The sequence below is a fragment of the Musca autumnalis genome, unplaced genomic scaffold (assembly GCF_047663935.1).
Source record: "Musca autumnalis isolate F117 unplaced genomic scaffold, ASM4766393v1 scaffold_5, whole genome shotgun sequence".
NCBI lineage: Eukaryota > Metazoa > Arthropoda > Insecta > Diptera > Muscidae > Musca > Musca autumnalis.
Window position 1 is genome coordinate 153,968,138 of NW_027412088.1, and position 61,185 is coordinate 154,029,322.

General features: G+C 37.8%; 1 protein-coding gene across 26 annotated transcripts; it reads right to left on the reverse strand.

Annotated features, from left to right (window-relative positions):
* Positions 1-1,930: 1,930 nt before the first annotated feature.
* On the reverse strand, positions 1,931-59,253 carry Ack (activated Cdc42 kinase). 26 transcript variants are annotated; one of them, XM_073989793.1, is made up of 9 exons: positions 59,137-59,238; positions 58,405-58,560; positions 57,596-57,658; positions 12,589-12,691; positions 11,659-12,163; positions 10,926-11,596; positions 9,832-10,866; positions 6,549-7,874; positions 1,931-3,213 (listed from the first exon to the last, which is right to left on the reverse strand). In XM_073989793.1, the coding sequence occupies exons 5-9, from the start codon at positions 12,115-12,117 to the stop codon at positions 3,114-3,116; spliced, it is 3,591 nt and encodes a 1,196-aa protein (XP_073845894.1). In that variant the 5' UTR covers positions 12,118-12,163; positions 12,589-12,691; positions 57,596-57,658; positions 58,405-58,560; positions 59,137-59,238; the 3' UTR covers positions 1,931-3,113. The 26 variants fall into 26 exon arrangements, with proteins under 26 accessions (XP_073845894.1, XP_073845877.1, XP_073845898.1 ...); XM_073989776.1 differs by lacking the exon at positions 12,589-12,691 and having other exon boundaries at positions 57,596-58,133; positions 59,129-59,239; XM_073989797.1 differs by lacking the exon at positions 58,405-58,560.
* Between the last annotated feature and the right edge of the window lie 1,932 nt (positions 59,254-61,185).

Consider the following 61,185-nt stretch of genomic DNA (forward strand, 5'->3'; position numbering starts at 1 on the left):
ACAATTATCGTTGAGTGGCGTTGCCTGTTGTCAAAATTGATCCACGTATGGCAACTCTCAACTGAAGTTGCGAATCTCAGTTGACGAAGCGGCTGTTTTTCAGCAACCACCAATTTTCAGTTGCAGTGAACATTTTCGAAGAAACAAGAAGTAAAATAGAACGAAAAATAAACATTTTGTTAACAATTATTGATTGTTTGCATCATTAATTAATTTTGTGTATCAATATAGTGAAAATAAATAGATAGAATAAATAGATAGATAAATAGATAAACTGAGTGAAAATCCAAACTTAGCCCGAGGAGTTCGGGAGTTTTGGTGAAACCAAAGCCACAGCGGATGAAGCGTGGAGGTCGGACAGTTTAAACAGCCATGAACCTCCAACACGAACACCTGTAGAGTGGCAGAGTCTGGATTCACTTTAAAGCAAAGTTGAAAAAGAAAATGCCTCAAAATAAAATAAACTTCAACGACACTGGTGGTGGTCCATCACAATAAGTGAATTTATCGCCTTTGGAGCGGACAGCAGCAAATCTTTTGCACATGAATTTGTTGACAAATACAGTAGGTTCAGTTTAAGTACAAATGACGAACATCCTCCATCTATATAGCCAACTACACCAGGGAATTTCGTTTTTGAATAAAAATGGTTTTTATTTTGCCTTTTTTCCTCCTCTGTCAACTTCGAAACGGTCCAATTTTGGCACAATTTGTCCTCTATCAAGTGGACAACTTCATTCAATACTCTCGACAATGTAGATTGAGCCATGCAATTGTTGAAATCATTGCCATGGGACTTTTGGAAACTTCCGTCCTCCAAGAATCGCAACGCTGCGCACACTTTTAAAAGTGGGGGTATTGCTGTTGATCTGTAACTTACTTTGAAGTCATCCTTTAACGTTTCCATAACGTAAACTACGGCATCCTTCGGCAATCGAAAATACGCCTTAAACCTGAAATAATTTACTGATTATACAGATCTTTCCACATGATCATCAGCTTACAGTGCAGATGGCAATTCCAATGGATTGGATTCCAATGGATTCGACTTGTCCCTCAAATTTCTTCTAATAAATGCAATGTCCTGTACATTTTCTTCATCATCAAAAAATAATTCCATCGAACTTATCATTTTTTGGGACAGCAAATAAAACTTGACGATCCGAAGATTCAATAGGCAGGTTACATTCCAATCTTGGGTTGTTTTCCAAATTTGCTCGAAAACTCAGCCAAAATATTAAAATATTGTCCAGAATACACAAAAGAGTTATCCAAAGCGCAATTAATTTTAAAATGTTTTTTTTTTTGGCGAATAGAGTTCACAAGTTTGAAAAAACACTGATCGATAACATGTTTATCGACCACCCAGTTGAGTTGACATTAATGGTACAACATTTCGTCTCAGTCGCGCAGACAACTGACAACGCAACTCAAGTTTAGTGGCAATACAAGATAGACCCATAAATAATTTACTGAAATCAAATCAAGAAACCTGAAGTATCTTTTCAGCAAAATTATTTGTTATTCTGAACGTTTTAGTAAGTTCATTTGGAAACGTAGACCTATGTGATAGTTTTTTATCCCCTGAAAAAAGAAACCCCTAAGTTTAAATACCTCTTAAAAATGTGGGCCTATGTTGATGTGTAGGTATGCTATACGGCCGATTTTTTTGTTTGGAAACTCGAACTACGAACGGTACTCAAATGAAATTAAATATCAATTAAAATAGTTATTAGTACAACAAAATTGTCAGTGCTATTTCAATATTAAATATTTGGGTTTATTCTGAACATAAATTCCCCGTGAGTTTTTACGGCGAAAAGACAAAACTCACGGGGAATTTTCGCTTAGAATAACCCCCATTGCTTTTGTATTTCCTCTCCGCATACGAAGTAGCGAGCACATTGCTAGTAAATAAATAAAATAACTATTTTCAGTTTTTTAAACATAATGTTTTGTTTTATTTTCCAGGATTTGTTATTGTTCACATGTATATAATTTGATCGTTAGCATTTGATTAACATTCAAGTAATTGTGGCATAACAATTTTTTCAGTAGTAATTAACAACAAAAACATACAGTAGTTAACTATAGGGTTTGTTGTTATATACATATGTTAGTTAAATAATATCAATTTGTTGTCATATAAACATTTATATATACGAATATCTATATCGAAGTTGACTAATATCTAGAAAAAATCTGCGTATAATAACTAAATCTCATTTACAGTTTACATTGATTGATTCTATTCGATAGCCTTGCATTCATTATACATGGACAAAGGATACAAATGCAAAGGGTGGGGATGAATTCATAGCGTTTTTTAAATAGTTTATGGAAAAAAATTAAGCATAAAATCGTATATAGTTTAAAAAAATTAAAATTATAGCGTACAAAAAAAATTTGTAATTCAAATAGATAAAACTTAGAACTAAAATACCAAATAAAGTAGTAAACACGTTTATACCAAAGGAATACTACTACTTTAAAGGGTAATAACTGGTTTGTTTGTTTGTCTTGTTTTTGGGATATAGTCCAAATAAAAACTATTATTTAAATTATAAAAAAAGTACTTATATTTATTTACAGATAAGAACCTAATTCAAGCATACATGCAAAAAATAAAATAAAGTGGAGAACAGTAATCAAGGGTAAATGGGATGACATATATTATAGTTGTGAGTTTGTTTTCTTTATTACATTTGGTACAAAAATTAAAAAATGTTGGTTGTTTGTTCTGTTTATCTATCTAAACTTGGGACGGTTGAAGCCGTTTTTTACAACACAAAAACTGAAAATTCTTCTAGTAACTCTACATTTTCTTTATGATATTCAGAGTTTAAGTTTAAAATTAGATGCATTGTTATTAGTGAACCCATTTGTTTATTGATATAACGTATTGTACTGTTCGATCACAAAAGTGGATTTAGGGGGGGGGGGAGGGTGGTGGTAGCCTTCAAATTCTTATAACCATTACTTTAACTAATTTTATTTAGGAAGTAATACTGGTTTCTCTCATAGAAGGATTATGGAATGGTACGATGTGGATGCTGTTGGTGATGTCGTTTTAAAAAGGTGTTTCATAGGCATGGAAAACGTTTATCTTCTGTTTATGATGTAGATTCCAATAAAACAGCAGCCGCCAATTCCAAACTCCATCCGGTTTTCTGCAAAGCCTGCTCACACAGTGGACGATTAGCAACACCCAATCTGAAAGAGACGAAATAAAGAATGTAAATAATTTACATGATACAAGAAATATAGGTTGGTCACCCAAGGCTTCGAAAATTTTCAGGATTGGACGCAATAGATCAAATACAATAAATCCCAACCTGTGTGGTGGTTGTGACATGCAAACTGCAATCCATAATGAATCCCGCACTGAAGAAGATAACTGACTTCCCAAGGCTTTAACTACTTTCGGATGGTGTAATACCAGTAATGCTTCAGAATACAAAGGAAAGGTTACTGGATCTTGAAATCAGGGCACACTTATATTCTACAAATATCAGTAAATATCAGCACGGTTACATCAAGGACAAGTCGGTAGAAACCGCTTTGGACTTTCACGATATGTAAAGCTACAATATGAAAAGCTCCATCCATAGCGCTCTCAGCAACACAGGAATTTCTTTCGTTCTAGTGGAATCTATAAGATTCTGAAAAGCAGGATGATCAATTTGCAGGTAGGAGGGAGCTCCGTGAGGAAAGCTGTTAGCAGGGGGAGTTATCTCACCCCTACTCTGACTTCTGGTAATAAATGAAATTCTTTTGTGCTACGACCAACTGAAGACTAAGAAAACTAATGCCCCTACTCTGACTTCTGGTAATAAATGAAATTCTTTTGCGCTACGACCAACTGAAAACTAAGAAAACTAATGCCTGGGTGGGGGAGTCTTATCCACCATACGTCAAGGTGGTAGTCAGCCTGAGCTTGGCGATAGTAATCATGCCCACCTCTTCCAGTTTTGACTCACTTTCACTAATTATTCCAAGGGGAAACGTGTCATGAACCACAAACAGATGGCTTAAGGTGGGATATACAAAGCAATCGGACATTCGATCTTACAACGTAGAACCATTCCCCTTCTCTCAATTGATAAATAAAGAATGAAGATCATTGCGGCATTTATTACGGATTACTGTATGGCGTCGACTACTGTAGATTATGTGGATATGCAGAAGAGATGGAGACTGTAGAGCAGACAAGAAGGCATTCCGGTAGGTTTGATTTTTTCTAACACGTTGCACTTATATTCGCGGATCACACCGGCCGCATAGCATACCACAGATCGACCTATCACGTTATATGTGGTCAACAAGGTTTTTTTGACTGCACCAAGTGCTGGCGGCTAGGGCTGTGACATGTAGGAACGACATGAACATACTGTCGAATGTGACGCCAAGAATCTTAGGGTAGTTAGTGGTCGAAATTCTACTGCCATGGACCAGCTCATCTCCGCAGTCTATGTGGTGAACAGACCTAGTGGCAAATATTTCCATAATCCTAGCGTAGATATAGGTGGAAAGATAGATCAACTATTAGTTCCGCCTTTTACAAGGGAATGTACCCGACGGCAAGATCGAACAATCAATCGATTACGTACCAATCTAAATGTCGTCTGAGGGGTGCAATAAAAGAAAGGTAGAGCATTAAAAAGTTCCGGAGATATGTTTCACTCTACAGGGATTCTTATTCCTGAAATCCACGTACGTCTGACGTCCACACATAGAACTGACTATCCAACGTTTTAAACTTGACCGGAGGGTGTAAGATGCTGCTCGATGTCCTCAAACAGGGTGGAGTGCTGAATAGTATTATCAAAGGCCATTGATACGAGTAAGTCGAGCGCCACCAACACTGACCCATCGCACCTCTTGGTCTGGTTAAGTCCTCGGCGTGCAGCGCTGTTTCGTGCTGTGCTGCTTACGAAACCCATGCTCATGATCGGCAACTTGATCGCTATTTCTGATGCTGGAGTGGAGTAAAGCCTGAACAGTCATTGATACGGGCGACAAAAGCGAAGTTTGCCTGTGCGATTTATCTTTGATAGCATCCTTGCTTCAGTAGCGGAAATACTCGGCCCGTTTTCCAGAGATACTCAACTTCCGGCTCATTTAGCTGTTCGATCAAAATAATCTGTGCTCCTCTTCGGATCAGCCAGAGTACCCTTGAGTACCACTTGTGCTCACCGACTAAACTATTAACTACCAGTGTCAGCTCCTTAACTTTGGGGTCACAAGGATTGGCTCGCCGAAGCTCATTACGCCCATTTGCTACAAACATATGTACCAAACATTGGGGATATTGCAGTCGTCTAAGATCTTATAAGGCAACGGTCTATCGCACAGTACCGCACACTGCACCTTTTCAACTGCCCTGTATAACCTACTCATCTAACTCCAGTGGATCTGTGGTTATCTCCCATCGAAGGAGCCACATTCCTGGAACTGGAGATAGACCCAGAGCAAGACTAAGCAACATCTTTTCTGCTACCCGTACAGGAGAACATCAAAGGTGGTGTCTTATGCAGATGACGTTATAGTACTGAGAAGTGAAAAATATTTAACCACCCTGGTTGGACCTCATGCAAGGAGATCTGGTAAAACTGACAGACTGGCCCAGTTTCAGATGGAGTTGGATTAGAACCTTTTGTTGACGCTAACTACCAAGGTACAACCCTTGAAAATCACTTGACAAGTGTACAAACGGTATCAATTCTGATCACCGGAAAAATGAAAAGCACCCCTCTGGATATCCTGGTCCAGTTACAAGCTGCGAGGACAGCTTTTATACTTCAAGAGTAAGAATCGTGAAGAGTTTCACAGTTTGGACATTGGAAACTTAATTGGTAGTCACCCTGCTTAGCGATAGTAATCACACAAGCGATGCCCCCCTCCTTCAGTTTTGACTCACCTTCACTAATTGTTCAAAGGGCAAACATGTCAAGTCATGAATCATAAACAGATGACAGATGGCTTAAGGTGGGCTATACAAAGCAATCGGACCTTCGATCTTCCAACGTAACCATTTCCCTTCTCTCAATCGATAAGTAAAGAATGAAGATCATTGCGGCATTTATTACGGGTTGCTGTATGGCGACTACTACTGTAGATTATGTGGAGATGCTGAAGAGATAGAGGCAGTAGAGCAGACAAGAAGATACCGACTACTGAGTAGATACGAGATAGATACTTTCACCTTCCCATCAGACATCGATCTCATTACTGTTAAATTTGTTGTTTAAATATGATAAAAACCTATCATGGCTTGGCTAAAACCCCTAACTACTCTTTTTCTTTCTCTCTCTTTCTGTTTCAGTATAAACCATCGAGTCACAACACAGCAATATGCCGGAAATCTCTTCATCTTCACCCTCAAGCAATAACCATGGAATATTTTCTATATAATATTCAAACCTATCCAGAATGAACAAAATGGACCAAATTTCTGCAAGGGAAGCGGTCACTTGTTATTAAGTGACTGCGCAAACTATATAGGACTTATGCAGAAATATGTATACTAAAGATATTCTGTTCCTTACCTCGATAACTGATCGATTTTATAGTGCCGTATGGCTAATGTTGTATCACCACTGGCGGCACGCAATGCATTGCGTACATCAATTTCCTGAGCATTTGGTCCAATCTCTTGCATCATTTGTTGTAACTTTTGTTGTTCCCTTTCGAACTCGGATGGTACGGGGGCATACAAATTGTTACTGCCCTCCATTTGGGCTTCTTGATGTCGCTTCAACTTTTCCAAACGCCGTTGAATTTGTTGGGCTGAAAGTTGTGGCGGTGCCAATGGTGCGGGCCGATGTGGCCTTAGATAATCATCAGCTGCTACTTCATCATAAATCGCCACCGGTTGACCACCGCCATTAGCATATATTTGTCCATTTCCAATATTCGTGGACATATGACTTAAAGGCACTTGTCCATAATATGTTGAAGGTGTGGGCGCCACTGTATCATAAATACCTGGACCAGTAACACTACCATAAATTGAAGCGGATGAGGCATAGACTTGATTTGCAGTTTTAGGCGGGAAAACACGATTTGAAATTGCTACAAAACTATGATTGGCTTCTTGGTTGTTAGTTGTGGCGGCGGCAGGAGTGGCTTGATAAATTCCTTGATTGGAATAAATATTATCGGCTGCTGGTTGGGCATAATATTCCGATTGATTGGCAACACGTTCATACCATATACGATTGACCACACTTTGAGTGCTGGACGTACTGGCGGCGGCATTTTCTAAATTATTTTGTTTCTGTACCTCCTGATTGCTGGCATACATTGAAGTTGCAGCAGCATATTGACTTTGTCTTTCGGTATTGTGCATTTTTGGTGAGGCACCATTGTTCGATGAGGGGCTTGAATTATTTGACAGGGAATTGGAGGAATTTTTAAGAGGTGTCAGATTTTGTTTATTGGCATAGACGGCTTCTTTGTTGGCATACATTTGAGTTGTGTTACGTTCAAAATCGTTGTGACCCTTATTCGAATACATATCCTTTTCCAGTTCAGCAATGAAATTTTTATCCAACACCACTTGAGCATCATTTACTGTTGGTTGTTGACTGGCGGTTTGTTTTTCTAATGAAAGGGTACTAAGGTTTTTCTGTAAAGCCGAATCTTCGGCAGCTGAGATAGCTGAAGACTGTTGCTGTGTCGCTAGACTTTCGTATTGTCTTAATGTTGGAAGATTTTGATTGGATTCCGTTGCAAGTTGTGGTATATTTTCTTTATTACCCGTAATGGAAATATTGGAAGATGATGTTGAGTTAGGAACACCACCACCGAAGAGGCTTTTTCTGGCAGCTGGACTATTGTAGTTGGAATTGGAATTTTGCAGGGAAGTATTTCTGAAAAAGGTGAAAAAGAAAAATATAAGTTCGCAGACTATAGCAATATAAGTTGGGAGACCATAGATCCTATACAGAAGACCAAAGGTCTTATATGAAAGACCTAAGGTCTTGTATGGAAGATCAAAGGTCTTATATGATTGGTATTTCATATATGAAATACCAAAGGTTTTATGTGGAAGACCAAAGGTCTTATATGGAAGACCAAATGTCTTATAAAAAATACCATGGTCTTATATGAAAGAGCAAAGGTTTTATATGGATAGCCTATGGTCTAATAGGGAAAATTCATTCTTATATGGAATAATAAAGGTCCTATATAGATGTCCTAAGGTATCATACTATGTATGACCAAAACTATTATATGAAATAGCGAGGTCTTATATGGAAGAACTTATATGGTTTTATATGAAAGACCTTAGGTCTTATATGGAAGAATAAAGGTCTTATATTGAAGACTAAAGTTGTTATATGGAAGACCAAAGGCCTGATATGGAAGACCAAATGTCTTATATAGAAGACCATGCTTATATTGAAAACCAAAGGTCGTATATGGAAGACCAAATGTCTTACCTGAAAGACCAAGTTCTAATACAGAAGACCAAAGGTCTTATACACAAAACCTAAGGTCTTATATTAAAGCCCAAAGGTCTTATATAGCAGACTAAAGGTTTTATATGAAAGACCAAAGGTCTTATATAGAAGACTGAAGGTCATATATGAAAGATCAAAGGTCTTATATAAAAAACAAAGACTTATACTGAAAATCAAGAGTTATATAGAAGACCAAAGGTATTATGTGGAAATGTGCGTGAAGATAAAAACGTTTTTGAAAAGCTACCACCACTAACACCACTACACTTAGCAAAGACACATTTATCATGTATAACAGTTATATGACAGTTTTATTCGAGGCTAAAAACGTTTTTGACAAAATGATTTTGAAGGATAATTGTTTTAGACTATTGCTCAGGATCTAGAAAAGATACGAGCACACGGAAAGTAGTGTTGGACAGCTAAAGGTGCCGAAATTAAACAAATTAAATGGCCTGAGCATTTCATTGTAGAAAATTTGAGAAAAATTTATTTTTTTGAGAAAAAATGTATTTTCAAGGATGTTTTGGGCTATAGCCCAGGATCTAAAAATGATACGCGTATACAGAAGGTACCGTTAGACTCCTGACAGTCTCTGCTCTTCACAAATGCAAAGAATTGAGCATTTCATTGTAGCAAATTTGAGAAAAATTTATTTTTTTGAGAAAAAATGTATTTTCAAGGATGTTTTGGGCTATAGCCCAGGATCTAAAAATGATACGCGTATACAGAAGGTACCGTTAGAGTTTTGACAGTCCCTGCTCTTCACAAATGTACAGAATTGAGCATTTCATTGTAGAAAATTTGAGAAAAATTTATTTTTTTGAGAAAAAATGTATTTTCAAGGATGTTTTGGGCTATAGCCCAGGATCTATAAATGATACGCGTATACGGAAGGTACCGTTAGAGTCCTAACAGTCCCTGCTCAAGTTGTTTTTGTGGTGGTGGTGGCTTTTCAAAAACGTTTTTATCTTCACGCACATTATGTGGAAGGCCTTAGGTCTTATATGGAAGACCTTAGGTCTTGTATGGAAGACTAAGGTCTTATATGGAAGACCTAAGGTCTCATATGGAAGACCTAAGGCCTTATAATTCAAGTCTTATTCTAAGGACCCAAGGCCTTATATGAAAGACCAAGGTCTTATATGGAAGACCAAAGACCTTATACACAACACTAAGATCAAGGGTATTATACACAAGACCAAAGCTTCTATATGAAAGCCCAAAAGACTTAGAAGACTGACGAACAGTCTTATATAGATGACCAAAAGTCACACAAAGGCAACGAAATGCTTTACATGCGATAATAATCTTAAAGAAGGTCAACGATCATCAACCCTATGTATGTATGTGTCAACCTTACCTCAAAGGCGTATCCTGCTGTTGTTGTTCCGACATTTTCATTACATTGGAGTATAAAGCGTTTATATCGTCATTGGCTCCTCCAGTTGGCTGATTATTTGTCGTCGTACCATTTACATTTATTTTGCTTGTATCAAAAGGATCACTACTACGTTGTTGTGTGAATTCCAGTGTATTTGAGTATGTGGGTGGCATTTGGTAGGGAGGAGGATGCAGACGTGATGGTGAAGCACCGGCAAAATCAAATTGGGTTTGCGATTGCATTTGTGTCGACGGCATTGTGGGTGTGTGTGGCATTACAGATGTGTTGTCATTATCCAAGTATTCACCTTCGCCTTCTGTGGGAACATCAATGGGTGCATCCAATATACAAAATGAACTATCTACATGCATTGATGCACTTTCACCCAAATGCAGGAGGGGACCCTGTTGAGGTGGCCCCACACCACCAAATTCTGGTGAAATATCAATAAGTAAACCTTCTTGTTGCTGTTGATGCTGCTGTGGCGGTGGAGGCCGTTGGGGACCTTTTTTCTTATTACTTGAATGCTGCTGCTGTTGTTGTTGTTGATAGCGTTGCATTTCCACAGCCCTTTCGTTGACCAGCTTGTTATAGGAGAATTGTTTGCTTACAACTGATTTACGTTCTTTGGCGTGATGCATTTGTTGCATGGAATTTGGCTGTAAGGAGTTTGTCTTGCGAGCTCTTTCGGCATGCATTTCGCTGGCACTTGTGGCCATTGTGCCGGCACCACCCCAACAGAAGCCAAACGGTGAACCAGAATGCCCCGTGGCACGTAGGCTTTCATGGTTATGACGTATGAGATCACTGTTAGTTATCTTGCTTTTCTCAAGAATGTGACGGGGGAAAATGCCAATATCAAATGTTCTTTGGTTTTGTCCTTTGATCAGTTTTAGTTCTGGTCGCCCATCAATAATGGCAATGCTGTCGCCGGGTTCAATGGTCAAACGATTGAGTTCATTAAAGCCTTTGGCGGCTTTGACCATTTGGGGTGAGGCACCAACTAAAAATTCTCTGTAATAAGAAAGATAAATTAACAAATTTATTTAATAATATTATGCACATCTATTTACTTGATGGCCGCAAAGGTAGGTCTTTCGGCAGGCGTCTTATCCCAACATTGCAACATTAATTCATATACATCAGGTGGACAGGCATCGGGATGATGCAATCGCTCTCCTTCTCTATCGATTTTACGTAAAATTTGTGAACCATTCAAACCCACCCATGGATCTTCACCAAAGGTAAACATCTCCCAAAGGGTTACACCAAACATCCATGTATCTGAGGCATGAGAAAATTGTCGAAACCTCAAAGATTCGGGAGCACACCATGGAAAGGGTACCTTTTTATGTTCTGACATAACATAACAATCATCCTCCTGGGGCAGAGCACGCATTAGGCCAAAATCACCAATTTTAATTTTATTACCAGATGCCAGTAGAACATTACGACATGCCAGATCACGGTGAAGGAAACGTTTTTGCTCCAAATAAGCCATCCCCGTTGCTATTTGCACCGACCAATTCCATATTGTGGTTAGAGGCGTGTGTTTCAATTGTTTACGCAATGTATCTAAGAGGGAGCCTCTTTCAGCCAATTCTGTTATCATCATCATGGGTTGGGATAGCACCACACCATATAAACGCACCAAATTTGAATGATCTAAGGCATGCATTGCTTGGACTTCACGAAAGAAATCCTCAATGATGCCAGGTTGGGTTAAATTGTCGGCCTTTAGAACCTGCAAGGGAAAAAATAATTGAAATAGAATTTAAATTGGTGTATCTGAAACTGAATATTTACCTTAACTGCCACCGGCAAGGTTTTACCATTGGGAGCTGTAAGCCATTCACCCTTACGCACCACTCCAAAAGAACCATCACCCAATTTTTGATGTAGAGTTATGTCCTTTTCATGTATTAGACAGGTTAGTTGAGTATTTTGTTGATCTTTGTTGTTGGTATTCGAAGATTTTTTCGATGATGGCTGTTTACCACCACCAATTAGCTTGGATAGGATATTTTTACGCCACTGTTGTGCTTTTTTCTTACGCACTGCTTCCATAAGACGTCTAATGGCCGGTTTACCCAAACCACAGCGTTCCAAATCCTCTGCTTGTACATAATCGAAATGTGCCAGCCGTGATACCTGCAAATCATCCCGTATACGTTCTAGGAACTGTTCTAGTTGAACTTCTTTGAGAAGATCTTCTAACCATTCGGTGTCTGTGACGCTACTGTCTAAATGACTAGCAGAAGACATGATGGTGGCAGTTGGTAATGGAAACTATTGTGAAATTTTATTATATCTGGAAGAATAGAAAAAAAAAATTGTAATGTTTAGTCAAATGTAGCTAATTTTTATTTTTTGTTAATAATATCTTAAAATGCAACAATAACCCAATAGGAAATGATGATTGGCTGCCCAATAAACTGTTTTTATAAAATCTGTTTTGTAAAAGAGAAATGTTAATAGTGAATTGTTGAAGAGCAAATCGATTCGATTTAATCATGATACAATAAGAAGGTAGCGTTATCAGCCCAGCTGATGGTAACATAATGTGTCAATTGCATTGAATTTATGTCAAATTTTGACATCTTATGTTACCAAAAACGGCAGTTGCTGCTACCTTCTTATTGTATGGATTTAATCGACCCGCAAGTTTTCTCCCCATTTTTTATTTACATTTCAAAGAGAATAGAGAATACAAAACTCTTAAATTATTAAACTCACACGCTCTTTTACGAGGTGAGAAATAAGTGCCAAAGCCATTATTTGTATTAGGTAACCTCTCCCTCCCATCGTCCCTAAAAATGTGGCCGGATTTTTTATTGACCTACAAATAATCGATACAACAACAGCAAAGACAATAAAATTGTAAACAAATAAAAAACCCCATCATGAAAACGAATGACAGGCACACCAAATAAAAGAAAATAAACAACATACATAAATAAAATCGTGCACAAAAAAGAATGTAGAAAAATAATAATAAAAACCCGCTTTTAATTTGTTTATCAACAAAAAAAACGACAAATTCACGGGAAACCAAATAAATACGCTTGTATCTAATTAGAAAATAAAAAATAACGAGTAGGTTGTATGTTAAATTTGTTTTGATTTATAAACTTCGTTCAATGTCGTTAAATTTACTGAATGATTTTCTCATAACTTAGAAAGATGAGTAGGAATATAGTGGCAGATCAACAGAGTAGGTCGAATGGATATGAGTGCCGCTGTAACTAATAAACGTGGTGAGCTTTGTCGTTGTACCCATGGTACAATCATTACAAGGTAGGACACAGCAAACATATGATTACAATTTTTTCCTGAGGTCCTCCTATTGTGTCAAAACTGTTTTGACAAATGACACAATAAATTGATTGCTAAAATAATAAAATCATAATATAAATAATAACAGAAGACAATACAGAACAGAAGCCAATACATTATTCGAGAACAAACGTGACTTCAACATTACCGAGGAATGCTTTTAAGCAATTGTGCCATTTTAGCTGTGGCTATCTGTTGCGATTGCAATTTAACGATGTCCAACCACAACCTTATCAATTTCATTTCTTATTTTTTGGTCTGGAGGCAGCCAGGTTCCCTTATAAAAATGAAGATGCTTGAATCTGGTGCTATTATGATGTGGTTTGTCGATGCGAAGTCTATCAGTCTCATCCGTAGTCAGATCATCATCATTTCGAATTTCAAATAAAATTGATTTTGAAAAACTTAGCCTTATCCAATTGCAGCAAGTCTTTATTCAGGATGAAACTGGATACCAGATGTTGTAACCTCCGATCAGCTACAAATCCGCAACCGAAGTCATGCCTTATGTCATTGCACATAATACAGTGCGTCTCCTTTGGCAGATGTTGTGACGCCTTTCCTTATCCATTGTATTTCCTGTATGCAGTAATATCGGCATTGTTTTTTACAAACGTATTTGCCAGTACATAAAGTACACATTCTCTATTAAGAGTCTAGAAACTCCCCTACAGATTATAGATCTTATGGATGAACGTACGGCACATGGGGGAGATCAGCGTTCACTTGAGATGGAAGAGGCACCATGGTAAGCTATGGGAATTATCATGTTAAAGCCGGTCAGGACCGTTGCTTTTTATCTTTCTCCCCTACGTCACCCTCACCATAAATAAGTAAAATAGCGCTAAATTCGTCCGGTCGAACGTTTAATGAGCTCCACCATGAAGTTTTCTGAACTAAATACCATAATATAAACAATTTTTTGGTACAAATGCTTTTTAAACCATAAAAACGCTATACCACCTTCAATATTCCAATACACAAAGTTATAAGGGCCTACAATAGATTTGACCAACATGTTATCCACCACTTCAATCCGTTCGGACACTAGAGCGTTCTCCATAGACAGACGGACGGGCATAGCTATATATACATACATATGTTTATCAAAAATGATTATTTCATGTGAGCGTGTTAATAAAATAAAAAAATAAATTATATTTAAAATGAAATCTGAACAAAACAAACTTTGACAGTATTCCAAATAAACAAAACTTGTTGGTTTTAGCTCTGTTCCAGAACTAAAAAGTTTTTAAAACTTTTACCACTTTTACACATTTTGCGTTCCCGTACACAAAATTTATATGAAAATCGTTTACGACTTTTACAACTTTTACGACTTTTACCACTTTATAATGTACGGGAAGAGGCCATTTGTTATTAGTAATTTTGAAGTTATATGCAAACTGGCTTCAGAGTTGTTTTTTAAAAATTTCATCAACCTGCCCAACCTTCTAATAATTGAACCATGGTTGTACCCTAAATAGATGTATCAAGGATTGCATTGACTCAGATTAGTCCTACCTGCTAAAATCTATCGGCCAACTGTTGGACATAGCATTTTATGCCTGAAATTAGTTCACTTTCATAACAGGTTTATAATCGGAGGGTTACACTTACGACAGAACGTGTAGAAAAATGACACAGTTCTCCCGAAGTAAATATCGTGTCCCAAGGTCTGAAAAATGACATCATTATGGTCTTACGAACTATCTCTGCTGGCAAACTATAATGATGTCGTTTCTCTTTGTGTAAAAAAGAGATTTTCTATCGGCGAGGTGTTACGCGAACCAGTGACTATCGATGTTTTCATTGTTTGCAGTATGGTACCAAAACGAACTTTTTATACCCTCCACCATATTAAATTTGTCATTCCGTTTGTAACACATCGAAATATTCGTCGGAGACCCTTTAAAGTATATATATTATTGATGAGCATAAAATTCTATGTCGATTTAACCATGTCCGTCTGTCCGTCTGTCTGTTGAAATCAAGATACAGCTCGCAAATTTAAAGATAGAGAGTCAATATTTGGTACAGCAGTTTTTATTACTTGCAGGATGGCTGATATTGAAAATGGGATATATCGGTCCACGTTTTGATATAGCCCCCATAGAACGATACCTCCCGCTTTTCGGTATTTTTAAGGTTTTAGCTTCATTATCCTACCAAAATGGCTGAAATTTGGTATTTAGTTATCGTTGGGTGTATAAAACTTTCCACCTGCAATTTGTTGGTATAAGTCCACGCATTCATATAGCCCCCATAGAACGGTACCTCCCGATTTCCAGTATTTTAAAGGTTGTGGCCTAAATATTTCACCGAAATTCAGCATTTAGTCTTCCTTTGGGGTATGAAACTTTCCCCCATACATTAGTTGCTATAGGTTCACGCCTTTCTATAGCCCCAATAGAACGGTACCTCCCGATATCCAGTATTTTGAACGTTTTAGCTTCATTATCTCACCGAAATGGCTGAAATGTGATATCTAGTCTTCGTTTGGGATATAAAACTTTCCCCCTAGACATTTGTTGGTACAAGTACTCGCCTTTATATAGCCCCCATAGAATGGTACCTCCCGATTTCCAGTATTTTAAAGGTTGTGGCCTCCATTTTTTTCTGAAATGGCTGAAATTTGGTATTTAGTCTTCGTTGGTGGTATAAAACTTTCCCCCAAAAATTTGTCGGTACAGGTCCACGCTAATATAGCCCCCATAGAACGGAACCTCCCGATTTTCGGTATTTTGAAGGTTGTGGTCTCCATTTTTCTCCGAAATGACTGAAATTTGGTATTTAGTCTTCGTTGGTGGTATAAAACTTTCCCCCAGAAATTTGTCGGTGCAGGTCCACGCTTTAATATAGCCCCCATTGAAGAATACCTCCCGATTTTCGGTATTTTGAAGTTTGTGGCTTCAATATTCCTTCGAAATGGCTGAAGTTTGGTAATTAGTCTTCGTTTGGGATATTTGAGTGTCGCTTCCAATTTTGTCGGTATATGTCCACGCCTTCAGATAGCCCCCATACAACGATACCTCCCAATTTTCGTAATTCTGAAGGTTGTGACGTCAATATCCCACCGAAATGACTGAAATTTGTTATTTAGTCTTCTATGGGGATATAAACTATTCCAGAAAAGAATTATTAGTAGTTATTAGTCTTAGAAGCTATTGAGTTTTGGTATTATCTTACATAAATATTGGTATTTGTCTTCTTCATAAGCGAAAGGAAACTAATTGTTCCATTTTACTTCAATACAACACGTGGTGGAGGATATAACAAGTTCGGCCCGGCTGAACTTAACGCCGTTCTTACTTGTTTTTATTGAAGCTCAAGCTCCCGTGTTATGAGCGATAACAACATCCTAGAGCCCGATTACATAAATGACAGCTTAAACTTATTAATATATGTACTCGAAGAGTGCATTACGAAGCCAACTTGAGACAAACTCGTTTGAAGCCAACTTGAGACGAACTCATTTGAATACCAACATTTTTTCAAGTTTTCGATGTTTACAACTTTTTATAAGGTTAATAATATCTCTGTATTTACAATTTTTTACGGTCGAAAACCTGAAACATTTTCATATCGACCATTCCTGTCCTGGACGACAATGGGGAAAATTTCTTATTGACGGAAGAGGAGGATGGCTGCCACCGTGAGTGATAAAAACATCCCTACATCATAATGACGACATTTCCTGAGTATTTCAGCTCCCTTACCTTTGGTTGCTCTTCCATCCAAAATGTGGATGCAAAAAATGCCAAAGCCAAGGATGCAATGGGTAAAAAGTCGTACCAAAAGGTAGTACTTTACTGCACTCGGTAAGTAAGGACCCAAAACCAGTGAACGGAAATATCATCTGATAAGAACGCACCTCAACTTTGTGAGGAAGTTTGAAAGAAACTATCCTCATATTGCTAAGATGAAACTTCCTAACAAACAGATGTACGCAGTCGAGCCTCCTATAGATGTTACGATTGTGCGAATCTCCCGTTTTGGTGGGAGTATGACTTTGGAACTTTTCGCAACCTGGGAAGGCCTCAAAAGGGAATATAAGGAGTCAAACATCAAACTGATCACTTTGGTACAGACAGATCCTCCTGTAGAGAACAGCGACATAATCTGCTAAAAGATCGCGATAGCGTTTTCGGGTTATGGAAAGAGCATTATTCCAAACTGTTGGTATCTAAAGCTAATGAAGACGACGAAAATACTAATACCATCCCAGAAGATGACAGCAATAAACCGGCTGAAGAATAATAAGGCTCCTAAGTCTTTCGTTCAGCCGAACTGTTCAAGGCTCGAGGCGAGACGCTGATAAGGTGTATGCATCAGCTATTTAGCACCAACGGACAGGACGAACGCATACCCTTTTATTGCAACGTGAGCATTTCTATGGCCCGTCCACAAGAAACGAGACACCATTGTGTGCTCAAATTATAGGGAAATATTATAGTGCCCGAACTAAAGTCTACAATCAATGAAATATGTAATTGTATTACAAGCCACGTCTGAAATGTTTGAGAGAAAGATCTTGTAAAGATCTACGGGCCAAGGTGTTGACTGGGAATATTGATGTAGTCTGAACTACGAGCTGTGTCTGTTAAACAACTACATTGACATAGTTAAACGTGTCGAGTTACAACGATTGCGTTGGCTGGGCTATATCATGAGAATGAGCAAAGATGATACCACGAAAAAGCGTAATGGAAAAGCCGAGGTTTCGATGGAGCAGACATGTGGAAGACGAGATCGAAAAATATATTAAATAATGGGGAAAAGCAACAAATTAAGAGGAGTGGAAATGTATGTTTAGTTCGGCTAGTAGGACAAATGTTCTGTAGGAGGCCACTTAAATAAGTAAGAGACATTAGGTGTGTATTTTTACGTGATAATTTGTAATAATTATTACGAAATGTTACTAAATGCTGTCTTTTTACACAAAAGTTCAGTAAAAGAGAGCGAAATGAGAGAACAATTTTGACAGTTGTTTGCTAAGAACTTGCTAGAGGTTGCTAGAAGAATTTTTCCCAGCAACATTTAGCAAGGCCGATCAGCTGATTTTCAATCACCTGTTAATGGTCAAATGTTCAATGTTTATGTGATATTTGTGGAAAAATTCTGCAAATAATGCGGTTCAGCTATATTTATTGATTATTTTATTAATCTTTTAACTATTTCTTATCTATTTTACTTGAAATTGAAGAAGTTTTTTACTGCTTTAGATTTAGTTTTTCTTTCACCAATGTTTTTGTTTTCGTAATCGACTGTTATCTTGCTTTTACTTTTCTCTCCGGGGCTTTTAAAAACTTTTGATCAATATTTGCGCCATTCGGAAAAAAATCAAATTTTTTGAAGGAAAATTGGAATAATTTATTTAAAACAATTTAAAAAAAAATATTTTGGCAACGTTTGCCAACACTAATTTTTGGTCTGCCTTATAAACGGGGCTCTTATTTATCCGAATGTATCATAACTTTTGAGTTTGCGCCATTCCGAAAAATCGGATTGCGATTGCGCTTTTAGTGCATTATTTACCTCATATCGGACGCTAATATAAATGGGAGCTATATCCACATCTGGAGCGATTTTCATTATATTCTACAGAAATAGTCCTTGGACCGAAGATCTGATGTGTGTAAAGTATTATATCAATCGGATTATAAATGAGCATTCCAGGAGTTTTAATTTAACTTTTAACATACATTTCCCCTCTGTGCGACGGTACGTGATCTGGATCTACTGCCACTTGTCCCTTGCATGGATTTGATAGTAAACTGGAACTAGAAGAAGATGATGATGATTTTTGAAACTATCACCAATACCTAAACTAACATTTACGTAGGTTTTTTTATTGAACATTACTGATATGTCATTGTATGTTTTTTGCAAGTGTTTACTTATGGCACAGATCTATGGAATTCCAAAGGTTCAACCTTTTTGTAACGTGACTTTGAAATTCTTTAGAGCTATTAATCTGTCATTTGTCTAAGTTATTTTATTAAGCATTTTATGGGATTCCCTTTCGCTCTCTAGCTCGCCGGGCTATTTTATTTACATTTCTCGTAATTACTTTTCTTTCATCTCGAGACGTTTGTGAACTTGATCTTGAAAACAAAATATGCAGCATTCGTCTGAATACTTTTCATAAACATTTATACGGCAACTGGGTGTTTGTTGTAAACATTTCAATGTCAGCAATTCTACAAAGACTGGCTGACTATGAACACAGTCTGTCGGTCAGTTGACGACAGTTTCATTTGTTCGTAAACAAAATAAACGAAGATCCCCATTTTGGCGTTGTGTACACACTAAAGGGGTCTTGTGTCCAGCTATTACAATTTTTGTTATTATATTTTATGGTCATTATTGTTATAGTTATTGTTATTATCATTATTGTTGTAAAACGAACAATAACAATACACCACCTGACATTATTGGGGGGTGGTGTGTAGCTTTACAAATAATGCCTGCAGTATTTCCTCTGTTTTTATTTCATATTATGGTGGAATGCCAGTCTCTGTATGACATTAGGTTCCTCTCTTGCCTAATGGTTGCTGGAATGAATAAGATAAATAAATGAATAGTAATGCACAAGGAATTTTAAAAAAGCAGACAATATTTAATGTAAAATGCAAAACGGTCATGTCAGGTTTTACAAATTGAGAATATTTTTACAATATAGGTTACCAAGGTTACATGAATCAGACCAACATGGGACCCTCAATAATTTCTTTTTGGTAAATTTTCCATCGATATACCACTGTGCAACTCTGATGCGCAAAATATTTACTTAGTCTACTGAAGCAAAACTGACTCAGAACTAAGGCGACAATAATCAAGTGCAACAGCATTTGTATTTCAATTAGTAAGACATGTGCCAACGCCAACAACATTGCGTCAATTTCATTTTTTGTTTGATAAGGAACTTCGTTGTTAATGGTGTTTTAATATGGATATGGACAAACAAAAGTTGACGTAACAGTTACTTGGGGGGTCTATGTCATTGATAAGCCCCCCAATATTTGTATGAAATTGATAACCTCAGATGCAGTGCAACGTGAGTAAGTGCAATGAAGCGGACTTTTGGTTTGATAACGTCATTTGTTTTTATCTTTCGACTTCTTAGAATACTTCTCTCACATCTAGATGTCATTTCATAGGAAGTCAATGTTTGAAAAATCCCTGTTCAATTACTAATTACAATATTAATCTTGATTTACCTCAATATAGAAATCCCTATCACTATTGACGAACTCTATTGGCAACATTCAGACTATAAACTTTTATTACCATTGACAGGATTATTTGACTTAAACATGGCATGTCCTCGCCATGACAAATACACTTTTAAGAAAGCTAAGCGGAAGTCTTCGGTCAGCTTTTGTCAGTCTAAAGAGGAAGTAAACGAAGAGGTCAGGCTTCACAAAGATACTATCTGACCATCCACATATCCATACATAGTATTAAGAGAAGCGACGGTAGGCGGATTAACTCTCGATTTACTATCAGGAGTTCATTGCATGGATCTTGGTGGTAACCTACAATCAGTGGGCCATAATTGAAGAGAATGACCTGCTGATAGATTAACTGGACTCTCAAGACATCAATGGGCGATTTACAGTTTTCAGTCTTACAAATCGCCAGGAAAATCCCAACATTTCTTGGCGACCTATATAGACGGGGCTAAGTGAACATAATTTCCTTCATTCAATATTCTGAAAGCATTGAATGGGGGAAATTCTGGCCGACTAAAGGTTATCGATTTCCTACTAAGGTCAGTAGTTAGGGTACCAAATGTATTATGACGGAGCTCGTTGATACCTGGGCAACTCAACGCAGTATAGACTTAGTTGTCACAACTAAGTTGCCATGATACTGGAGGTCTATGCCATCTATGCCAATAATCTATGACGCAAAAAAACAATAATTCTGACGTCTGTAGGGATTTTTTGAGTTCTTAGGTAAATTTCTCAGGAAGTATGGACTTGACCCCGAAAAAATTGTACCGTCGTAACTAGGGCCGCATACACAACATGTTGGCAAAAATTTGAAAAAGATTCCAGACGATCCCTTAAACTGCACTCTTTCCGAGTGGTCCGATGTATTCCGACATAATCAGAGTCAAAAAGAAATAATACAATGTAAAACCTTTGGACCAAATTGCTTTCTCCCTTCGAGGGTTATCTTGCGTGCATACTACCCAGTTGAGTTGGTGACCGCAGGCTTTTTTGGAGCTTTTGGGCAATTACCTCACGAAGTATGAGAAAAAATTGCGCCGTAGTAACAGGGCCGCAAGAAAAACTTGTTGCAAAACATGTCAAAACAATCCCAGATGAACTGTAATCCGTAATATTACCATATGCAAAGTAATGGCCAATTCGGTCACTCCCTTCGAGAGTTATCATTTGGAAAAAATTGTACCGTCGTAACTAGGGCCGCATACACAACATGTTGACAAAAATTTGAAAAAGATTAAAATTTGATTAAGATAAACTGCACTCTTTCCGAGTGGTCCGATGTATTCGGACATAATCCGAGTCAGAAAGAAATAATACGTTGTAAACCCTTTGGACCAAATCGCTTTGTCCCTTCGAGGGTTATCTTGCGTACATACTACCCAGTTGAGTTGGTGACCGCAGGCCTTTTTGGAGCTTTTGGGCAATTATCTCAGGTTATAGTTTTTTTGTGCGGGTTTTCAGACAGAAACCACTATAACTTAGCCATTTGTGAACCGATTAAAAAAATAATAACTTGTTCGAAAGATATTATTCACCCCATTAAAAGGAAGAAGGATCAATAGAAATCCGTTGCGAAAAAAGAAGATATGTCCGTTTAAATTTGAAAATGTAAGAAACCCGGATTTTCACTACTTTTACCGTTTTAAAAAAATAAAACGAAGTGTCCCTAACTTAATAAAGGCATATTCGTTGTCCTTGGATCCCAACACGATAGAATTTTGCATCATAAAGCTTGAATATTTTTCTGGTCAACTTTTGTAGCACAGTGCCATTTATCGACATTTTCCGAAAAGTTTGCACCTTCTCAAGGCCAAAACTGCCTGAAGGAGCGTTCCAATGATTTTGTGATATATTAGAGAGTTCTTAATCACTGTCTTGGCTACACTTTTTGTCTTTGTATTGGATCAAAATGGTTTGGCCGTTATATGCTAAAATGTCCAAAAAACGTGGATACAAAACTTAAAGTAAAAATCGGGAGGCTCGATTTTCGCGGCAGACTTATGGTCTAGTAGACTTTTTTGCTCAGTTCAATCTCAGGAATCAGAAACGCGAAGGGCTCGTTAAGGTTTTTAAATCGCCCCGGCCTATTCCCCATGCCTTACTAGATCTGCAAGTCGATTGGCCAAAGAAAAGGACTAAATAAGCTCACTTTCACATCGATGACCGAAGAGTTAAAAGGTCACCACCGACGATGTTCACTTGACCTAACGGCCCATAAACAATTTACCTCTTTCGACCACAGCACCTTCTTCAAAGGGAGGTTCTGCCATTCAAACAGGACAACCCTCTGCCAAAACCAACCCTTCTTTATAAAAGACCAGCGTGAAAAGAGTAAGGTCAACGTGTTGTGTTCCGGTCGAAGAGAAGCCTTACAAAGCCACGCAATTTGTCCCCTACAGAGGATTTAAGGTGATCTGTAGTGAAAAAATGGAATCCTTGGAATTTCTTACTTCCACAATAATTGGCCTTGGCGAACTTGATAGGGGTGCCAACTAGAATTTGTTAATGTGAACATGGTTGCCACCTCCCCCGGTGGACGCTGCACTAATACTGACGATACTTGGTAGGCAAAATCCCAATCTCCAGACCAGCACATGAAAACTGATTAGCTAGAGTCCGGAGAATGGGGATCTTATCGTCAGGGTGTCAATCGATTCTCAGTGAAAAGATTACCTAAGGTCTCGCGAGTGCAAACTATATTTTAGATTAAGATTGATTAGGTTCCGGCTAGCACAAAAGTAGCGGAAGAACGGAAGCAGTAAAAACTTCGTATAATGCAGATTCATCTGCATCACAGTAAAGCGGCTGCTGCTGAACTTCTTCTAGCCCTCAAGAGGTTTGGTCTCACAGGACCCGCGACTAGATACATATGTCGATAGTAATGCGCCCTTAAGGCTCTCAAGTCTTAAACCATAAACTAATTTCTTGATTGTAAAATGGCTCTCGATTTACAAATTGATGAATCTGTTAGGCCGCCACATCGGCAAACATCATAAAATCTTGAGAAGGCGTACCGCAGATGGCTTATGAAGTCTGGATGTTTTTTTTTTCCTTTTACTCCTCTTGGGAGCCCCTTCTTATAAATATTCGAAAAACACTTTGAAAGAATTTTCCTCCTCCACCGGTATTCGAATCTGGGACCCTTCGGTTGGTAATGTGGCACACTATCCACTGCACTACGCCACTCCTCTGGATGTAGAATATCCAAAACAATCTGGCCTATGATCTCCCAACGTAAAACTATTACCCTTCTCACACTCGATAAGTTAGTGCTGTAAATCATTGTGTGGGGACTTATCACGGGTCACTGTAGGATTGGGTCCCTTACTTGAAGATGTGATGACAGTGGCGTCGACTACAGTAGTTTATGAGGAAATACGAGAATCTATATCTACTTCGCAGGTGTCGCTTGTTGCTCACAAGCAGACATCGATTACTGGGTAGATATGAGATAGATACATTTTTGGGAGCCACCGTGGTGCAGTTGTAAGCACTCCACTTTGCACTCATAAGGTCGGCGGTTTAATCCCTGGCCAGAAAATCAACATTTTCGTCGGTGGTAAACCCCCTCAGTGTAATGCTGACTTACATTTCTTGAGTATTTATGCCATGGTGTCGTAAGACACGCCGTTCGAACTCGGTGATAAAAAATAGTTCCCATATCATTGAGCCAATATGAATCGTCGTTTACTCATTAATATGAGTCTCGCTTGTCCCTTCGGGGATGTTGTGGGAACATACGTTTACCTTTTTATCAAAAACAATCATTTTAAAGAAAAAGAATATTGACCAGTAGAGCTAGCAGAGCTCTTAAAGAAACTATATTTTAACCCTCTCATCCCCGGTGTTGCATATATGCAACATTGTGTTTATGAGCTTCTAAGTACCGTTATTTTGCACATTTTTCTTTGAACCTTTCGCAAAAATATAGCCTCATGTGTTGTTTAAGCTTACAACTAATTAGTTTGTAGTCAGCTGTACACGTGTTCAATTACCGTGAGAGTGAAATTTACAATTTGATTTTGCAAAAAATCGTTGTTTTGTAAAAGTCTTAAAAAACATTAATGTAATTAATTAACCCTATAACCAAGTTGAACAACTAAATATAGAAAGGTAAGTGAGTAATTAGAAAAAAACACGACATGAAAATATTATTTGGATTGTCTGTAATAATTTTGTAAATGTGGTGTTGCGTATATGCAACATTGGTCCATTATGGTAATTTTGAAAAATAAGAACTTGTTTTTGTATACACATTCTAAGATGCGCCCAAAAGGTCTGACGCAAGCTGATATTGAAAAAATAGCCAACTTTGATTGGGATGATTCGGCAGACGAGGAAAATGAAGAAGAAGAAGATGCAAATGAGGAAAGAATGATAGAACAATCGTTGCAAAATTGTGAAAACACAGCTGAAAACGTGGAAGAAGGCTTGATTGAACAATTGACCGAAAATGAAAACGACGCAAGGATGTGATAGAAAAAATTGATTTACGGAGTTTGATGTGGAAGAGTGCAGATTTTATGGAATGCGATACCAGCTGGAAAGGTGAATTATGCAGCGGTGCCGTGAAAACCCCCATCGAATATTTCAGTATTTTCTTTGCGAGTTGAAGCATATGCCACTGATAAATTTCCAATTGGATGTTGCTACAGAGCTTTTGAACGCAAGTCAAGCTACAGTTGTTACAAAAAAGAGAGGCCGTCCATCATCATCACCAGGTCCATCATCATCACCAGGTCCATTATCACCAGCTGCTTCTACGGGTTCTGAGTTAACCCCCTATAAAAGAGCATACGTTGAAAACCCTGCACAATCCATACGATTTGATGGTAATAATCATTGGCCGGAATGGGGCACACGGGGCAGATGTAGGGTATGCAGCACTGGGTTTCCAAGCTGTAAATGCAGCAAATGCAAGGTGCACTTGTGCTCCAATCCTCAAAAAAATTGTTTTGTATCCTACCATACATAAATTTTAAATAATAATATAAATAAACGCCATTTAAAAAAATCAACTTGTATTTAAATTTATTCCACCATTGCCCAATGTTGCATATACGCAACATCCTGTAGCTCTTGAACCAGGACACCTAGGACGTTGAAATTTTTTTCAGTCGATATTGAGGTTAACCCTATCTAATATGTATACTCAAAAAATTTTTAGCCACCCCCATTTTAATTCGGGGATGAGAGGGTTAATATTCCACGAAAGTGCCGATGTCATTCTAACATCACGTATTGGAATTTCCTAACTTCCTTCCACTGACAAAGAATATTCCAAGTAATGATTATTCAATTACAACTCATTTGATAAGTTCTGTCACAACATTTCCCCCTTTCATTATTAGTAAAGACATAGAAGGTTCTTCCCCATTCCATTTAAAATGTGGCACGTGTTGCATTTTTTTCTTCTCCCCATTTTAATCAAAGCCATAAGATTTTCTATAGCTTTACTTATGTATGGACTTAAGAATTAAGAACAAAAATTAACTTAATTCGCATTTGATTGAATTTCATGTTTCTTTTTGTTAATTTCTTGTGGCGGCTTCAATTTACAACACGAACACACATACAACTATCGTGCAACATGAGAGTGAACATGCAACAATCGGCGGCTAGTCAGTCTGATAAATGAATGGTCTCCATTGTAATGTTGAGGATGGATGGATATCACGACTAACAGATAGCCCCGACTGGTGTGGCAAATACTTGGAAATGAAAATGTTTTGAATGCTTGAATGAATAAAAAGTTCTGTGGTGGTAAACCTCTCCTTTCCTCGTCGTGCAACAACATACATAGAACATTGGTTTGACCACTATGAACTGTAATGTCCGAGTAGAACGAACATATGTTGAATATGCACACACACACTCATTATTGAAGAGGGTTTGTTGTTCTGCATTTGTGATTTTTTTATTTTCCTTCTTTTCCATTTTTGTTGCTGTTTTAAATTAAATTTTTAATGCAGGCCACATACTCGTCGTCATCGAAAGAAGATAATAACATCAAAAACAACTACAAAAAATTAAGCTAAAACAACGGAGTCAACAGACCAAGTAAAGGCCAGTAAATATATAATTAAAGTGGTGGGTGACTAAGTAGCAGTATGGATAAAAGTTTCTTTGCTAATAAAATTTAGATCGTAAAAAATAAAGTTTCTTATGGACCTGTCTAAAGTTTATGACTATACAAATAAAACAAAGAAGATATTCAATAAAATAAGGTCGGTTATCTTCGCTAATGGACCCGTTTTGTGAGCGCCCGTAGTGTAGCTAAACTTCCCCAAACATATTAGCTGGACAAGATCTGCAACGACTGAGGGTTACTTCGAGTTCAGTGAACATTTATTTTGTGGTCTATTGTCTTTCGGTAATGTGTGACTCAGTTTCCCCGCATAGGATATATAGGTCACCTTAACCTCTCTCCATAGATTAGGTATGTAATAAAAATCCCAGTCAGGATTGCTAACACCGGTACTCCTCCGTTTTGTACAGCTCAAAACTGTTAATCCCCCATTGAAATTTTTGCTAGTTAATCTGTCCATCAGCTGTTCATTCTCTTTAGTGCGGTATAAATCATAGCTTGCTGATTGCAGGCCGCTGATAGTAGATCCAGAGTCTCTAGTGCAGAGTTAGTCCGCGTACCGTCGCTCCGCTTATTGCTCGCTTTGTGTACTGTCTGCTCCCTTTGTTGACTGTCTGCTTCAGAAGTTTTCGTTGTTATTTTATTCCATAGGTCTGCTATTCTACAAAACATGACTGTGTTGACAAAACACACATGAATGACGACGTTGCGCCGCAGCGATGACATTTCTTCGTTGATGCGTTCAATGTTTTTCCGTTGCACGATTTAAAGAATACATTGTAAAAGATGTAATAAAAAAAAAGTAAAAATATGTAATGCATCGAGGGGTTTATGAAAAGGCAAGGCAAGCAATGATATGTAGAGTTTACGAAGTAAGCCTAACATATTCATCAATTGATAAATCGATACGATATTGAATATATCCTGAGCTCTTCTGCAATCAAGGTTAGCTCGTGACTTTATGGTCCATGACTTAAGATCTATCAGGGACGTCCGTCCGACTATCGGCATATATAGTCACGGGTCCTGTGAGACTGGGTTCAGGTCAACTTACCAACTGTGCTACTTTCTGATAGCAAGAATATTTGCTTGAAAGGCGATACCGTTATCGTTAAGCTTATAAGAATGTCATTGTCGTGGGTCCACTATGACAGTTTCCACCACTTTAGTTTCCACACACACCACGGTGCTCCCAGAAGCGGCCTGACTTCGTAGCCGAAGGCTACTACTAGTTGGAATCCAAACAGTCCGAGACTAGTGACCTCAAACAATTTACCAGCGAAAAACTCTTGTGAAGCTACCACCAACAATCCTCACGAACTGCACAAAGGGCCCACAGGGACCGCGGCGACAGAAACACACAATAATTAGAGAGGCCCTTATTTGTTAAATCTCAAATGTCATCATAGTAAGAACATTTCGTCAGTACATAACTCCAGTCCTGAGTCACCCCACACCCACATAAATCTGTCCTGAACAGGCCTCTTACATGCAAATATGCATTAAGAGAGCCATGTCCCGTCAGTAAGAATTCTAGACTCATGGCGGTCCAGTGCGAACGTAGCGTTACGAATAAATTAGTACGTCACCTTCCCTTTGTCACTGTTCGCCTGCCTAGTCCGCCAACTATCAGCAGCACTTTCCCGAAGGATTGTACGCCTAATTTCCCCATCTACCAGATGAGAAGGCCTAAGCTAATCATCTTCAGGCAGTTGCAAACCACGTCTCAACTTATACAAAATAGCCCTATATCTCGCTTCCTGCCTGCAATGCTTCCGTGAACACAGTCTGGCACATAGGCAGACATGCTAATATGACTACACGTAGGCACGACAGCAATTTTCGCATACCATACAGGTGCACCATATGTTATATAGGCAACAAATAGTGTCTGCTTAAGCACAACAACAACAGCTGTCAGAATGTGGCAGAAAATTCATTCTCTCGGCCATAGTTATAGCCGGGTACTTGACTTGACTAACGTACCATATTCCGTGTTTACAAATTCGAATGTGGACAGGACGACTATGTGTTAACCTGCCTTTAAGAAGCATTAGTACTGTCGTCACTTGCCACTTCAACAACCACTCGGTCACTCCAAACCTTCACGGCCTGCTTAACACGTTGTTCAAGCTTGGCACGAGTCACATCTTGAAATATGATAAGCAGGTTATCAGCATACATACGCACAGCAGAGAATCCGTCATGAGGTTTCAAATAAATGGACCGCAGATGGATCCCTGAGGGGAGCCTAGCACCACATATGCCCAGACCGTCTCAATGGACCAGTGACAAAAAAAAAAAACAATTTTGACACTTGATCTCGGACAACTTAGATAGCACGCTATTATCGTCCCCAAATATGCCATAAATGGCACTTCACCCGCTTCCACCGTAACTCTACCTACGAAAAACCCGAACTGATGCAGAAACAAACCCTCGTTGTAGCACTTATTGAGCCATAATCCTCTCCAGCATTTTTCCAAGCACTGGAAGACGGCTTATTATTCCTCACTCGATTAGCCGACATAAGCAGCAATACAAATCGAGAAGTACCCATCACGAATGCTACCACTGAGAACAGGCTTAATTTCCTCAGGCATGACTTTTCACATGGCTTTATAAATCTCTCCAGTCATACCGTCGATGTTCTATTTCTAATTCGGCAGATACTGTCAGCAAATTAAAAACGTTCTAATGTTGAGGCTCAGTCATTGATGATTGACTCTCTGACCTTGGAAAGAATGTACACAACAAAATTCTTAAGTATAGTACACATTGACAAGCAAAACTGACAGTCATCGAGGTCTATTTCGTGAATATCAAAGCCTAACTGAAAAATTTCTTTTGTAATCTCTAAATAATAGCGTAAATATTGTATTTCAAACGTTTTTAGCTACATAAAAGATGTTATTTGCCGGAAAATTGTCCTAAAAGTACGTTGACTGTCAGTTTTGACTGTTAGTGTGTACTCCCCTTTACACATTCTCCCTCCCGAGGAAGTCGTCGCTTGTATGTCAACCTGATGCTTAGACCCAACATGTGGGCACACATGCTATACTTTTCGTCATGGATCATTTCTGTTGTCCTGTATAAATCTCTTTCAATTGTGTTCTTTACTCCCAGACAGCTCGTCCTTGTACTTACTAAGATCAACAAGAAACTTAGTTTAACGATGAGCCATACAGGTGCACCATATGTAGATCCTCCTCATTGTTTCGTCAAGCTCTTTGGAATCGCTTCCTCCGACTCAAAACTGCCCTCCGCCCTCAGACCTAGGACCACCGTTTGACCTTGTTTGGCTTCACAATAAGGCGTCTGCCAAGGAGTATGTCATTAACTCCTTCAACCTGTTCATCTAATGTCTGTGTCCTAAAGACCTCTAATGACTTAACTTCTTTCCCGACCCAGTTCATTTAACGGTCCCAGGTCGCAGCTCGTTCCACCCAACCACGGAAATGTTCAGTACCCTGCGTCCGTACCGCGAACTCCGTCTGTTCCCGCAACTAATTTCACAGTCTTCGTAAATTCTGCAACTAAGCTGTGGTAAGCTGTCATTGCTGGCACATTTGCAGTCGATGACCCTAATTTCCAGTATCTTACCAATATATTCCACTAGCATGTAGAAAATTGCTATTGAGAGCGTTATGGATGGATTCAAGCTTTATATTATTAAAAGCACCAGACCATCCTCTTGAGTGCGTGATTGATTGCTGCTTCCTGATTGCAGATAACCATCAATCCGTTATTTCTAACTAAGCATTTGGGATCTTGCGAAACCGTCCGCTTCATTTATCTGCTCTGCGTACAGTAGCTGTTTGGTTCACCAAACCGGTTGGTTAGGATGGTCGTACAGAAAATCTGATTAGACAGAAACTCGTTTTATCACAAAATAAAACGAACGAGGCCAAGAATTTTTTGCATATCGTGCATATTTTGACATATTTTTACATATTTGCGTAAAATGAGCATATGCAAAACTATATACAAGGATTTGTGGTCTAAATATCCCACCGAAATGGCTGAAATTTGGTATTAAGTCTTCGTTAGGGGTATGAAACATTACACCTGAAATTTGTCCGCATAGGTCCACGTCTTCATATAGCTCCCATAGAACGGTACCATCCGATTTTCGGTATTTTGAAGGTTGTGGTCTAAATACCCCACAGAAATGACTGAAATTTGGTATTTTGTCTTCGTTGGGGGTACAAAACTTTCCACCTGAAATTTGTCGGTATAGGTTTACGTGTTCATATAACCCCCATAGAACGGTACCTCCCGATTTTCGGTATTTTGAAGGTTGTGGCCTCAATATCCCCCCGAAATGACTGAAATTTGGTATTCACTCTTCGTTGGAGCTATAAAACTTTCAACCTGAAATGTGTCGGTATTGGTTCACCTCTTCATATAGCCCCCATAAAACGGTACCTCCCGCTTTTCAGTATTTTTAATGTTGTGCCTCACTATCCCACCGAAATGACTGAAATTTGGTATATAGTCTTGGTTGGGGCTATAAAACTTTCCACCTGAAACTTGTCGGTATTGGTCCAGCCCTTGATATAGCCCTTATAGAACGATACCTCCCGACTTCCGGTATCTTGAAGGTTATGCCTGTGGATATACGTTTGTCTATTTTATTGACTTGTCTAAAGAGAATTTTAAACAGAAAAATTGTACACACAGACATTTTTGTGCGTATATTGAAATCCATAAGAAAATATGTAAAATGCATAAATTTTGCATATGCAATTTTTTATGTATTTTGCATATGTCGTATATTTCGACTGCAATTTAATCAAAAACCAAAAATATGCCCAGCCCCAAAGTTTGACATGAATCTGACAAAAAATAGGGGTTGCATAAAATTCCGTTGTCTAGTGATTAAACAAGAGTCTACTTGGCATGTCAGCTCTCTCGACAATTGTGTTCGCACAGTTTAGAAGCTGGTCTGAATTTGTCGCTATCTGTTCTCCAGGCATTGCTATGGGAATTCTCGTTGACTCATAGTGTGGAAATTTGGAAAAGTATCATCTTGTGACCCGATAAGGAACACTTCTCAGATACTCTCCAATTCTTTATATCGGAGTCGTTCATATTAGAACGGCCACCAAAATCCGAATTTCTTTTAGAAATGCTCATGATCTTGGCGTGGAATGGCCACGTCGGCATGAATTTCTTCTCAAGCGGTTCAAAAAGCCCACGAAAATATTGAAATGTAGTTTCGCGTTCGTTTCGCGATCCGACCGCCAAGTTGTATAATTCGTAACCATATTTAAAAATCTCGGAATTTGCAGGATTTCTCGAATTTCCAAAAGCCACTCCATAAAAATATAAATTTAAAATTAAATTTAGACGCCCCGAGTTGAAGAAGAACGCAGACAAAAATTCATCACGTTAAAATAACAACAACATTAAAGTTCCATTTGTTTGGCTGACTGGTTGCTTGGCTGGATAAATAAAATAATACCATATGAAATGTAGTTGTTGTTGTACAAGAAGTAGCAAGAATTGCAATGCTCTTTTATTGCTGCTATTGTAAAGTTGTACGTATTTTTATTATTTGTTGTATGTTTCTGCCAAAGCAGCAGTAAACGACAACGACAAAACAAAAACTGAAACAATTCAAGAGAAAAATATTCACATGTGAATGAATTAAATACGCGTCGCTATTTCTGCCAAAGCCTTAATGTTTGGCCAGCTGTATTGGAGTTCCCCATCATCACTCGAGTGCCCCTATCAAAAAGCGTCGAGTATGGAGTTTTAATGCAGTTTCAATGAAAAAACCTATATATAGTCTCCTATGTTTGGTTTATATGGTGGTTGTAGGTACACCTTAAATAATGCTGATGGTTTACCCATACAATTTATAAAAAAGGGGTATGACTTTTTCCCCCTCCCTCCCCATCATCTATTTTTCTATTAAACTCTACTCTGGGTAATTGTTATTTTGCAGAATTATTTCATAATGATGTGAGTGTTTGTAGCTGATTGTAGACAATAGCAGAATACAATAGATTAGCCGGCAAAGACTTCGACTACTTGGAAAAATATCAAATTACACCATTTCCGCTAATGGAAGCATTTAGAAAATGTTATTAATCTGACACAACAACATACTTAGTATTGATCGGAAAACTAAGTGGTTTATAAAATAATTGATTAAAGTTGATAAACTAAAGCAGATTCTTCGTTCAATGATTGAAATAGCGAATCTTAAATGATGGTATTTTTCAGGATTTAATTGTTTTGCTATATCCAGGTCAGAGGAGGTGATTGGAATATTATTATATTATTAGCTTTGTTCCGTTACGTGCAAGAATCTTCAAATTTGACCATTTTTTATTCGAAAAGTATTCCTTTACTTGATGTAGGCATACAATTGATATGAGAGCAATTTACAACTTTTGCCACTTTTACCATTTTTTAAAGTAATGGAACATGCCAATTGTCATACCCCACACCAGGGGTAAAGAAGGACGATTTTTTGACACATCCAAAAATGACAAAGAAAGGTAAGCAATAGACAAGAAATTTGATAAAAGGGTCGTAAAATACTACAGCCGATTAATCAAAGGGGATCCAAAAAACATCACTGAACAGGAATTTCAGCTGATAAAAACGCATGCAACCCATAAAGTAAGTCTTCGACCAATGCGGCTAGGTCACAGTCTTCCAAAAAGGCTGCGAAGAAGCCAAGATAGGTGAAGACTGCTTCAAATACCTCTGAAACGGTTTCTCTGGGCTTCTCAGCTACCTCGCTTCTTAAACCCCGTCCCATAATGATGGAAACCAATTCCAAGAGCATTCAACAAAGGTACACACCCGAACAGGTGGAACAAATCAAAGGCCACAGTTCCGCAGTCGTAAAGTGAATGCGACCTTACGCTCCACTATGAAGGGTAGTGTGAAGAGCGCCACCGAAGATACTAAAATACCTTCAGTTAGTGGATCTTCGCAGCATCCTGGCACGTCTGCAAAGGCGAGCAAGATGGGACGCACAGTTCTTCGCAGAAACCTTGCTCGTCGAACCCAAAGCATGATGTAACAGTGAAAGTCGTTGGTTGCCGATGGAATGTCACCAGGGACATCCTTATCTCCGATATCAGCCTAATTTTTTCTTTATTAGTTAATGGTAAAAATTGCAGTGAGTGAAATTGCTTTACTATTCACACTTTACTATTTACATTTTCTAGTTATGCCTTACGTTTTTTTGGTCCACCTTGAAGTATGTCCCTGAGATTACCATTGATCAGCAACCAATTAAGTTTGCATCCATAGGGTTGAGCTCAATATTCTTGATCGTCATAGAAACATACGATACAGATAGATGGACCGGCTATGACTGCGACGAATTTTCGCAGCTGTTCTGCAAAAGACCTTATCCTCATCACGTCTATTGGTCGTTATTTTTGGTTTGGTATACTGAGGACTTACGGCCTTGGAAGAGGTCGACGTTATCAGAGGCTCCTCAATATTCTGCCTGTTCGTGTTTGCATTTGTAAGGGTTTCAAAATAAAATAAGGGGGGGATTAATTTATATTAAGAATTTGAGGGTATCTGCAATGTATTCCTGTTCGGATCTCAAGAGAAGAGATTGGGACATATTTAGAGCGCTTGTGGTTTCGAAGCCGTGTGAAAACAATTGTCCACTCACAGTTTAAGAAACAAATGCAATAAACCGTCGCGCACGGAAAAGTATGAATAGCTGATATACAGATTAACTAACCTTCCAGACTTCAATAGGCGATTAACAGCATACAGCCTTACAAATTGCCTGGACTGGATGGTGTATAATACCGTATGCTTCAGAACACAGCGGAACTGATGTTAACAATCCTGACGGTGATGTTTGAGGTCTGTCTGTGTTTCTCGTACATACTTGGTCCATGGAAAGAGAAAAATGTAAACTACATCCCCAAAGCAGGGAAACCAAATCAGACATTACTCAAAGTTATACATAATTTAGTCTTTCTTCTTTTCTATTAATGACAATAATGGACCTTGGAATTATTGCACAATTATATTTCACGAAGTTCAGCAAATCTCAGCACGAATACGTCAAGCACAATTCGGTTGAAACCGCCTTACATGAGAAGAATATGGAAATTTCAAACTTATTGAATAGCAGGATCAATAATTCGCACATAGGAGATAATTCCGTGGAAAAACTTTTACTAGAGGTATACACTCAACTCTGCTCTGGGAATAAACGAAATTCTTATGTGTTTCAACCAGATGAAAACTATGTTGGCGGCATATGGCGAGGCCGATAAAGGGGCAAATTTTTACCAATTATATCTAACCTTATCCAAGGCACAACTATCAAACCGTACTATTTACCAGAAAACGCAAGCTTCTTAACATTCAGTCTTATTGCAATCTACTTCTGCAAAAACTAAATTGGAAAAGTTGGGGACTCAGATCACAAGTCATACACGGGGTTGTATGTAAACATGATTCTGCACACCCGAACCAAGTTTGCAAAGAGCTGCGTCAATTCGGATTGCCGGAGCAATCAAAAGCTCCCCTCTCCGTGATCATGGATATCCAACCTCTGCATATCCTGACCGAGTTACGAGGAAGGCTTTTAGAGTCGGAAAGAAAGTGAAGTGGCGAGTTTCATAGTTTGGACATTCGAAGGTCAATGGTACCGATTATACGCCCGCTTCTTTCAGGTTTGACTCACCTTCAGTAATTATTCCAAGCAGAGATATTTTGGCTGAAGATAGTTCTCCTCCGGATGGTCTGGCAATGCATGCACATGGATCAAAGATGGAGCAAGCTACTGGCGCCGGTTTCTACTGCGAAACCCCACTCACCAAACACTCATATAAGTATGACGATACCTGTTAACGTTTTACAAGCATAGATGCTTGCTATCACTAAATCAGCAGAGTTGTTTATGGGGTATCCAAAACCGAAACCGGTTATCCGGTTTTGAGTTACAAAACCGAAACCGGTTTTCGCCAAAAATGTCATTTTTGGTTAACTGAAATTTGTGTCGGTTAACCGGTTTTAAAAAACTAGTCATATTTCAAATATTTCATTACAATTGTATTCTTGAAAGTAAACTAAACTCAACTAACACAAGGTACGGTAAAATTATAAATATCAGATACCTTTAAATTTGAAAATATTTTGTGTAAAATGTATGAAAAAACTGTGTACACGTAATATCGAACGTTAGTTTGTATGACGTTACTCATACGTTTTGGAACTAGTACAGAACTAGGAAACTTGTCCTAAGGTATACTTATTTTACTCCTTGCCCCACATTTTTAATCAAATATTGATCAATTATGAACCATATCGTTCCTATTTAAAATTTTGAAACCCGATAACCGGTTTTTGAAAAAATTGAAAATTTCGGTTAGCCGGAAACCGTTTTGTTTAAAAAAAATCGGTTTTTTGGACACCATAGTTAGATGAATTGAACCCGGTCTCACAGGAATGGTGACTATTAGGGCGACCCATCTACACCATTACATGAGGAGGCAAAGATTCTTCCAGTAAAGCAACACAATGAGATGCTTTCGTTGCAGTACTTGCTTGGGTGTTACCATGAGAGCCATCCCAATCACCATCTGCTGGCTAGGCAGATTGAACAGAAGAACGAACATGCAAACATAATAATAAACACTGTTACAACAACATTAGGGCGACCAAAAAAAAAACAACTTGTTTTTTGGAACCCTAAACTTATATATGACATTTTATGGCGATCTGTTAAGATTAACCCGTTCCAACCTAGCGGTCTTTGTTTCCATAATAATTTGTATTGGGCCAAAGGTGAATTTTCACGAAAATGCTTTAAAGGCCTCATTTATGGTTCAATCGATGAGAAAAATACCAGTTCATTGTTGCGGCTTAAAAATTTCTACAAAAATTTATGTTAATCGGTTAACGACAACCCGTGCCCCCATCGATCTTTATTTCCATAGTACTTGGTATGGGGACCAAAAGAGAATTTTCAGAAAATTGCTCCACAGGCGACAATTATTTTCCAGTTTTTTTTTTGTCAGTCTAGTGACCATATATTTTGATATACATTTTTCAGATGTAATTCGAAACATTTTAGTTGTAATTCGTAACATTTCATTTGAAATTCGGGAATTCCATTTGTAATTCGAATTATTCCATTTGTAATTAGAATTATTTTATTTGAAATTCGAATTTTTCCATTTATAATTCGAATTATTCCATTTGTAATTCGAATTATTCTATTTGTAATACGAATTATTCCATTTGTAATTCGATTTTTTTTTTTTATTTGAAATTCGAATTATTCCATTTGTAATTCGAATCATTTTATTTGTAATTGGAAATAAAAAAAATTACAAAATATTTTTGTATTAATTTTATATGCGGCTTTTTCGAATTACAAATAAAATGGTTCGAATTACAAATGAAATTATTTTAAATTTTTTAATTCGAATTACAAATGGAATTAATCGAATTATAAATGGAACAATTCGAAATTCAAATGGAAAATTCGAATTTCAAATAAAATAACTCCAATTACAAGTGGAATAATTCGAGTTACAAATGAAATGTTACGAATACAAATAGAATTTTCGGATTACAATCAAAATAATTCGAATTACATCTGAAAAAGGTGTAGCCTAAAGGCTCTCAAGTTATGAACCATAAGCTCTTGAGCTATCCATGATTGCAGAAAGGTATGTGTGATATACATACATACGTGCTACTACTACATATGCAAACTTCGTGATACACGGTGCTCTTGAAGAAACTTTAAATGGAATCTACTTACGCATGGAAAGTTGTTGCGGATTCTGAAACTACAATGTTTATTGATGAAAAAAATCAAAAAACAAAAAAAAAAAAAAATCGCCGGAGAGCTTTTTAAATTAATCGCGATTCAAGTTGACATTTCTTGGGGTTTCTTAGGTTGCTTGGAAACCGAAAGTCCTATCGGAATAAGCCTAAAGAAGCTGTTGTAGTGTGAAAATTCTCCACAAGATTGACCATTATGCTATTTTCGTAGGTTTTACCGTTTTTGAGATATACAAGTTCATATTGCGACAATGCACCGACTGCATAAAACAGTGTCATGACTACAATTTCCCAACTTATACTTATACATATATCTCAACAAGTAAGAAAAGTCTATAGTCGGACGGAGCCGACCATGGGATACCCTATACCACTATCCCTGGACAATCGCTCTCCACGGAACTTCATTTCAATGATTGTGAAAATTTAATTATCAAATATCAGAGATGTAATGTATAATACTTATGACCAAAACCAAAAAGTTATCTAGCATGACAAAGACAGTTTTGTAGAAGGAAAGGAAAATTTAGTTCACACAAACTAACAGCCTGTTTCTGTATGTCGAAAGAAGAATGTGTGCGAAAGAAACACGTCCAAACTCTTGTGTGTTTTTCAAATTTGTTTTTTGTTTTGAAGCAAAAGCAAAGCTAAAATTATTTCAAAGACTAAAGTTCGGGCGTGTTTCATTTGCACACATTCTTCTTTCGACATACAGAAACTTGCTGTAAAATGTAATGAGACCCACTTATGTAGTACTACTACTTCCGTTGTTTAACCGCTACGTTATTGAAATTTTTACCAATTTCAGACAAAAGTTTCAGTCCAATTAACCCGCTAAGTATTATCTGATCTTCACGTTGGTTTGTACGCTTCTTCTTCATCATAAACTCAAACTTTGTTTAAAATTTTGAGGGTTATTATATTGACCTACAGAGCCGCTACAAAATTGGTTAAAATTTTGTTTTTGGTCCATTTCAACCCCCGAACATTTCACGATCATCACCAAAAACTAATCATTTCTATTCTGGCCCGAACCCAACCTCCTTAAAAAATCGGTCCATAATTGCGGCCTTTAGCTTGTTTACAATTTTTAATGGACGGACACACATCGCTAAATCGCTTTATCTCGTCGAGATATGAATTTTGGCATACCAAATAAGGGGTCTAGGACGAATATTTCGTGGTGTTACATAAACTTTTGGAGAGACAATATGTAGCATGGGATAAAAATGTGGTTCTCTACACAGAACCCATTATATATTAGGCAGTAGGCCCGTTATCTAGCAAACACTTTATTGCAATTTACATCAGAGGATAGGTCAGTAGTTTTTTCCCATATGTAGGCTACTTTGCGAAATATATATGTCCTCAAAGAATTAAAATATCGACCAAAAATAAAATTTTTATATTTTTCATACAAAAGTAATGGTCCATTTCACCCGCTAAAGAATATCAGATCATCATTCAAAATTGTAGGTATCTTTTTCGACATATAATTGCGACTTCTAACGAGTTTATTATTACACTACAAACAAATAACGGAATATATTAGGCTGTAACTCTGTTATCTGATCATGCACACCAACATAATTGGCATCAATTGAAAGGTCAAGCGTTCCATTTCCAAGGGTAGCTTACTTGTCCGGAATGCATCTTCCAGGAATAAAGATATAATCTGTATATTAAAAATTTTCACAATTTTCGCACAAAAGTTTTGGCCCATTAAACCCTCTAAATATTATCCGATCGCCATCTCAAATTGCAAGCTTCTCCTTTGTGATATACTCTTACCTTATTTAAAATTACGCGGTGATCGGACTATTATTGAGACCTACAGAACCGCTAGAAAATTGGATAAATTATTATGTTTTTGGTCCATTTCACCCGCTAAATATTTCACGATCATCACCAATAAGAATATGGATCTATTCTGATCTGAACCCGACCACCATTTCGTGACGATCGGTCCATAATTGCGGCCTGGAGCGTGTTTACAATTTATAATGGACAGACGGACGGACACACATCTCAAAATCGCTTTATCTCGCCGAGATATGAAGATTGGTATACCACATTGGGGGTCTCCGACGAATATTTCGCGGTGTTACATGAATTTTTACCAAAACAAACTTATAATACCCTTTTCCACATTGTGGTGTAGGGTATAAAAATGGTACAGCCTAGGAAAAAGATATGAAAGCCAATCTTGTACAGAATTTTCACTGCTAAAACATTTTCTTTAGTCCCATTTCGATAGGATTTGCGGTTTCCAAGCAAAATCGTGAAAACCTAAAAATGAGAACTTTGACCGCGATTTATTTAAAAATCCCTCCAGTGACATTTTTCTTGTTTTTGGATTTTTCTCACCTATGAACATTGCTGTTTCAAAATCCAAAAAACTTCCCAGGTGTAAGCTGTTTTCACTTAAAAGTTAGTTAAGGCTCACCATGTATGACATTCTTTTATAAGGTAGCGATACAGTCAATGCATTGTCCCAATTTGAACTTCTATATCTCAATAACGGTAAAACCTACGAAATTATCATAAAGGTTAATCTTGTAGAGAATTTTCATAGCTACAACATTTCTTTAGTCCCATTCCGATAGGACTTGCGGTTTCCAAGCAAAATCGTGAAAACCTAAAAATGTCAACTTGAATCGCAATTTATTTAAATAGCGTTCCGGCGATTTTTTTTTTTTTTTTTTGTTTTTGATTTTTCTCTTCTATGAACATTGTAGTTTCAGAATCCACAAAAACTTCCCAGGTGTAAGCACCTTCCATTTAAAGTTGCTTCAAGAGCACCGTGGATATCTACTTGGAGAAGACGCACTGCAGACGGCTTATGGAACCTGTATGCAGAATATCCTCACGCGATAAGTTAGAGGTGGAGATCACTGTGCGACACATTACGGTTCCCTGTAGAGTTAGATATCTAAATTCAGAGATGGGATGATAGTGGCGTCGACTACTGTAGATAATAGAGATGGACGGGCATCTTTCTACTTTGATGCGCATAAAAATACACCGTCTACTGGGTAGATATGAAATTCGCACACCTTCTTATCACACATAGGTCCCATTACCCTTTTCAAATTTGCCAAAAAAACTATCATGTCTTCTTTCTTTCTATTCCAGTATTAACCATCAATCGTGCAATTATACATCAATATCCCGGAAACTTCTCTATCTTTAATTCAACAAGCTATAACTACAAAATATTGTCATCATCACCATCTTCAAACATCTAATTAATAACGCATTATTTTTACACTCCCATGATAAGCACATTCATCCTCGTACAAGGAAATAAGTGTCCCTCTATGTGTAAAGAAATATCCCTCCAGATTTCCTAGAAAAATATTTTATTACCCTTCAATTAATGAACAAATTGTAAATATTCTCCTGTGTTACTTACATAATTGAAAGCTCTTAATAAACAACCTGTTTGCGCTCGTCGGCTACAACGCAATTGCAGTACCAGTTAAGAAGATTCATTTGCATATGCCTACTACATACTCATAGAATCAATGAATGTACTACAACGTCATAAAGTGTTGATGAATTCTTGGTTATTCATCTTCATTATATTGATTGCTTGATTACGTCAATCTTTAAATATGCACCGAGCTTCTGTATAGGTTTGTGTTTTTGTGATGTGTAATATTCAGATGTTTTTTAAGCTTAAAATTTGTTTTGTTAAGCAAAGAGTTATCCGTAATTACTTTATTGGCAACATGTTTCAAGGAACAGTGATTTCCGACATTACTCATATACGGAAGATGATATCAAATATTCATCTCAAGTCGTCCCCTAAATGTTTCTCATTACAAAATATTTGTAATATTTTTGTTTCGGTTTTGAACGGGTTAAAATAGATTTATTTTTCTCTTAACTTATCACAAAATTGTGTATTAATGTACATACGTATGTATGCTACCTTCGGCTGCCCCGGTTGTATAGGTTTATAAGCTAAATATTTGCAGTGAAAGTCTAATGAGTTTAATTACAGTTATGAGAATAGACCTTTTTTGCTGGTGTTGTTTGGTGTTTGTTTCTAAAGCGAAAGATTAGCATGAAAAGTGAAATTGGTCAAACAAAAAACACTCTTTGTTTTCACATACGCTAATAAAACATTTTTCACCAAGCAGACTATGACAAAAGTTCTATAGTTTCCGGAGTTTTTGTGTTATTGCCTTTTTTAATTGTTTAAATACCAGATAAAAGGTTTTCGACATGGCTCAACTAAAGAAAATTTCAGAACTGCTGAATGTGGAAGTGAATCGACTAACACAAAAATGTTAATTGATATTTTTGGTTTATTTGAGAAAATTTCTTTGATAACCAACACGGTGCGCAAAAAAAATCCCCGGCAGAATTTTTTTTAAATTTAAAGAAATCGCGGTCAAAGATCACATTTTAGGTTTTTTGCGGTTTGAAGATTTTTCAGGGTAAAATTATAAATAACATACGGTACGCTGATGATACCACAATTATTGCCGGCAGTATATCTGGGCTACAACAGCTCCTAGACAAGCTCACGTACGTAAGTGAAACATATGGCCTCAAAATAAATACAAAAAAGACAAAATACATGATTGTTAGTCGGAAAGATGCAAGTTATGAAACGTCACTGAGTATTAAAGATGAACTTGTCGAACGTGTAAAAACTTTTAAATACCTTGGCGTTTCAATTAACGACCAATGGAATATTTCAAACGAAATAAAGCGCCGAGTGGAGATGGCCAGAAACGCCTTTTTTAAATACAAAAAAACACTTACAAATCACGAATTAAGTCTCGCAACCAAGATACGATTCGTCAAATGTTATATTTGGTCTATACTATTATATGCCGTAGAAACTTGGACCATCAAAAGTGCAGATCAAAAAAGAATTGAAGCATTTGAAATGTGGGTCTATAGAAGAATACTTAAGATACCCTATACATCGCACATTTCAAACCAAGAAGTTCTCAGACGAATGCATGTCGACAGGCAACTCTTACACACGGTCAAATCGAGAAAAATCGCATACCTTGGACACCTGATGAGAAATGACAAATACAGATTTATACAATGCATTATTAAATGCAACATAGAAGGACAACGACCAAGAGGCAGAAGAGAGATATACTGGCTAAGTAACATCCAAGAGTGGACAGGATACAGAGATGAAACAAATCTGCTACATGCTGCTAAAAATCGAGAGCTGTTTATAATTTCATAAAATAAAATAACATAACATGTACATATGATATATATAAATGTAATGTATACTATTGTATGACCGCTTTATATCCGAATAACGGATCCGCAAATAAAGAAGAAGAAGAAGATTTTGCATGGAAACCGCAGGTCCTATCGAATTAGAGAAAATGTTGTAGCTGTGAAAACTCTCATAAAAATATTGATCTTCATCACTTATTCCTAGGTTTTACCATTTTTGAGATATAGAAGTTCAAATGGGGACAATGCAAAAAAGTTCTTATACCTTAAAAGTTTTTGCGGATTCTGAAACAGCAATGTTTATAGATGAGAAAAATCCAAAAACAAGAAAAAAATCGCTAGAGGGATGTTTAAATAAATACAAGTCAAAGTTCACATTTTTATTTTTATTTTAGGCTTTCGAGATTTTGCTTGGAAACTTATCGAAATTGGGCTAACGAAAATGTTGTAGCTGTGAAAACTCTCCAGAGGATTGACCGTTGTGATTTGTTACTAGGTTTTGCCATTTTTGAGATATAGAAGTTCAGGTCACATTTTTAGGGTATTTGTTAGGTTAGGAAATGGTACTAGAGCAAATCTTATAGCTGTGAAAATTCTTTACAAGATTGGCTTTCGTAATTTTTCCTAGGTTGTACCATTTTTGGCATAAGAGTAAAACGTTGATATTTTCTGCAAATAAGTTTTTTTTGCCCATTCGGACCCCTGAATATGATCCGACCATCAACAAAACCAATAGGCTTCCTTCCTCCCCTCCAGGACCCCATCAACCACAAAAATTTCGTGACGATCTGATCAAAATTGCGACAAAGGTTTAGATGGACTGACGGACTGACGGACGGACAAACAATGCCAGATCGACTCAGCTCATCGAGGCATTTATTTTGGTATATACCCAGCAAAATTAATTGGAAGTAGTGCAATGTCAACTAGTTCTTTCACGGCATGTTTTGATGTAGTTCTAACGGAGTCGTTAATGCGCATTCGGATGCGATCCAACGAATGACATCTATTTCTCACATTTTAACTCCATTATTAGCGGTTGTTAGAGATCCCTACAAGTACATAAGTCAGTTTGTACATCCCTATAAGCGCGTCGACATCAATTTTTCCAAAAACCGAAAAACGTGTTAAAAATTCGAAAAATTTGTTATAAAATAATTTGCGAACATTTTTGTAATTTATGAGAAGACAATCTTTTAATGGGGTGCTGTTGGAGAACATGTCGAAATCTTAACTGGCTATGGGAAGACAATATAAAACCACCTTTAAAATATGAAACAAGAACAATACAGTTTGGATTAAATGGAGAGCGGAGGAAATAAGTTGCGATATGTACAATCATATGTACACTTCCGATGCCGCTCTGATATAGTAACTGGGTGCCTCCTCATGACTCCAATGGACCATCTGCATGAGAAAGCAAATATTCTTCCAGTGCAGCGACACAATCACATGCTTTCGTTGAAGTATCTGCTCGGGTGTTATCTTGTTATCACCATATCGTGCCCGCCCATTCAGGCAAATCAAGGAGAAACTTCATGATCTAGAAGAAGAGGTCAAGCGTTACAAGAGAGAACCTCTAGATCAACAGGCATGTCAAGCACGTTTGAATAGCATTAATACGGCCGCAGTTGAAGATTCCATAAGCAGCTACAGTTTGAATGTGGTGCTCGGAGAACCTCCCCCATCCTTCGCAGCTGAGGAGTTTGGGTTACTACGCTCGGGATGGTGCAGCCGTCTGAATTACTATTGGGCAAGGATCGACAGGAGTGTGCTAAACATCTGCCCGACATGCGGCACAGGCCCGCACAGCACACGGCACCTTTTAACTGCCCTGACAAACCTACTCAACTTACTTTAGTGGATCTGTGGTTACATCCCATCGAAGCAGCCACTTTCCTGGAACTAGAGATTTACCCAGAGCCAGACTAAGCAAAAGAAAGAATATACATACCAGAGGTCCGCAAAATGCCACTCGCTTTTAATGCATATTCGCGATTTCGTGCTTTTTTCATGGCTTGCTATTGCCATCTCTGTTTAATGCTATTGCTTGCTTTGCCTTTACTTTCATGAGTGTGTGCCAATTGCACACACACAACACACTACAAGAGCTCGTTGCCTTATTTTTGCACGCTGCCTTCGAAAAAGCACGTTGCATTACAAAAAGCAGTAGATATTTCTGGTCAAATTTACATGTTAATAAACATAAAAAAAATTAATGTTGAGACAATAAAATCAATTACTAGTTTAGTTTATCCTATTATTAAAGAAACTCAAAGAAAAAGCGAAATTTGGCAAATGTATTCATTTATTCAAACAGAAGATGGTACGATACTGTGTGGTGGTATGCAGTATTGTGCATACTGCATTTGCGAATCGTGTGAATACAAATGTAAAAGCAAGCAAGCATGCACTAAAGCAGTGAATCATTTTTTGGGGTGAATCTGCTTTTTGCACATTCATATTTTTTATATGCAAGGCACTGCACTATTCGCTTTTGGGAAAAGGCAATAGAGTGTGCCTTTTATATGCATTTTGCGGACCTCTGATACACACATATAACACAAAAAAAAACTGCTACAACAACAACAATTGCGATTGAATTTAATGAAGTTAATGTAATAAAGTTCGTAATATTTTTGTTTTACACAAATAATAAATTCTTTTTATTTATTCTTGGATATTTTGCAATGGTTTGAATTTTTATTGCATCTTTGAAATGCATAAAAACACATTGCAAAGCATTGCATCGAAACACGTGCTTTGGATGCAAATTGGATTGCATCCTATTCTACCACCAAAAGGGTTGGTCAAACTGCGATTCCAAATGGATAGTTAAAATGCAGTACCGAAGGGTTAGTTAAAATGCATTGCCAATGGAGAGCATATTCAGTAGTCACGCTCTTATAAAAATCATGAGTAAAAATGCATAATTTGATGCACTTCCAAATCACTCGTATATGTGACTTAACTGCATCTTTGGAGCCAAACATTTTACTGGGTATAAGTATAGGTCTACGACCATCGATGTGTTCCTTTTTGGCCAAAACCAACTTATGATATCCTCCCCATATTGTGGTGTAGTGTATGGTATAATAATAAAGGCAATGCAGCTTGTCTTGAAACGTAATGCATAAGGCTTTTCGTTCAATATTCTAAATTAAATTCCAATAAATACCAATAACATCTTATCTCACTTTTAATATTGCCAAAATTTGTCAAAAAACTGCTTATTTAATAAACCATAAACAAAAATTCCCTAATCAATTTCTTTATCAGAGAGAAAATATACGCTGCTGACGTATAAAACAAAACATTTTTGGCTTATCTTAAGCACATTGTTTACAATATGAAGTGCTTCCTTAATGAGTTCACGTTAAGTGTAAGAAATGGGGTGATGACTTTGATTACTACTGTAAACGATAACAATGTTTGGTTGTCTCGTATGCGACGACTAGTAGTCAATGGTTGGGGGGATAGTAGAATAGTTGTGTTAAGAAAACGTGCCGAATTAAAGAAATGTTAACAGATGTAACAACAAATCTCAGAAAATTATAGCAGATGCACCACAGCACACACAATCTCTTTCCATCTTTCTGTCTGGGGAATATAAACCTAGTTTAATGAAGTCGTTATAGAAATTGATACATGTTGTTCATGATACTTGAAAAGTTCGTTAAAAAAAGTTTGCAAAGTAATTACTCAATCCATTATGAAAGGATATAAAGGGTTATGTTTCACTTAAATGCAGTATCCAATATGGGAAAGTTTTATTATTTTAGCAGATAAGAAATCCATCAACGTTTAAGATTATTCTGCATACTTAAGGAAAATATCTTTCATTGTAAATGCTACAACTTTTGTATAAATTTAAACTAAGCCAATGGGCTTAATGGCCGCTGTCAGTAAGTTCATAACGACCAGAATTGATTTTGAGGGGTGGGGTTGTGATAGGCCGAAAGCGCCTAAATCAAATTCTTCTATCTAATTACAGTAGAGGTGACATTAAAACAGTACGAATGGATGGAGGACGAAACAGACCACTAATCTTGTTCTCGACATACATTCCGTATGAGAACCCAGACCCACCCACCATCTACTCTGGCTTAAGTTAGTAAATAAAATGCTTGTGTATTTCGACCAACAGAAAAATAAGTGGTGGCTTATGCTGATGATGTTGTAGTACTGATAAGTGGTAAATTTTTACAAACCTGACCTGATGTAAGGTGAGTTGGTACAATTGTCAGGCGGGCTCTAGGACAATAGCTTCGAAGTGAACACGGAAGTGCAAACTACCAGATTTCCAGAATGGAGTTGAATCACGGCATTGTCTCGAAGCTAGGTAATAGAGTTGTATAGTTCACGAACGAACTAGTTCAATTGAACGATTCATTGAAAAGAGCGTACGAACTAGATCAGTCGATATAGTTCATTATAGTTCAGTAGCTCACTGAGCACTGACCGAAAGATAAAAGAACGATGAAATCAAACGATTCGATTCAAGAACGAACAATTCAGTTCACGTATCAAAATGTGACGCCGTCGTCAGAGTTAACTATTGCCTTTGTAAAGGTAATAGTTTTGTTTACATTTTGAATTTTACACAGATACCCACACACATCTTTATCCATCGTAATTTTATATTTTTAATATTTTCATTTATTTTAAACTTAATTACAAATTTAAAGTTTAAAAAACTCCAAATTAGCTTTTTAATCACACCAAACCTATTTTCGTTGCTAGGTTCTTTAAAATATTCTTCTGTTGTTTGTTCTTTATCGGTATACATATGTTTCTATGTGTGTTTGTATACAAATGAACGAACTTGCAAGCGAACGAGTCAGAGCCGCTGAACGATAGAACGAAAAGACAGCTGACTGAAAGAGCTTTTCGACGAACGATTGAACTAAAAGAACGACCTAGTTCGTTGAAAAGAGCTGAACTAAAAAGAGCGATCAGCTAAAAGAGCTAAAAAGTACAACTCTACTAGGTAACTCGGTACAATTCCGGAAAATGAATATCGAGGAGCAGACAAATAAAGGCATTATTGCACACTACTCTTGCAACAACTCCATACACTGGTTGTTTGTAACCGTGGTTCTACCCACCCTTGTCCAAACTATCCTGTCACTTTTTCAAGAGGATGGTTTTTAGACTTTGAGAGTCAGAAACGTGGCGGTTTTCGCAGTTTGAACATACAAAGGTCTTAATTCAATTAATTGTCCGCTTAAGCTTGGCGACAGTTATGACACAAGTGATTATATAGCCACTTCTTTCAGATTTTACTCACCTTCAGTAACTATTCAAACCACAGTAATTCGTGCTGAAGGTAATTCTTCTCTGGTTGGATCTACGGTGAAGGAAGGCACTGTCACCGATGTCTACCGCGAAAATCCACTCATCAAATATAAGCTTAACGATAGCTGAGATTCTTTCTATCAGGAAAGCAACAGATTTGGTTAGAACCCAGTCCCACAGGACTCGTGGCATAATGGGAAACGAATTAGCTGTTGAACTAGCTCGGGTTGGTCTAAGTCGATCGATAATAATCGGCAAACTTCCTAAGATAAAGCTTGAGACGGCGCACCGCAGATGGTTTATGGCACCTAGATGTTGAATATCCAAGGCAGTGCTCCTCCCTACGATGAGAAGCAGTTTTCCAGTTGCCCAACATCAACATGGATTCCGGAAATATCCACATGAATCAGTAGAGGACTGAACCTGTGGTAAGTTATACGGCGCCAGCAAGGTATGCAAATGTTAGCGGTACGCAGTGGAAGAAAATTCAAACATGTCAGAATGCCCAGTTAAGATCCGCAGCCGCATCAATTCCGTATTGATGGTACGATGCGCATCACATGCCCTGCATGTGTATTGGGACCACACGACACGCTGTATTTGTTTAGATGTCGAGCTGGACGCAACCAGTCCGTGTTGCAGAATTTTTGAATCTGGATACAGAGGAACCAGAACCTGATAACTGAAGTAATACACGATCGAACATCATCACTAAAGCAGCCGCTCGCTACATACCTGCTGGTCGAATACCCGAAATAAGACCAAATTTCCCAGCAGAGGCGACGGGACTAGCAAATGAACTTGATGAGCTTCGTCGTACGAACCCCGAAGACCCAAGAGTTAGAGAACTTACTCTTGAAGTCAACAGGCTAGTGGGCGAACATAAGCGGAAAAAGTGGCTAGACCATCTGAAGCAATGCAACATTGGTGCAGGAAAAGAAGGATGACAGAACGGCTGTTACTTTCAACGGCGTGACAGTAACTGACCCAAAGAGGTGCGCGTTCATAGAGCACCCCGAGAGTGATAGGGCGAAGAGAAGTGTGCTACGCCGTATAAGAAGAGCTTTTCCAGCCGAGGAGGTACCACCACAATTTACGATGAGCGATGTTGCAGATGCCATCCGAAACGCTAAATCATCCAAAGCGTTGGGCCCGCACCGAATATCGATGGTAATGCTTAAGCAGCTGGATGAAACTGGAGTTGAGTATTTAACAAGTGTTCTCAACCTATCGTTAGCCACCCATGTTGTACCGGATGCCTGGAAAGTTGGCAGGGTGGTCCCGCTACTGAAGCCTGGCAAGGATGCCAGCAGAGGTGAATCGTACAGGCCGATTTCACTCCTGTCGCCAGTAGCAAAGATCCTAGAGGCGCTACTCCTCCCCACGATGAGAAGGTGTTTTCCAGTTGCCCAACATCAACATGGATTTCGGAAAATGCATAGTACTACAACAGCATTAGACGCCATATCCACACATATCAGTAGAGGACTGAACCAGAAAAGGCCGTGCGACCGAACAGTCATGGTGGCTCTTGACCTATCGAAGGCCTTCGATACCGTCAACCATGCCAAGCTGTTCGAGGATATAGAGAAAACTAATCTCCAGCCATGTTTGAAACGTTGGGTAATCAACTATATGTGTGGACGCCAGTCGTTTGTAGAATTCAGAAACAAGAAGTCCAAACCCCGTAGAGTGAAACAGGGAGTTCCCCAAGGAGGGGTGATATCTCCGGAACTGTTTAACCTCTACCTTTCTGAAATTCCACACCCTCCAGATGATGATTGTACGATCTTGGCGTCGGGTCTTATCGTCGATGACATATGTGATAGGTTAAATGTCTACATAGCTGACCTAGTGCAGTTCTGCCATATGAGGAATATACAAATATCCGCCGCTAAATCAACTACCACACTGTTAACCACTTGGACGGCAGAAATGAGGCTCCTACTGAACATAGCATGTTTAAGTCATCCGCGCAAGCCACAGCTTGGGGTGCTGATAAAGAAACCTTGTTGACCACCTACAATGCAATAGGCCGGTCTGTGGTAAGCTATGCGGCGCCAGCGTGGTCCGCAAAGGTTAGCGCATCGCAGTGGAAGAAGATTAAAACCTGCCAGAATGCCGCCCTGAGGACTGCAACAGGGTGCCTCCTCATGACACCAGTGGACCATCTTCATGAGGAGGCGAAGGTTTTACCGGTGCGTCAGCACAATAAGATGTTGTCGATGCAGTACCTGCTTGGGTGTTACCGCAGTGAGCATCCCTGTCACGATTTAATGGGCAGGCTCCCCCCACCCAGGCACGTCAGGAGAGACCTTCATGATCTAGAGAGAGAGGTCCAAAGGTATAAAAGATAACCGCTAGATCAACGAGCCTATCAGGAAGCGCAAGCAGTACGAAGATACAGTGTGAATGCCGTACTTGGAAACCATCCCCCATCCATCGCAGCAGAAGAACGACAGCTGCCAAGGCAAACACGAGTGGTTTTAGCTCAGTTAAGATCCGGACGATGCAGCCGCCTCAATTCGTATTGGGCCAGAATTGACGCCACGATACCCAACATATGCCCAGCATGTGGATTGGGACCACACGATACTCTGCATTTATTCAACTGCCCAGCTAACCCCACTCACCTGTCTCCTCATTCTTTATGGACGCAACCAGTCCAGGTTGCAGAATTCTTGAGTCTGATACAGAGGAACTTGATAACTGAAATCATACACGAACGAACATATATGCGTTGCTACAACAACAACGATCGAACATATTTGCATTGCTACAGCAACAACAACAGTAGACGTCACCACGCCAATCGAATCTACGACCCTGAACGACCCGAATTCCACTCTGTCAGCGATTGTCAACTCAACAAAGGAAGGAAGAACCATCGATTCCGGCCGAACTGTTCACCAAAACTGTAGGCTGTGTGGAGATGCAGATATGTTCCCCAAAGAATAGTGAACTGGAACTGTTTAAATTCTACCTTTCCTATATTACATTCCAGTGAGCACATTTATTATTTCTTGTGCGGATGATTGCGCGATCATGGCAACGGTCTACCAACATAAGTTCCACGCACCTAAAATGTGTTAAATTCTGCAAAAAAAAAATACCGACCTTCCTAAGACCATCTAGGAAACATATAAAAATATTGATGTTTCTGCTCCTTAACACATGAACATTTTATGAATGTCTGACGTTATTTGTAGCTCTTTAGGAGGTTACATCTTTCTTATGCGCACCCGACAGAATGTTCGGGTTCGATTTCCAGGCCAGACAACATCACATTTTCAACGGTGGCAAAAATACACCTCTGCGTAATACTCGTATTGGCGATATTTCCTGTATATTTCAGCCATGCAAACCTTTGACACGCTCTTAAGACACGCTCTTCGGACTCGGCGATAAAAAGTAAGTACCCTATCTTTGGGCTAATATGAATCGGGGCACCCCATTGATATGAAAGAAGTTTCCCTTGTCCCTTCGGATATGTTTGTTGTTGTTGCCGCAGCATAGAAACCTATGTAGAAGCATAGGTTTGATGCCGCTGGCCGAAACACTATGGTTTCGGGTCAATCCGGTACGAAAGAACCCGCTGCCGTGGGATTGGGATGTTTGTTGACAGGGACATTGCCAGTATGTATTCCCTATCGTTCTGCCTAATACTTGATGTTAACGATTCATAGAAGATCTCAAGGACTGTTTTGGAAATTCTACAACTATTTCAATTTGTTAAATTTGCCGAAAATATTGAGAGTTATTAGTTTTAAACACGTTTGACTGTAATCACTCAACCCAATGTGTGGTTCTAGACATTCTTTTTGCATATCGGTTGATTGGATGGTTTGGGTGATGACCACAATAAGTGGTTTTGCTTGCGTCGCCAAGCTTATCACACCACAACAACAGCTGTGTTGTAGGTATCAAAAAAACATCAAAAGTTGCTATAAAAAATCTTCTTATCTTGGCGACAACGACGACTTTAATACCCAAATTTCAATATTCATGCTTTGCTGCTGCTGATGGTGGTTTCGATCACGTAAATTGTAAAATAACCATGTTATGAAAGAAGTTTTCTGTTATTACGCCTAACCCTAAAACGGAAGAAGAACATACAGGCAAACAATCGATGTGCAACTAGAGGAGTAACTTAATATGCTGCTCGAAGACAAGATCTTTTTTCAAATGGGCCAATGATGTACTTCTTGTGGAAAGAATTTGTTCATACATATTTCACTTGTTTTAACCACACACACATTACTTCCGGGGTTCTTCTTGGAGTGTTTCTGTGGTTTTTTGTTTATAAAACGACCACAGCCAACCAGAATATAACACATTTACTTAAAAAAAGACAAGAAAAAATTAATACATATTAAGAAAAAGCAATAACTTATAATTTCACCTTGTCGGTCGCCGGCCACTTGGTGTGGGCTTCTTTGGAAATATCATTTTGCCATTTTGGATTAAATGAAAGTGAGTTGCTCTGCTGTTGTCACTTGATGACAATGCATTTTTGTTGTCTTGCATTGTAGTGTTATTATGTTTTAACATTAGTATTAATGTAAGTCGACAACAATTGCCAGGGTTTTGTTGTTATAGGTACGCATACTAATTTATTTTGAATCCATCTTTTACAGTCTCATCTATTCGCCCGCCCATCTCAATGACGTCCAACCGGCAATAATGGAAATGCCACACAACAAAAACAGAAACTTGATGTGACAAGTTGAGTTTGGTTGGGTGAAAAAAAATCTTCCGCTCCTCCTTTCACTCCTCCATACAATGTATATCCACATGCATTGAGCATTGACGACAACACCATTTGCTTCCACAGCCAGATCAGGTTAAGTGCGTGGGTTTCCTTTACTGTGATAATTAGGTATGGATGAGACAAAGTAGAGATGATGTCTGTTTGCTGTTACTGTGACAACGTTGTCAAAAAGGTAGTAGCTGATGATGCATGCATTTGTTTTGTCTCTCACACACAAACACCCTCAGGAGTACTATTTTTAAGGGTTATCATGGTTGCATATTGTCGTTGTTTTTAAGCCCTGCTAATCGCTTTAAAATGTAAAATAATTCTTCTGGGAATTAATTGAATGAGCACTTGGAATGAATACAAATGTTTTCATTTTTATTCGTATTTACACAAAAACGAAGAGATTTGAAACCAAATGGCTGTTTTCCCATTAAGATTAGTGTAAGTTGTGGTCACCACCACACCACTTCCTATAATAAACATAAATCAGAAACTGCGTGTTTCTTTAAAAAATGTATGTACCTAAACAAATATGTATTAAAAGAATGTTTTAATAGAAACAGCTGAAGCTCCGAGATTATTCACCCTTCTGACGACATGGCCATTGTGATTTATTAAAACAAATATTTAAAACCAAAAGAAATAATTTCCCATTGCGGTCACCACCTCCACTTCCCATAATAAAAATAAATCAGAAATTGTTTGTTTCTTTAAAAAAGCTGTAATAAAGATTAAAGCAGGCTATCTGCAAGTCCGAGATTATTCGACATTCTAACCACATGTTTGTTGTATAGTTGGGAGTGGCTATAGTAAGCTAGAAATATTTTAATTTTAGGCCCAGCAAAAATACTCATTACAAATTGACCTACTTTCTGATTATTTTAGAAAGGGCATGTCATAGGAAATCAGTACTTATTTTTTGGCCACTAAAAAGTAGATAAGTAAGTAGTTGAATAAGTAGTTACAACTTGAAGTAAGCAGAGAGTAATTGTTGCCGTCTCGCTCCAATGGAGGTTTATCTGGATGACCTCACTCATTGATCCTCAATAAACGGTTTTCTTGAAAGTCGGTGATTACAGCATCGACTCCCTTTTCATTTTTGCTAGGAGGAAAAACCTCTTCGCTGTTTGAGTTGTCTTCCTCGTTTACGCCTTCGAGCATACTCTCCGTTTCAACATCTGACAAATACCGATGTCTTAGTTAGGTCTTTCCTCACCAACTTGAGTTTGCCGCTTTCCCATTGAGGTATTATGTTGCTGACAATATCATTGAGGCCGGCAACGATTGCATGCTGGGCAAATTGGGACACCACCACGTCCCCTTTAACCCCGCTGCTGATAATTTGAATTGGATCACCTCCATTCATTATGTGATCCAATATTTTATTGTTGACCATTTCCTCAATTGCTGGAAGATGGTTTTTGAGTAGCTTTCCGAAACCTCTATTGGTATCGATCACTGATTAGCAGAGTTCGTCCCTGTAGCGTTTCTTGGCAACCTTGGCGCAAGATGGCGGCTCTCTACCAGTCTCCGCAGTCCTCTTCCTCTTCGGCCGGGTCCGGGATTTCTTCGCAGAATCCCCAGACACTGCAGTCGATTCTGCGGCTGGACCCGCTGCCAAAGGATTCTCGGAACATTCTCTCATGCCTGGTTCTTGACGCGATGCACTCGAAATATTTAGAAATGTGGAACTATTTTTCTTCTTTGTCGGCTTTGCAGTGTTCTGCTATTTACCACTTAAGGCCACTCTGTTCACCACATGAACGGCGCAGGTGAGAACAGAGTTGAATGTAGTGGTCGACGTAGCAGAAATTCGACCACAAACTGCCCCAAAATTCTAGAGGTCACATATGACACTACGTTCACTTCGTCCACGCAGGCCGCAGCTATCTGTTACAAACTGAAATGAAGGAACAAGGTCCTCAAGTCCCTAGCCGGCAGCCTTTTGGTGCAGGCAATGAAACCTTGTTGACCACATATAACGCGATAGTTCGGTCTGTGGAAAGCTATGTGGCACCAGTTTGGTCCCCGAATTTATGTGATACGCAATGGAAAAAGATTCAAAATTGTCAGAATGCCGCCCTGAGAACTGCAACGTGGTGTCTCCTCATGTCTTCAGTGGACCATCTACATGAGGAGGCAAATTGTCTTCCAGTACAGAAACATAATAAGATGTTTTTTGCAGTACTTGCTCGGGTACGTCCCTCATATGTCGCAGCTGAGGAGCGTCAGCTGCCACGACAAACTAGAGTAGTTTTGGCTCAACTACGCTCGGGATATTGTAGTCGCCTAAATTTTTATTGGGCGGATACGTCCTGCTCGGTTACGTCCCCCATACATCACAGCTTAGGAGCGTCAGCTGCCAAGACAAACTAGAGTAGTTTTGGCTCAACTACGCTCGGGATATTGCAGCCGCCTAAATTCTTATTGGGCGGAAATCGACCGCGCCGTGCAAGTCATCTGCCCAGTATGTGGCATGGGCCCGCACGACACAAAACAACTTTTCAACTGCCCAGCCAAACATACTCATCTAACTCCAGTGGATATGTGGTTACATCCCATGGAAGCAGCCACTTTCCTGGAATTAGAGATATACCCAGAGCCAAATTGAACAGAGGAACGAACATACAAACATAATAACAAACACTGTTACAACAACAACAACATTGCAAAAATCCACTCGTCACACCCGCATAAGCTTAACGATGCGTTGTTGTTACATTATATAATCAGGACAATCATGAATATTTCCCCCGGAATTTTCCGCAAGGAAAATCATTTCAAAAAGTGAATTTATTTTAAAATAAATCTTGTTAAACGTTGAAAACTACTAGAATCACTTAAATATGGAATATTCTGGCCGAATTGGCAAAAATATTCACTTTTTAGACATAAATACCCACCAAAATAAATTGGAAGTAGTGCAATGTGGACTAGTTCTTTCGCGGCATGTTTTGATGCAGTTCAAACGGAGTCGTGAAAATGGCACTCCAGTCCTCACATTTTAACCGCATTTGGATGCAATCCAAAGAATCACATCCAATTGTCACATTTTAACAACATTCGGATGCAGTTCAACGGAGTCGTGAAAAAGGCACTCCAATTCCTCACAATTTTACAGCATCCGGATGCAGTCCAAACGGAGTCGTGAAACAGGCACTCCGTTCGCTACATTTTATTAGTAGTTGTTAGAGATCCCTACAAGTACATAAATCAGTTTGTACATCTCTACAGGCAGCGGCATACATTTTCCAAAAAGAGATAAGCGTATTAAGATTTCCAACTAAAAAATATTTAATTTGTGAACATTTTTCCGGTAACTCACTAGAAGAAAATTTCCCAATAGAGTGCTGTTGGAGTACATGTCGAAATCTTAACTGGTGATGGGAAGACAATATCAAACCCATATACCAGATAAAGCAAAAAAGATTCAGCTTGGATTAAATAGAGAGCGGAGGAAACACGCATGTTTGTGATTGAATTCAATGAATAATATTCATAATTTGTGTTAATGTAATAAAGTTCTTAATATTTTTGGTTTACACAAATAATAAATGCATTTTATTTGTTCTAGGATATTTTGTAATGGCTTGCACAAAAACACGTACACCAAAGGGTTAGTTAAAATGCAATGCCAAAGGGTCAGTTAAAATGCAGTGCAATAGAGTGCCTCTTTCAGTAGTCACGCTCTTGTAAAAATCATGAGTGAAAATGCATAATTTGATGCACTTCCAAATCACTTGTACATATGATTTAACTGACTGTTTGGAGGCAAACTTTTTGCTGAGTATGGAAATAAAAAATTGTGAAATTGGGGAAAGAGAACAAATTCCGAACATAATTTTTATTCATGATTGCCCTGAATACGTTTGTAAATTTTTTTCTTCTTATTCTGTCTCTGTTTCTATTTCCAGTTCTAAGAATTTGGCTGCTTCAATTGACTGTAGCCACAAACATACTGGAGTTAGATGAGTAGGTTGGGCAGGACAGTTATAGGACACCGATGTGCTACTAACTATACATCGGCAAACATCGTAAGATCTGCCTGGAGAAGGCGCACCGCAGAGGCTTATTGGTAAGAAATCTTTAAGTCTTTCTCCTATGGACAGTTGCGAAATTCGGCTACGCGAACAAAAGTACTCCCCATAAGCTTTCAAGCGACACCCATCATATTGCCCAAGTAAAATGTCAAGACCATATCTCGGGAAGTATCCCCGGGAAAGCTATACATAATTGTGATCAGTGTAACAAGGACTACCTATGGTAACGAGAACGAGAATTTCTGAATTTACGAGTTCTAGTGAATACCTGACGTCCTTGCATAAAAAAATAATTACGGATTCACATTAGGATATAATTGTCTAATTAAATCGTATATAGTGTAATCCTAAAAGGCAGTAGGTAACCCTGACACTAATCATATGTATTTCTTTTATTATGCAAAGAGAAAAGGAAGAAATCATCAACACAACTGTCACACATTTCTTCCTGTCAATTTGAAAGTGTTCTTCTCAGCCGCCTTCTCTTAACACTTGTCACACACAAACACAATAATGGGGCTCAAATAGCGAGGGCGGAAATAGGTCAGGGAAAACAACAAAATCTTATTAAATTTTAGATAAAAAGACAACAACAAGTACAGCATAAAACTTGTTGTTATGACCAGATGACTGTGTCAGACATACATAACACAGAGATGGGAATATCGAATGAGAAGAAAAACACATGTTCATATTGACAGAGAAAACAGAGAACCACCCCCAAAATTAATGGAACAACAATAAATAAAAATTGCAACATTTGTTAAAAATCTTTTGGTCAAGAGATGACAGTTGAGAAAAATCAAAAATAGGGCAGATGTTGTTTTAATTATAAAATACGGTGGATGATGAAGCCTCTGCGTTACGAAAGAACACAAAATATAATAAATTAACAAGAAAATATGAAAGAAGAGGAACAAGTGAAAAATTTATGTAGAACAGACAACTCGTCTCAACTTACCTTAAATGTGGTGCTTCGTCGTTTTTGTGGGAAGCTGCAACAGCTGCAATTGGGGCAAGTCAACTACAGCAACAACAATGTAAAACCAAATAAAAAAGCAGCTGATATTTGCAGATGCGGGTATGATGCCATGGTGCCGCGATAACCAAAAGCGATAACCAAAAGCGATATCCAAAAGCGATATCCAAAAGCGATAACCAAAAGCGATATCCAAAAGCGATAACTAAAAACAAGAAACAACAACAACAAACAAGAGAACGAGTAAAGAGAGTACGTGGAATGGAATGGAAGTCGTTGTTTGTTGACACGAGAAAAAGAAGAATATTATATTCACAAAACTGGTTTCAATACTTTTTTGGTTGTTTTTCGTTTCGTTTGTTTATACTTGGATGTTTGTTTTGCATGTGTTTGTTGCTTGATATGTGAACAAAGCAGTGGTTAATTTTTTTCGGGGGCAGCTGCTTTGTTTTTGCTTTTGTAGTCAAACAACAGCGTAATTTTGCAATTGAACTTTTTTGCTTTGATTAATTTGGTTTGTCTAAAGTTTAAACAAAAAAAAACATAGAATAAGTAATGATTTAAGGCTGACACCATACACACACATGCAACATCACTGAGCATGGAACACTTGCACAATTATAGGCCAAAGCAACTGGTTTTATTCTTTTCTTGCCCCAAAGCCCGAATGGCAGTGGCAGACAACTTTAGTTTCACTAGCAAAGATGCAACTACTTTTTTCCTGTCTGGTGTCTTGTCTGGCCGGCTTTGTTTAAGTATGTAATGGAAAAAATCCTGTTTTATTGGCGCACTTCTGTTTTCGTGGTGAAATAATGAAACTTTTTTCCTTGATTTTCACTTTTTTGTTGCAATTATTTGTATTTTCATTATTGACTTTTCATGGCATTTTTTCTCCTTTAATTAGCAAGCACCGAAGCACCGCACACAACAAATACAAACTCTGCCAGCTGAGAAATTGAGAAGAAAAAAAACAACAATTAACAAGACGTTGTAAAAATGTATAATGTGTTAATTTATTAACAACGACAACAACACTAGGATTTTTCGCTTAATTAAGTCACGGGAGACTTCCGTATAGACGACTTATTTCTTGTTGATATTCGCTCGCTTTGAATTTCGATGTTTCATATTAGTCCTTGACAGTTATTGTTGCTATTTTACTGCAATAAATTGTTGGTTTGTTTTTCCACTGTATTTTCCTTGTTTTATTATTCGCACCAATGCGAATGTCAGACAATGGAAAAGTAAAAAAATATGCACAAACACAATTACATTTCAATGAACATCATTATCTTCTTCGTGAACTTAAATCATGATTTTTTTGGTCAAATCTTTCATTTTCTGAGTAATTTTTGGGGGAAGAGAGAAAAAACAAAGGCTGGGGGAACAATGACTTCTTCTTTGCGTCAGCTATATAATTATTTTTCAGCTTGATTTTTATTTGTAATTTTTTTCCTCTTCTCACTAAACACCTCAATTAGTTGTCAACACATTAATGAAAACACGCACACCAACCATCGTACCGTCCGTTTGTAATTTAATTTCTTTATTTTTTTTCGCGTATTTTTTTTCGTTTTGCGCTATCCTCCTCATCGACTGTTATGTAGTGTTGTTGTTTTGTTACTGGATTAATTTAATTCTCTCTGGTTTTGGTGGTTTTGGTATGCAGCTGTGTAACAGAGTTGTAAAGAAGAGTACTAAACGGAAATACTACACATACGAAAGTTCGCAACTGTGTTATGAAAATAATAAATGTCAATTATTAATAAATTATTTAAATAAATACAACCATTTAAAACAGATAAATGTATATAAATATGATACGATTTTTTTCTTACGAAATGTGTGTATTTTATTTTTAATCGCGTGTCAATTGCAATTGAGGAACAGCTGTTGCTTGGTATATTAGTTTACATGTCTCGCAATAGATGGCACTAACATCAAGTGAGATACATTTTTATCTGAGAGAAGTAAATCGAACAATGATGTCAATGTCGATGTTAACAGAAAAAGTTGAAAAACTAATTTACATAGATTTTCAGCTGTGGCATATGAAAAGTCTTATGCCAGACTATGAAAATTTTCATTAACATGAAAATGAGTTTATAGGTAGGAGGTGTGAAGGGGGTGAAACTCTACACAAGGTTCTGTAATCTGAAATTATTCTTTGTGTTTAAATTCGTAACTCTCAAACCAATGCAAAGCAATGAAAATATTAAAATTTTCATATGATTTCATATATCATATGATTTCATATAGATGTGTGGACCTCAATGAAAATTTAAAAGAGAATAACAAAGAATTTTCTAATGAAAATTTTAATAGTATGGCACATGACACAATTAGTTCTGCCATGGTCTGGCATAAGACCTACTTCGGATAATCAACCAACCTTCGAACAATGATGTCAATGTCGATGTTAACAGAAAAAGTTGGAAAACTAACTTAGATTTTTTAAAAAGAAAGATTTTTAGCGATAATTCGGACTTTCAACAGTTAATATCTTACATAATGCTTCGAAATTATTGATGTCATAGTATTATGAAGGTAATATCGCGCAAGCACATACAGTTAGTCAACTTAATTATTGCAAAACCAAAATTATTCCAAAATTTTAAATAAAACATCATTTTATGGGTATAAATAAATATGATTATTAAATTTTTGTTAACAGTTTAATTCTTAAGCCATGTTCATACCAGCATTTGAATCACGTCGTTCGTTCTCATAATTACGTACACGAATTAACCCGTTCATACGACATGGTACACAATTCATAGCAACATGATTCATATTTTCATAGTTTTTCTTTAGTGATTTTAAAGAAAGTTTCAGCCAAAAAAACGTGTAAAGTTAATAGATATGAACTGAAAAAATATTTGTCCTTCTTTCAGATATCTATTAATTATTAAATTATATTATTTTCATTTATGTTTTCAATTTTTTCTCACAATTTTGGTGTTTTCAGTACATTTCCAAATGTATCTATTTTAAAAATTAACAAGAGAGAGACCTGCCAAAATAAATTTTTGGTATACAGACTTTCTGGCAGGAATTTGATTTTTGTTTCTAAATTTGTGCGCGAATTTGAATCGATGGACAAGAAATGCAACTGCAATAAAAGAAGAGCGAAAATTTGCTATGATTTGAATGTATACTAGTCGTTAAACCGTTTACTTTTTATTCATGGTTTGCAGTTTTTCTAAAAATGTTTGGGTTTTTAATGAATTTTAAATTTTATATTTTTTCTGTCATAATTAATTTATTTCGATAAATTCTCTCATTTGTTAGAGATGGGACATATTTTATCGTCGTTCTTAGAGTAATTTAAATTGAACAATGTACACAAATCGTTGTTCGTTCTCAAAATTTTGTATGGGAAATGAAGTAATTGTATCGTAATTTGGGGTCGAACAACGAATAGAGAGCGAATTACCGCCAGTCTGAACAAGGCATTACTACGGTGACCAATATTTTGTAATGAAAATAGAGTACACATACGAGGGCTACTACATAAGTTTCGGGGCTAGACAGCAATTCCAGGCGTCATTTACCATTTCCATTGAAAAGCT

Excerpts from the sequence above, each read along its gene's own strand:
- Ack (XM_073989779.1), bottom strand. The coding sequence starts at position 12,117 with ATGTCTTCTGCTAGTCATTTAGACAGTAGCGTCACAGACACCGAATGG. Across the intron at positions 10,867-10,925 it reads CCTACCTTTGCGGCCATCAA|AGAATTTTTAGTTGGTGCCT; the intron begins GTAAATAGATGT and ends TTCTTATTACAG. Across the intron at positions 3,214-6,548 it reads AAAATCGATCAGTTATCGAG|ATTGGGTGTTGCTAATCGTC; the intron begins GTAAGGAACAGA and ends CGTCTCTTTCAG.